This window comes from Rattus rattus, chromosome 2, assembly GCF_011064425.1.
Source record: "Rattus rattus isolate New Zealand chromosome 2, Rrattus_CSIRO_v1, whole genome shotgun sequence".
Lineage (NCBI taxonomy): Eukaryota > Metazoa > Chordata > Mammalia > Rodentia > Muridae > Rattus > Rattus rattus.
In genome coordinates this window covers 156265235-156337323 of record NC_046155.1, presented here as the reverse complement: position 1 = coordinate 156337323, position 72089 = coordinate 156265235, and the positions used below count along the sequence as shown (strand labels likewise).

At 40.5% G+C, this 72089-nt stretch overlaps 1 protein-coding gene, 1 non-coding gene and 2 pseudogenes across 2 annotated transcripts; all 4 read left to right on the top strand.

The window, feature by feature from the left end:
* Positions 1 to 14090: 14090 nt before the first annotated feature.
* LOC116893340 lies at positions 14091 to 14505 on the top strand (annotated as a pseudogene).
* Positions 14506 to 29330: 14825 nt separating this feature from the next.
* LOC116894875 lies at positions 29331 to 29437 on the top strand. The gene has a single exon (XR_004387087.1). It is a non-coding gene; the product is annotated as a U6 spliceosomal RNA (small nuclear RNA).
* Positions 29438 to 47290: 17853 nt separating this feature from the next.
* LOC116894862 lies at positions 47291 to 47390 on the top strand (annotated as a pseudogene).
* A 16761-nt stretch (positions 47391 to 64151) lies between these two features.
* Positions 64152 to 66878, top strand: LOC116894372 (zinc finger protein 431-like). The gene is made up of 4 exons (XM_032896078.1): positions 64152 to 64267; positions 64474 to 64534; positions 65491 to 66768; positions 66851 to 66878. The coding sequence occupies exons 1-4, from the start codon at positions 64234 to 64236 to the stop codon at positions 66876 to 66878; spliced, it is 1401 nt and encodes a 466-aa protein (XP_032751969.1). The 5' UTR covers positions 64152 to 64233.
* Positions 66879 to 72089: the final 5211 nt, after the last annotated feature.

Genomic DNA, 72089 nt, shown 5'->3' with positions numbered 1-72089 from the left:
AAGTTAAGTGTATGAAGTACCTTCAATACTGAAAGAGTAAAAATTAATGTGAATTTCTACAGAACCATTTCAAATGCAAAATTTATTTGTAAATAAGTTAATTAAGTGATATATATTTGGATTAATTTTGGTGTGTTATTGTTGTTTGCAAGCTTTTATTTTATTCATGTTTTAAATTGTTTATTTTATTTATTACATCTCAAATATTGCCCCTCCTCAAGGTCCCCCCTCCTAGAGTCTGTCCCCCTCCTCTTCACCTCTTAGACGGTCCCCCAGCCCCTACTCCAGTCATCCCCTATCCCTGGGGTATAAAGTCTCTACAGGATTAGGTACATCCTCTCCCACTGAAGCTGGACAAGGCAGTCCTCTGCTGCATTATGTGCCAGGGCCAAAAAGTACAGAGTACCAATGATACACTCCACAGACCATAACAGTTAAACAAGAAGTGTTTCAGGCTGGAGAGATGGCTCAGAGCTTAAGAGCACTGTCTGCTCATCCCAGGTCCTGAGTTCAATTCCCAGCAACCACAAGGTGGCTCACAACCATCTGTAATGAGATCTGGTATACTCTTGTGGCCTGCAGGTATACATGCAGACAAAAAGCTGTATGGTGTATACATAATAAATAAATAAATAAATAAATAAATAAATAAATAAATATTTAAAATAAATAGAAAATAATGATATATTAAAAAAATAAAGTGCTTCAATCCTAATTTGAAGGGGGACAAAATAATCATAGGAGGCAGAGGGAGGAAGAGTGGAAGATGGAACTGAGCTGGGAAAGGGAAAGAGAAACAGGATCAGGTATGGTCCACCCTCAAGCAGCCCCTCATGGCGATTGACTAGAAGTTGACCCCAAAAGGCTATAACAAGAAGTTTTTATACATTTTAGGGGTATAGGTTACATCAGCAAGGTTACAGTTTAAACTTATTGGCTAAGCATATTGACCTTTGAATCTATTGGCTAACAAGCATATGCATGCATTCGAACTCTATCTGAGACCAGAGGGTCAGGTGACTATCAGTCAGTACATTCTGCAGTTTTTCAAGAATGTTCCTGCTCCTCTGGAGAACTATGGGTGGAGAATGGAACTTGGCCTAGTCTTGACTTGAGGCGGTGGGTGTAAGATTGGCAAAAGACCTTAGAGTCCTTCATTCCCTCCCCTTTCTTGTATAAGCCCTGGAGAATCCTGGAGCTGTGCTCAGGGGTCTCTGGTGACTAACTCATATTCTCAGGTCCTGTCCTCAGGGTCTCACATGGTTGGCATAGGACCATCAACTGTACTGCACCTATTCTCTCTTTTTATGAAGGCTATAAGCTTGTTCAATATGCAGGGTCTAAAGGGCAACAATGTTGTTGTAAAAATATATAAAAGTAAAAGCGGTAAACGTTTTTGGTCTTTTACCCTGCTTGGTCCTACACCTCAGTGCCCCAGATATCTGCTAGATATCTTGGCGGAAACACAGCCCAGCCACACACTTTCTTACACTCAAACTCTCACATAAAAGAACACACCACACAATAATCTTAGATCCAATTGGTAGGATATAATTGCCCACTTAAACATACAAAGCCCGGCACCATCCATCCCTTGCACCTTTTATTTGCCAGGTCTCCAGCTTCTCCTTCTCCCACAACGACTCCTTGCTTCTCCCTTCTTTCCATCTTCTCTTTACTCACTCTCCCAACTATATCAACTCTTCCATGCTTTAGTTTCTCCTTCTCCTACAACGACTCCTAGCTTCTCCCCTCTCTCCATCTCCTGTCTCCTCTAACTCTTCTCAGTTCCCCATCGTGTCTCTTAACTGTCCCCTTTTTCACCTATCTTCATTTCTCCTCCCCTCACTCTCTCCTGTCTCCTCTAACTCTTCTCAGTTCCCCATCGTGTCTCTAAACTGTCCCCTCTTTTCACCTAAGCTTCCTTCTCTTCCCCTCACTCTCTCAACTGTTCCATCCTTTCCCCCTGCTCAGGTTCCACTGGCTCAACTGTCGCCAACTGTCCTCTCTCAACCTATTCTCTGAATCTAATCCCCCTCTCGCTCCTGACTCCTCCCTCTGCCCAAATCTAGCGCTCTTGCCTTTATTCCACAAATTCAGAGAGAACTCCAAGGCAAACCACAACACAACAATAGCAGAGCAATTGGGGGTCTTATCAAGGTGAATATGAGGTGGTTAGCCGAAAGGACGAATTAAACCAAGCTTCAAACCAGCCCTGACACTCCCCCCTCCCCCCCTCCTGTTTGGCCAGCCCTTCTCTCACCTGGCCATCATAGCACAATTTGTAAAACCTGAGTCCCCAAGTTTTTCTCTTTAGTCATCTTGTTGCTTCATTGCCTTTCCGAGTGAATCTGACTATTATTGCATTATAGGTGGTGTTTGCACAGAAGGTACCCCAATACCCTCGGTCCCCTGGTAGGGCCCCCTCAGAAGTATAAATTCCTTTTACTGTGATCAAGTCCCAAGAGGAGGAGGGGTTCCAGTATGTGTCTTTTTGTAGTCTCGCATCCCCAGACCGCAATAAAGCTGGTCTGGTCCCCTGCATCTATGAACTTCTGTCCGGTTTCTTCTATCTCCAGGGCAAACGTAAGTACGAGTCTCCCACAGATGATACCTCTGTGCAGGGAATGCACATCCTATCACCACCCCCAACCCCAGCACCCGCTTTTTCCCATATGGGCAGTTGGCTTCTGCCAGCACTCCCATCATGGGTGGGGATGTCCCATGAATCAAGTCCTGCCACCAACTGGCACAGGGCAAAAGTCAGGGCAGGCCACCAGGGGTTTGGAGGCAGTCAGGGAGATGGCCTCATTTCCAGTTCTACTGGAAACCACAGTCCAGGTTTGATGGACCAGCACATGTGGGTAGCAGGAGTCTCCAGGGAGTGGGGCATCTGCAAGTTTCACATGGGATGCATGCACCAGGGCTGCAATATCATCTACCTTGAGGATTATAGGAGTGGTTTACAGTACCAAGAAGGATCCCTTCCACTGGGGTTCCAGCAACTGTGTCTGATGCCTCTGGACGTAGACTCAGTCACCAGTCTGGAAATGGTGAGGGGTCTCCATCGTTCCTGGAGTATATAAAGCAGACAGTTTGGGCCACATCTCATGTTGTATTGACTGAAAGGCTTGGAGCCTCAAGAAGAGGTTCCTATCAGTGTGTTGGGATACCTCCAGGGAGGGCCCAGTGGACACCAAGGGAGTTGAGGTACCAAACAGGATCTTAAAAGGGGTCAGGTTAAAAGGAGCACAACCCAGTCAGCACCAATCTCCAAGGTCAATTTAATTAAAGTCTACTTTACGGTTCTGTTCATTCTTTCTACCTGCCCTGAGCTCTGGGGACAGTATGCACAATGGAGTTTTCCATTAGTCCCCAATATCTTTACCAAACCCTGACTTACCTTAGAATAAAAGCAGGACCATTGTCTGATCCAATTCCCTTGGGCACTCCAAACCTCAAGACGTTTTCTTCTACTATCTTCTTGGCTACCAAAGCAGCTGTTTCCTGCTAAGTGGGGAAAGCCTCAATCCATCTAGAGAATCTACAAATACTAAGAGGTATTTGTAACCATATTTTCCTGAGTTAACTTCTGTGAAATTGACCTCCTAATATACCCCAGGTCATTCTCCCCTAGGTCTCTTGCCCTATTTGCTCTTGGCTATATAAGCATTTACTTGCTGACGTACCTTACACCATTCTACTGTCTCTCTTGGCTGAAAACCTAAGGTCCATTACATATCCCTTGTCTGCTTGGATGAGCTTCTTATCCCCTAAATGAGTCCATTTGTGCATTTGGCCAAGTGATTCTTTTGTTCATTCTCTGGGAAGTACAGTTTTCCCCTCTTGAGTGTGTCATTGTCCTTCCTCTTCTAAGCAATTTGGGTCTTTTCTTTTGTTGTATATTCTAAGCGAAGCCATTCCTTAATCCAATTCCAGTTCCCAGCAGATGTCTCTTTGCAGGCCCATAACCAGAATAGGCTCTAGCATAGCCACTTCTTGAGCCACTTGATTTGCCTGATTATTGCCCTGTGCCACTGAATCTCTTCACTTCTGATGTCCTGGTCAATGAATAATGCTTACAGTTGCTAGCTTCATCAAGGCATTCAAGAGATCCAAGATTTCCTGTTTTTTTTTTTTTTATTTCTTTTTCCGTCTGACGTAAGCAGTCCTTTCTCTTGGCAGCAAAGGCACACCTGCTAATCCTATAGATGTTAATTTTCTTGCTAGCCCCAGGTTCCAAAGGAAATTAGCTCTACTTTCTGGGCCAACATGTGGGAGGTGGTAGGGAGAGTCAGTTGTGAGGTTCGAATTGTACCTCTTCTAGGACTTACAGAGACAGTGATCAATGCAAAAGCACGAGGAGTTTAATTCCAACATGTGGGGATCATACCACTTCAAGGGGAGATAACCCTGAGCAGATTATAACAGGGGATTATATACCTTGCAAACAATTAGGGCAGAATTCAAATAATGGAGGCAGAATTTGCACAATGGTAATCAAGCAGGGTACTATGTGCATTTGGTAGAGCAAAACAACTTTCAGATCAACTCATTGTACTATTCAAGACTTATCGAGGGGGGATAGGTTGGAAGCCACAGGTAGCTTTGTGTGACAGTTTGGCTTGCAGCTAATCCAGGAGCTGAACCAGCTTTTTTCTTCCTAGAAGGCAAGGGTCCTTGTGCTTGGAGGTGTGTGGTGGGAATTTTACCACTCACCCCAGATTGGCCTCAACTCTGGGTCTTTCACAGCCAGCCCAGTTGACATTTGTACAGTCCACCATAGCAGCACCCACTCATCTCTGACCTTCATGAAGAAAGATCTGTAAACCGGATAGCTTCGGGTTCCAGCAGGGGTTGGTCAGAGAGGTCTTTCTGAAAGACCCTAGTTCTTACTAAAGTGTAAGAGCCATTAAGAAGCTTGGCCTGGGGGTTGGGGATTTAGCTCAGTGGTAGAGGGCTTGCCTAGTAAACGCAAGGCCCTGGGTTCGGTTCTCAGCTCCGGAAAGAAAAAAAAAAAAGAAGCTTGGCCTGGTAGAAAGTAGGTAGGTTATGGGGTTCCTGTGAAGGACCCTAGGGACTTTTTGCCACCTTACACCCCCTGCCTCAGGTTAAAATTAGACAAAGTTTGGGGATTTGACAAAGTGGTAGAGCTTGCCTTAGCTTTCGGTCCCCACTCCGAAAAAAAAAAAAAAAAGAAAACAAACAAGATTAGACAAAGTACTAGCTTCCCACTTTGAGTCAAGGCTAGGCCAAATTCCATTCTCCACCCACAGTTCTTGGAAGGTAGGAAAATTCTTGAAAAACTGCAGAGTAGTCCCAGATAGAGTTCAAATTTCATATGCTTGCTAGCCAATAGATTCAAAGGTCAATATGCTTAGCCAATAAGTTTAAACTGTAACTTTGCTGATGTAACCTGCACCCTTAAAATGTATAAAAACTTCTTGTTATAGCCATTCGGGGTTGCTTTCTCGTCACTTGCCACGAGGGGCTGATTGAGGGTTGACCCTGATGCACCGGAAAAATAAACCTCTTGGATTTGCATCAAAATCCATTCTCATGTCTCACTTGGGGGGTCTCGTGGTAGTTAAGACTCACTCCAAGTCTTACATTTCCTTCACCCATGGGCTTCTGCCAGTATTTGACCCTTGAGCTGTGGTGGCTCCACACACACGGGACCAGGCAGCAAGTGAAAGAACCAGAGTTGGGGTCAACCTAAGGCCAGTGGGAAAGTTCCATCACAAACCTCCAAGCACAAAAACCCCTCCATTCCAAGGAGTAGTTAGTTTCCAGAGCAACTACAAGCCAAACTGTCAAACAAAGCCACCTGTAACTCCCACTCACCTCCCCTTTACTCACAACTGTCCCCCCTGGAGATTCCAGAATGGTCCACTGACTATGGGTCAACTTGGAGGTCACTTTGCCCCATCAATAATACCCTGCCTAGTTACCAATTATTTTAATTCTGCCCCAATTATTTGTAAGGTATATAATTTCCTGTCAGAGTCTGCTCAAGGACATCTCCCCTTGAATTGGGAGGACCCTGACATGTGGGAATTAAACTCCTCTTGCTATTGCATCGATTATTGCCTCCATGAGTCTCACTCAAAAGGTTCTGGAACAGGTTCAATTCGGACCTCACACATGGTGGCCAGATTGAGCCCAACAAGTGGAGAATCTAGTCCATGTAAACGGACTGGTGGTCCCATCCTTTTTCCATCCAAACGTGGAAGTATTATTGACTTTGGGGTGCCAAGGTGAGGCAGAGGAAAGTGTCTTTCAAGTCTAAAACAATGTACCAAAATTTGGAAGGTTGGTGAAGAACTCAACAGAGTGTAGGGGTTAGGCACATTAGGGTAGATGTCAGCCACTCTACCATGGTTTACTTTTCTTAAGTTCTGGACTGGATGATAATCGTTAGTGCCTGGCTTCTTAACTGGCGGGAGCAGTGTGTTCCAGGCTAAACATCACTAAGTGACACCCCAAGCTGAAAGAGCTGAGAGATGTGTGGCTTAATTCCTGCTCATGCCTTCCCCAACATTGGATACTGGCACACTGAGACAGGATCAGCCTGGGTTTTAAGCTCCACATACACAGCTTGCAGATACACATAGCTTAGCCCAGCCATTTCAGCCCAAGCAAGAGGAAACTTTTCCAGCCACCAAGGAATATCCTGTCTTTTGGTATTGGTCTCAAACAATTTGTATTTGTCCTCCAGCCTAATAGTAAGGACCTGGACAGGTTCTTCAGAAGGCCCTCTCAATTGAGGGCTCTCAGGAAGGAAGTGGATCTGAGCCTCCACCTTGGAGAGTCGATCTCTCCTGAGCAAGGAATAGTGGCAGTCAGGGTTGACCATGAATGGGTGGGATACCCGGCCCACACCCAGGTGCATTAATCTTCAGATAGTCCATGAATATTGTTTAGTCCCAGTGGTCTCTTGAATCCTTATTTTTTTTTTGCTGGAGACTAGCCTTTCAGCTTGGAGGAGGACTGAGTGTTGGGTCCCAGTATTCAACAAGAATTGGGTGTGTTTCCCTTCCAATTTAAGGCTACTCTAGGCTTGGGGAAGGAATCTGAACCCTGTCCTTCCTAGTCACTGTCATCCCCCAGGAATAACACCTTCATTATTTGGTGGTGCTTTTCCCAACTCCTGGGATTTCCTGCCCCTGGCTTCCATTTGTTAGGGCACTCTTGGGCCCGGTGGCCCCTGTCCTCACAATATGCACACTAGTCCTTTTCAAGTTGTTCTGTCTCTCTTTGGTTGGAGTCTCTCTTCTCTGCTTTCCCTTACTACTGTAGCCAATATTCTCTGTAAATTCATTTTCTGTCACTTTTCTTTTTTCATCTCTCTTTCATCTTTCTTTCTCGTTCTCTGTTCCTTCTCCTCCTGTCTCAGACTTTCTCACCAACCTGCACTAAATCCCTCAATGACTTATCCTATAGTCCCTCTAGCCTCTGAAGTTTTTTCCTGATATCTCTACTAGCCTGGTCTATAAAATCAATAGTCACAGTAGGTTTGTGTGCCTCGCTGCTGGGTTCATAGGGTATACATTGGCAGAATTCCTCCATGAGCCACTTTAGAAAGGCTGAGGGCAATTCATCTGGTCTCTGCTTAAACTCAAGAAACTTGATCAAATTGGTTGGTCATCCTGAGACCCCCTTGAGACCTGCCAATGGAGTCTGGTGGTAGACCTTCAGGTCAGCTCAGTCATTATGTGTGAAGGAAAGTGTTATAGCTATTTGCTGATGCATGGCTACAATTACCTTAAACCATAGTACCTTTGAGCCGCTCCTACCTCTTATATGATAGGAGATTTAGAGGGGTCTGACTGGATGGTTGTGATCCATGTTTTTCTGTGGTTGATATGTGATAAACCTTGGGCCAATATGATGAAGCTTTGGAAGCTGGTGAACATTAAAATTGTCTCTCCATCTTCACTATTTTGTGTTTTCTAAACCTTGTGACCTCAGAGTGAATCAGAATCTTACATGGTGGCTGAAGGCTTCTAGAGAATGTATTTACTTACATCAACAATGAAGACATTCTATGACATTTTATGAAGTAACCTTAAAAGTCATGTAATTTCAATCATGCAATATTCTATGCATTGAAACAAGGGTATAAGTCATTCTTACTTGCAGGTATTGGAGATAGATCATCAAGTATGAATAGATTGCTAGTCTGACTTACACCATGAGGAAATGCCGGAGAGAAAATCTGATTGTAACAGAAAATTAACTGGTAGATATTTGCTATTTATAAGAGGCAGAGGCAGGAAGGATCATGAGTTCAAGGCTAGAGTATGTTAAATAGTGAGTTCACATCCTACTTGATTACAAGCTCATATCTCCAAAGCCGCAACATAACAAAACAAAATAATCAGGCCCCAAAGGGAAATGGGATGTCTTGAGATTCTTAATGAGAAGCAAAAGAGAAAAGAATGTCTGAGAACTGACTAGGAAGAGACATCTGAGAGATTCAAGACCATTCGTATACAGAAAGGAAGATAACGGGTGATGAGTTTTCTCAGAGTGAGACGCATGGGAACAAGAGTGTGGTCAGAGATTTATATACAGTTGGGGATGGAGCAAGAGGTAAGGATGATTTTTAAAAAGGATTGGAAAGACAAAGAGCAAAGGCAGACCATGCCAGTCAGTCTGGGGCCAGAATTTTGAAATTTAGGGTTAAGAAGCCTTTCTGGAGACTCCTGAGAAACAAACCAGCATCTCTGTAACTTTGTCTGCTGGGATTCCTCAGCAGTTCATGTCTCAGATTCAGGTCATACTCATCTTGATCTCCATGATCTTCTTTCCTTATTCTGGGTTGCCAGGTCCAGCATGGCCTTGGTGGGGATAGAATGACATGCCTCCTGCCCATTGGATAGGGCTATCAGATGGGGGCCTCCACAAGTGTTGATTGCAACAATGGGTATAAGGCTTATTTATATAATAATGTACATATTTTACACTCCTTTTTTTTAATGAATGCCCTCCCTGTTAACTGAGATGATTTCATGATAATCAGAATGAGTACAAGGTCAGAAGGCAAAGGTGTGGCTACTGTCTTAGAAAAATGGTAAATGCTTGTACATTCAGCACAGTCGCTAAGGCTGTGGAAACAAATTCTAAAGACACAACTTTGAAAATATGTAATTTTTTAATTCTGCAAAAGAGAAGAATGCAATATTAATTATATGAGGGGCTTCACAAATCTAAAGGAACAGAGGCAGCTAAACTGTAAGACAACTTGTAACAAATATACTAAGTGAGGTGATAATGAGATTTAGGGAGTGACAATTGCAGGAGATCCCACACAGCTAAGCTTTTTTGTTTGTTTGTTTATGTTTACAAAGGCAAGCAAATCCCTGAGTTAAAGGTTGAGCCTAGGACAAAGGAAGCGTAGGCCCAGGTGTGGTAGAAATCCTCATTTCAGTGTGGGGTCCAACCCAGCTAGTTTAGCATCTGTGCTTAATAGAGTCAGGCAGATCTCTGAATTCTTTTGTAATGTTATAAATTAATGTGTGCTTGCTGTTTCCCTAAGAATTAAAGGGCTGGAGTCAGGGATGCTATTTCATATGATAATGAAAAGGAAACCTGAAGTAATGACTGGATTGATATATAAAATCAAATGCTGGGCTTATGATCTACTGGGGATGAGCTGTCTGGAGATTTTTTTAGAATAGCCAGAGAGAACTTCTGGAGCAAAACATACAGAGAGTTGTCTGGACATCTCCAGAAAAAGCAGAGCAGAGAGAAATAAAGCAGAACAGAAAGAAAGCACGTTGGAAAGGTGTCTCCAGCAGAACACAGCCCTCCAGTTTTGAGCCACCATTTAACTTCTAATTTTTTGTTTCACTGCTCCCAAACATCCCTTCCTTAGAACCTCTCTACAAGAAGAAGCTGGTCCTTGTCATTGGGTCTTTACATAGTTTGTTACATGGATAAAGCTAACTGAATTCCAATCAAACCAGTACAGTAATCTATAAATTGAATCTTAAGTTAACATATTTTTTCTCTTTTTAACAAGGTCACCATATTAGGTTTCTTTTCTTTCCTTTGCTCTGATAAAACACCATAACCAAGACAACTTATGAAAAGAAAGGGTTTGGGGCTGGAGAGATGGCTCAGTGGTTAAGAGCACTGACTGCTCTTCTAGAGGTCCTGAGTTCAATTCCCAGCAACCACATGATGGCTCACAAACATCTGTAATGGGATTAAATGCCCCCTTCTGATGTGTCTGAAGACAGTGACAGTGTCCTTGCCTATATACGTATAATAAATAAGTAAAATCTTTTTTTTTAAAAAAAAAGGGGGGTTAAATGTGCTTATGTTTCTAGAGGGTGAGAGTCTTATGATGATGTAGTGCAAGTGTGAAGGCAAGTGGCTGGAGCAGCAGCTGAAACATCACATCTTGACCCACAATCAGCAAGCTAAGAAAAAGAACTGAGGGTACCTGTGTTGCGGTAAATTCTCCAACCAAAGTAAGTCCATGCAAAGAAAGCACAACTCAATTAATATGAATACAAGCTTTGCACCTAGATTGGGCAGATCTACCACTACACTATTCTATTCCCCAGCTATGTGATCCCAGTTTTTCCAGACCACGTGCTTCAGCTCCATCTTGCTTCTACCTCCTCTTCTTGAGCCATCCCCCCCCTCCCACTCCTTCTCTCTAAAACTTTTCAGCTCCACTTTCACTTCCCCTGCCCAATCACAGGCTCTCACCTTTATTTTACAAGTTAAAATGGGAAGAAACTTCTGAACTCACCTGAACACATGATTCACTCCTCATCCTAGGCAGCCCCTCGTGGGGAAACATAATTAGCATCAAATACAAAAGCATTAGAGTAACCCACATTTCCCCTTTTGTCCAATTAAAAGGCTTTTTTTCCTCAGATATAAATTGAGTACCACTATTACCATTCTACAATTTATAAAGTATAAGATACACTTAACACCCAGTCAATAAGGCACTCTGCCATCTATCCTAACTTAAAAGACTTATAATTCTACACCTAATATGCATACTGGTTTAGATTTTATGACATCTGAAAACCATCTTCTCAAGTCTAAATCGATGCTAAACTGCTTGGGTTTCAACCAGTCTTCAGCCCTGTCAGAATCCAAGAGTGACTAATATTCCCTGAAAATATGAGAAGCCCAAAACACAGCTTCCAAAACTTAAGCCAATTTATAGAGACTGCTGTTTACCTGGACAGTCCCTCATTCCTCAAGACATTGGAGCATTAATCTTCAGTCTTCTGGCTCAGGATCATCTGACAGACCTTTGTAATGCAGAATTTTGAAGGCCTTATTACCCAGTCTTGGCAGAGATTATCAGTTAACTATTCTGCACAGTTTGTCCTTGTTCTGGACAGTATTTTGTCTGTAGATGAATTGAGACAATTTTTACCTCATGGCTGTCTTGCCACAATTGGGGCAACTCCATTGATTCTCCATTTCTTCTTAGAATCCAAGAAGGGTTGCTGTCAGGAGCAGATAGGTCTCTAGTCAGGTGATCTTTAATAAAGAAATGTCCATAAATGTCATATTCTGTGGACTTCTGGCATGTTTGAAGACTGTTTGTCTACACAAAGCATTTCTGAACTGTTGAGCCTTGATTACTCTTGGCCATTTCTAATTGAATTGTCTTAAAGACACACTTTTAATTACTCAGAACCATGAGTTTGCTATCTGGTCCTTAACAATGTTTATAATTGCAGTTATAGTACTGGGTCTAAGCCTTATATTCTTCAATGTGTTGTATAGGCACAATGCCTATATGAGAGTAACAATATTAATCCCAATTTTATATCAATAAAAATTCATGCTAATGAAAATCTTAAATTTGTATTAAATAAAGTCTATATCAATGTAAGAGACTATAACTTCAACTTTGTATTAATTGCAAAGATTTCTACAAATGTAAGATATAGCTATGTAATATTTTTGCATATAAATTTGCTAACCTATCCCTATTTGTCTATTTCTCTAACTTCTATGATGTATTATGTCCCCCTTTCTCTTCCACCCCCCTTCACCTAAGAAGGAAGGATAGAGAAGAAGAAAGGAAAGGTAGAAATCCCTGAGTTTAAACTCTCCAGTTCCCTCCCTATCCAAAGCAACATTTATAAAGTATCCCTTAAATGACAACATATCTATAATTCATAAAATAAGCAGAACCATCCACCCCCAACATAAGGAATTGGGACAAAAATCTTCTTTGTCTGCTTCCAGCTAAATTGGGGCAAAGAATTCCCTTCTTGGGGCCCAAGGGAAAATAGGAAAATTGGCTTTGTCAAAGGAGAGCTAGCTGGCATCATTTGCCTTCTAGTCACTATGTGCTGAGAAATTTCACTGCTTAGCTTACATTTTGACTATGACAGTGTGAAAGGCTAGATAGGCAAGCTAGCTGACCTGGAAAAGTTCTGGAAGCAAGTCTTTAAAAGAAGCAGCTTTGATGTAGTTGAGGTAGAAGCAAATACAGAGCTGGAATGGAAGATCCCAGACTCTCAGCATCCTGGAGTGTGGATCTTTTCAGGGCTGTCTTTCTTTTCTGTTGTCCTGCAGCAAACAAAACTTACAAGCACCATACAGTTCTGTACAGACATCACATGGAGTGTGTAGGATGCACAGATTGGTTAATGAAGATCAATAAAGAGAGATGACTGCCTTTCTTCAGAGGTTAGTTTGATCACATAATCAAACTATAATATAATTTTTGTATACATGCAATCTTAATAATGATATGAAATGACAAGTTATGAGAAATTTGTACCCAATAAATGTTATTGGCTGCATATAGACATTTTAGTCTCGGTCAGTCCCAGAGGTGTCTCTAAATACAGAGACTTAAACATCACCACATATACATCATCTATTTGTTGATTGTGCTAGTCTCCCTTTTCTTCCTTGTCTCCAAGTTGTTCAGGTGGTCTCCCTTTCTCATGTCTCTGTATCAACTTGGAAGGAACCCACAGGTTTTCTTTTCCTGTGGAAACATAGGCACAACCCACCCCCCAGCACAACGTATTTCCCATTTTCAATTCTGATGTCAGAATATCATTAATATGAACAGGCTTATTTAGTTCAGTAGTTTTTTTCCACAATTCAAAGTCAGCAGCTGTGCTATTTTGCTCATTAGCATTTAAAAAATTTAAAGTTAATAATGCACTATATAATCTATCTTTGAGGTTATTTACTGCTCCCATTTGCCTATTAAGCATCTCCTTTAGAATTCCATTAGATCACTACACAATCGTTCCTCCTGTAGGACTGTGTGATATGCCTGTAGCATGTTTTATATTATAATGTGTAAAAAGCTGTCTCATCTTATTAGAGATATATGCGAATATATGCTGTTCTCCATTTTGATTCGTATGGGTATTTCCATAATGGCCATAACTTCCAACAACTGTGTAATACAGAATCAGTCTTTTCTGAGGCTAAGGCAGTTTCCCATTGAAATCCAGGATATGTGTCTGTAGTATGGTGTAAATATTTCAGTTTACCAAACTTTTTTTTTAAAGATTTATTTATTTTATATATGAGTACACTGTAGCTATCTTCAGACACACCAGAAGAGGGCATCGGATCCCATTACAGATGGTTGTGAGCCACCATGTGGTTGCTGGGAATTGAACTCAGGACCTCTGGAAGAGCAGTCAGTGCTCTTAACCACTGAGCCATCTCTCCAGCCCTACCAAACTCTTTAAAATGGAAGACATCCATCTGCCAAATTTCATTTCTTTGGGTACCCCCTTAGGGTTAGTTCCTTTAGGCAATGGAGGCAAGTAAGTCATTGCTTCACAATTTTCTTGGCTTGTTGCCAAATGATAAAGAATTATTTCCTTAAACCTTTGCTGTTAATATGGAGTTTTTTATGGAACTCTGAAGCTTTTAGTACACTTCCTATCAATAGCTGGTCAATTTAATTATTACCTTGTGCCAGAGGGCCTGGCAGAACTGTATGAGATCTTATATGTGATATATATACATAAGAGTTATAACTCCTCTTTCTGATCATTTGATGTAGCTGAATAAATAGTGAAGTCAATTCAGAATCATCCTGAATAAGTTCAGCAGTCTCTATGTGTAAAACAATCCTTCCTGGAGTGCCAGGAGCTGGGTCGAGCAAGTCCGGGTGAGGCAAGCAGGGGAATAAAGTGCACCCCAAGGCCAAGTCGCGGTCATTGCACGCGGGCCTCCAGTTCCCCATGGGCCATGTTCAACCGGCTGCTGCTCAAGGGCAACTATGCGGAAAGCGTGGGCATGGGAGCGCCCGTGTACCTGTCAGCAGTGCTGGAGTACCTGATGGCCAAGATCCTGGCAGGCAATGTGGCAAGGGACAACAAGAAGACACACATCATCCCTTGCCACCTGCAGCTGGCCATCCACAATGACGAAGAGCTCAACAAGCTGCTGGGCCGTGTGACCATCCTGCCCAACATCCATGCCATGCTGCTGCCCAAGAAGACAGAGAGCCAGAAGGTGAAGAGCAAGTGAACCCAATGGGTGCTGAGCCCGCCACAGTCCACAGCCAATAAAGTCAGTGAAAAGCGAGTAAGAGAGAGAGAGAGAGAGAGAGAGAGAGAGAGAGAGAGAGAGACTTGAAAATCTGACAACACCATGAGTATTACATATAATTCAAATTTTTGAACTGACATTTATAGGGACTCTCAGCCACCTTGCTTACATCTTCTGACTTATAACCTACCTTTCCAGACTTACTGGCATCAGTGTAAAATGTAGGGGCTCCAGATATTGGAGTTTTCATTATTATACGAGGGAGAATCCAATTAGTTCTTTTTATGAACTGAAGTCACTTGCTTTTAGGGTATCTGTTGTTAAACTCTCCCAAGAAATTATTGCATGCTCTTTGACAATGTTCATCTTGTGCCCACAATGAGGCAATTTCTGCATTAGAAAAAGGTACCACAATTTCAGCTGGATCCATTCTGACTAATTGTCGAAGTCTCATTTTTTCCTTTTAGTATCAATTTAGAGACCTTCTCAAGATAGGGTTTAGATTCTTACTTTGTTTATGTGCTAAAAATATCCATTCTAAGATATAATCTTCCCTCTGCATAAGAATTCCTGTAGGGGGGTGAGTAGAGGGTAAGATGAATAAGATGCAGACCATTTTTGGATCAATATGATCTAGATGTGTATTCTGCAATTTTCTTTCTACCAAAGCTAACTCCTTCTCAGCCTTAGCTGAGAGTTTCCTTGGGCTATTTAAATCTTTATCACCTTATAAAGTCTGAAATAAATTGCTTAGCTCTTGAGTAGTGAAGATAACCACAGGCTACAGCCAGTTAATATATTCCAGTAGCTTCTAAAAATCATAAACAGTCCTAAAAATATTAAAAGCAGTAAGGGAAAAAGGTCAAGTAACATATAAAGGCAGACCTATCAGAATTACACAAGACTTCTCAACAGAGACTATGAAAACCAGAAGATCCTAGACAGATGTCATACAAACCCTAGAACACAAATCCCAGCCCAGGCTATTATATCCAGCAAAACTCTCAATTAACAATGAGGGAGAAACCAAGGTACTCCATGACAAAACAAAATTTACACAATATCTTTCTACAAATCCAGCCCTACAAAGGGCTATCTCTGTACCAATATAATACAGGTTTTATCACTATTGCTCTGTAATACTGCCTGAGGTCAAGGATGGTGATTCTCCCAGAAGTTCTTTTATTGTTGAGGATAGTTTTCAATATCCTGGGTTTTTTGTTATTCCAACTGAATTTGCAAATTTTTCTTTCTAACTCTATGAAGAATTGAATTGGAATTTTGATGGAGGTTGCATTGAATCTGTAGATTGCTCTTGGTAAAATGGCCATTTTTACTATATTAATCCTGCCAATCCGTGAGCATGGGAGGTCTTTCCATCTTCTGAGATCTTCCATTTCTTTCTTCAGAGACTTGAAGTTCTTTTTTTTTTTCTTTTCTTTTTTTCGGAGCTGGGGACAGAACCCAGGGCCTTGTGCTTGCTAGGCAAGTGCTCTACCACTGAGCTAAATCCCCAACCCCTTGAAGTTTTTATCATATAGATCTTTCACTTGCTTGGTTAGATTCACACCGAGGTATTTTATGTTATTTGTGGCTATTGTGAAGGGTGTCATTTCCCTAATTTCTTTCTCAGCCTGTTTATCCTTTGAATAGAGGAAGGCTACTGACTTCTTTGAGTTAATTTTATACCCAGCCACTTTGCGGAAGTTGTTTATTAGGCTTAGTAGTTCTCTTGTGGAACTTTTGGGATCACTTAATTATACTATCATATCCTCTGCAAATAGTGATATTTTGACTTCTTCCTTTCCAATCTGTATTCCTTTGATCTCCTTTTGTTGTCTGATTGCTCTGGCTAGGATTTTGAGAACTATATTGAATAAGTAGGGAGAGAGTGGACAGTCTTGTCTAGTCCCTGGTTTTAATGGGATTGCTTCAAGTTTCTCTCCATTTAGCTTAATGTTAGCTACTGTTTTGCTGTATATGGTTTTTACTATGTTTAGGTATGGGCCTTGAATTCCTTTTCTTTCCAGGACTTTTATCATGAAGGGGTGTTGAACTTTGTCAAATGCTTTCTCAGCATCCAATGAAATGATCATGTGGTTTTTAATCTTTGAATTGAATTTGTTTATATAGTAGATCACATTGATGGTTTTCCATATATTGAACCATCTCTGCATACCTGGGATGAAGCCTACTTTATCGTGATCATTTTGATGTATTCTTGGATTCAGTTTGCAAGAATTTTATTGAGTATTTTTGCATTGATATTAATAAGGGAAATTGGTCTGACATTTTCTTTCTTTGTTGAGTCTTTGTGTGGTTTAGGTATAAGCATAATTGTGGCTTCATAGAAGGAATTCGGTAGTGCCCCTTCTGCTTTGTTTTTGTGGAATAGTTTGGACAGTATTGGTTTGAGGTCTTCTATGAAGGTCTGATAGGATTCTGCACTAAACCCTTCTGGTTCTGGCTCTTTTTGGTTGGGAAACTTTTAATAACTGCTTCTATTTCTTTAGTAGTCATGGGGTTGTTTAGATGTTTTATCTGTTCCTGATTTAAATTTGGTACCTGGCATGTCTAGAAAATTGTTCATTTCCTCCAGGTTTCTATTCTAAACTTTTGTATTGAGAATTATATTTTACACAATGTACCTACTTGGATTTCTGGTCTCAAACACTTTCAGCTGGATCCAGTCAAGACACACATCTGGCTACAACATTTGCTTCATTCTTCCTACCCCCTACCTCCAATGATATCTCAATGCTCCTGTACAGCTTAAAGAAGTTATAGAAGAATCGTTGCCCCAATTCCCTGGACTTTTGAGGGGGGCAGAAAGTGGTTATTCTAAGGTTGTTTTTATGAGGAATTTAGAAGTGGTTATAATTTAACAGGGAGGAATTAGCTAGATTGAGTTGTACAGCCATACTCTTATTTGGTATCTAGGCTAAAATCTTTGCTTTGGTATAGAATTTATTTGTTAAAAAAAGTTTAAAAGTACAAGGTTTAGAGCTAGTCCTTATATTGATGTCCTTACAAACTTCTGAGTTGATTACACATGTGAGTAAAGGTCCAAATAGCAAATTCATGGCTCTGAGTTTGTAAGAGTACTTTCAAGATAATATTTAAGATATAAAGACAATATGCCAGATTACTTTATATAGATAGATTTTTTCAAAAACATCAGAAATCCACAAAATATGAAATTTAAAGTTATTTATCTTTTGTTGAGACATATCTGCTCCTAACAGCTCCCCTTTGTCAGATTTAAGGGAGAAATTGAGCATCTCTACTTCCAGGTGAGGTAATACTTTGTAGTTAGGCAGCCACTGGGCAGAAACTGCCTGCTTCATCTGCAGACGAATACTGTCCAAAAGGGACACCTTATGCAGGATAATTGTTGACTGATAATCTCTACCGAGCCAGAATTATCAGCCCTTCAAGGTTTCTGCATTTCAAGAGTCTGTCAGCTGATTTTGGGCCAGAAGCCTGAAGACTTGTGCCCACATGTTGCTAACAGAGGACTGTTATAACCTCTCAGTTCTGGAAACCTTGTTAGGACTCCTATGTTTATAGATTTTGGTCATTGTCAGATTTCTGACAGGGTTGAAGACTGATTATACTCTCGTAGCCTATCAGGCTGTTAAACTTTGAAAATAAATATTTTATTAGATAGTTATCAGATAGTATACAAGCTAGTCAGGATATAACAGATTTTAAGCCTTTCTTCAGCTGGAATGAATAACTAAATGTTCTGTTTAACTGACAAAATGTTGAACCAAGTGTTGGGGATATGTATGCTTTTAATTGCAAAATGATAATAGTTGTACTCAGCGTATATTTGAGAGAAAAGGTTTTTATTTAATTAGACAAAAAAGGTGAAATGTAGGATGATGTCATACAGCTGAAGGCAGGTACAAGGTAAAATGAGGCCTGTCGTTGGACGAGAAGGAAGGATGGGCGGGAGAAAAGTTTGAGGGAAGAGGAGGAGACTGAACCAGAAGGAGGTGGGAGAGGAGGTCACTGAGAGAATATGGAGGTGGATGTTAAGAATCCACTCTCTAGCAAAGATTAAAACAGAGACTGAAGGAACACCCATTCAGAGCCTGCCCACATGTGGCCCATACATATAGAGCCACCCAATTAGACAAGATGGATGAAGCAAAGAAGTGCAGACCGACAGGAGCCGGATGTAGATCAGACCTGAGAGACACAGCCAGAATACAGCAAATACAGAGGCGAATGCCAGCAGCAAACCACTGAACTGAGCAGGGGACGCCCGTTGAAGGAATCAGAGAATGAACTGGAAGAGCTTGAAGGGCTTGAGACTCCATATGTACAACAAATGCCAAGCAACCAGAGCTTCCAGGGACTAAGCCACTACCTAAAGACTATACATGGACTGACCCTGGACTCTGACCTCATAGGTAGCAATGAATATCCTAGTAAGAGCACCAGTGGAAGGGGAAGCCCTGGGTCCTGCTAAGACTGAACCCCCAGTGAACTAGACTGTCGGGGGGAGGGCGGCAATGGGGGGAGGTGGGGAGGGGAACACCCATAAGGAAGGGGGGGGAGGGATGTTTGCCAAATGTACATAAGAAATACTCAAGTTAATAAAAAAAAAAAAAAAAAAAAAAAAAATCCACTCTCTACCTTTTTACAGGTTGTTATGAATGTTCTTAAGGGATGGATATGTATAAGGCTTTGTATGTTTGGGTGGACAATTATATCTTATCAATTGTATCAGAAAAAAACTGACCCTTGGTTATAGAAATAAACTTGTCTTAAATGTTTGGCAATGCCTCTAGCCCTGCAAATATTTGAAAGTGTTTATCTATTATGTTGACACCAGGTAATATGAAAAACATTCATACATGAGAAAGATCCTATTCCTACAAACAACTTGGTAAAGATTTTGACGTCACATTCAATTACCAGAAAAATTATTGCTCCACCTCTTTTTCTTAATAGGCTTGAAGCAATTAAATAGTTCGCCATGTTCACACAAGTCTGATGGTTCATAGCTCCACATATGGTTTATATTTTGACAGTTTTGAAGTTAGCGTTGAATTATGCTGTAAGTGTGACAAATCCCTTTATTAAAGCTTATTTAATGGTCTTTATATTACTTCTGTAGCTACAGGCGTCTTCTGTTGGGCTTTTACTTGGTGGCAGGTGTATTTTGGCTTCAATGTATATAATATAATGTCTATCAACGAAGAAGTCAAGTAAGGGTGTTTGCAAATGGGTGGGGGCTCTTGTTCCTCATTTTATTTGTCATATTGTCACAAATTCCCTAGAGATCTTATTTGTTCTTCAGCCTGGCTCGAATGTCAGTAATTAGTTAGGGCTGCATAGAACTCTAAATTGTCATGTGTCACCCTCCTGAGTACAAGTCCCAAAATAGAAGATTCACCTCCAATGTCTCCTGTTTTGACAACACAGTTTAAAACATTAAGGCTAAAATGCTTAATGGAAGAGAATATGAGAAAATTAAATATGTAATGTATGTACCCAAACATTTTCACCTATCTGGTAGAGATGTAATAAAGTAGGATAATCTGCAATCAAATGTATATCTCACAACATAGCTTGATATGCTATAAATATGCATGTATTACTCAGTGTTCCATGCTTCTTTATGTCCCCATTAGTTATCCATTGAACACTTTATCTTGAACTACTGAGTTTTAGAAGAATATGAAATGCTAGACAATGTAACAGGAATAAAATTTATTAAAGGAATCTGGTGTGTGTGTGTGTGTGTGTGTGTGTGTGTGTGTGTTTAATATAACTTTAGGCTTTTAGGTCATGGCAGGTATATGGAGACTGGGGGACAACTTTGTGAGGTTCCCTTTTAGCTACCTTTATATGAGAATTACCATCAGTTTGCCAGTTTTGCGCTCCATGGATGTTTCCTGCTGAACCATCTCCCTGATGCTCAACTAAGTTGGAATATTGCATCAGTAAATTATTGTCTTCAGATTATAAACATATTGCACTCTAAGGATGGAGGAAAACAGGCCAACTTAAATATAAATTGAATTTGCAAATGAAATTCATATAATGCTTTGTTTTAGAATGTGTTAGGTTATTCTGTGGAGTAAACACTTGTCCATAACACTTTCTCTAAACTAGAAATGTATGACTTGAAGGCCAGAGAATTGTCTCAGTGGGAAAATTTGATTGCTGCTAAGCCTGATGATCTCAGTTTAATCTCTGAGAGACCCATATTAATCCTACAAAGTTTTCTCTTATTTCTAAATTTGGGCTGTGTCATATGCATACTCATACTCCAATATATGCACAAATAATTTTAAACCTAAATAAGGACCAATGAGTTTACTTGCAGCCAAACAACTCCACTGGTTTTATATCTAGAACTTATATAATGGAAATAGATAAAAGACACCTATAAGATGTCCTCTTACTGCTACATACACACCATGGAATGGGAGTATATAAACAAACACAGTTCTACCATTTTACATAGTTAAAATTAGCAGAGGACAGGAAATAACCCAATCATAGAGAATGTATGAAGTGATTTGCCAATTTAAGTTGTTGTTACTGAATATCAGGAAATATTACTATTCATCAAAACAGTGATGTTTTTTAAATGTTATTTTATCCTTTCATTCTTTTATTCAAAGTTTTAAGTCATTTAAAAAGAGTATCTCAGCTGGGATTACAAGTGCTTTCCTGTAATCCCAGACTTGGGATAGAGGGGCAGGCCAATCCATCTGAATTTGAGGCTAACATGGTCCACATAACGAGTTCCAGGATAGCCATGGCTATGTAGACTACCCTGTCTTAAAAAATACAGAATATATCTCAAATTATGGAAATTTTCCTTATGTAATCTAGTTGGATTCTGACTGATTTTAATGAATACTTTTTGTTTATTAGTGAAGTTTTGTATAGATAAACCTAGTCAATATTTTATTTTCTGTCCTAGCACCTATAATAAACCATTAGTTCCCTTTTTATGACCTTTAGTTAATTGTTTTACAACCTCTTGGAATGTGCTCTGAATAGGAGAAAGTCTGGTTACCATCTAAGAGCAATTAACTGGTGACACTTAGGAGACTGGCAGAGTTCTCACTGCAGTTTTGACTATCAGAAAAAGATTTAATAGCAGTTCTACTATAAATGAGCTTAATAATTACTGTTATAATTTTAGGAATTCTTATACAATCATATTAAGACTTAAGAAGTCTTCTATTTGTCTATATAGCATTACTGCGAGACAGTACATCTTCGTATATCTGCAGAGATCTGCTCCAAAGGGGTGTGCTATTACTTAATGATTGTTATACATGTTTAATAATAACAACAGGAAAAGCATTTTAGTAGCAGTAATCTTTCCTAAAATGAATCCCGTACAGCCTTGATTAATAAGGGCAAACCAGTCGCAGATTATATAATAATCCGTGGCTCAGGAGACACTTTTCTGAAAAGAACACTAATGGTTCAGGCCCTATGATCAACAACTGATAAATAAGACCTCATGAAACTGCAAAGCATATGGAAGGCAAAGGGCACTGTCAATAGGACAAAATGGCCCTTTCCATATTGAGAAAGAATCTTTACCAACCCTACATCTGACAGAGGACTAGAATCCAAAATTTATTGAAAATTCAAGAAATTAGACACCAGCAACCAAAATAACCCAACTAAAAGTGGGAGACAAAGCTAAACACAGAATTCACAGCAGAGGAATCTTGAATGGCTGAGAAGCATTTAAAGAAATGTTCTATGTCCAGTGGACCTCTAACGTGTCAGTAACCCCAGGATATTGGGATAGCCAATGGATTGAGTTGGACTGAAGCTATGTGACAAATTTTGTGTGTGCAGCAGATGGAAAAACTAGATAAATGGAGCTACATCATCCTCTTTTGACAAAGAAGATTTCCAACACCAGACAACTTGCCAAAGACCAGCCTCAGCTTGGAGTGAGTATCTGAGGAAAGAGAGTATGGGAGAAGCTAAATAAATCAAAGTCGATGTGAATCCAAGTCAGTGGGCTATGTACTGCTAGAGACAGCTTTTCAGATAGCTCTGTGTTCTGCTTTCTCTGGAGGTAAGGGGACCCTATAGAATGAGCCAGAGAAGTGGGAGGTGAGAGACTCTCAGGACTCAAAGTGAGAGACCCTTGGATGAAGTGCTCTATTGTGGGGACGTGAACCTTGTAGAGTCCGCCTCCAGTGGAGGGACAGGACATCAAGTGGAAGGATAGGGTTGCCATCTCATAGTCAAAAGTTCTGACTCAGAATTGTTCCTATCTGAAGGAACTACAGGGACAAAAATAGAGAAGAGCGTGAGAGAAAAAAGGTCCAGAGACTCGCTCAAATTGTGATCTACCTTAAGGGGAGGCCTGGTGCCCTGACACCGTTACGGATGCTTTGTCGTGATTGCAGCCTAGCATGACTGCCCTCTGAGAGGTCATGCAAGCAACTGAAAAAGTTAGATACAGATGCTAGTACCCGTCCAATGGACCTAAGCCTGGGACCCCTGTGGGGAAAAGCTGGAAGAAACTGAGGAAGAGGTTGTCCCCAAGGGAAGGCCTGCAGTCTCAACTAACCTGGACCCCCAGGGTTTCTCAGACACTGAGCCACCAACCAGGCAACATACACCAGCTGATATGAGGCCTCAGACATATATACTGCACAGAACTGCCTCAGGGAGAGAAGATGCTCCTAAGCCTTGTGACACTTGAGGCCCCAGGGATTGGGGAGGCCTGGTGGGGTGGGGGCAGTTGGGTGGGGACATCCTCATGCAGGCAGAGGTGACAGGAAGTTATATGGCAATAGGAGTGGTGGTAGGGTACAGATTCAGAGAGGGATGAAGTCTGGACTGTAAAAAAGAATTAAAGGATAAAAATAAATAAGTTTAAATTTAAAAAAAAGCATTGCTTTGGAAATGTTCCCATGTTCTCATTTTCTACAATGGAAATCTTTCTCAGCTCTTCTGTCTTGGCTCATGTGACAGTTATTCCTGGTAGTCAAGTTGGCTATACCATGGAGTTAACTAAATTGCAACATTTCAGTACTGTGAGGGATGTTTTCTTGATTATAGCTTTTTAGGTTGTAAACCCCGTTTTTTTTAATCTGGATCTTTCAAAATGATAAGAAATACCGTTAATCTAGGCCACAGCTTCTGATGGCCGCCTACATCTATAAAGGTCATTGATGATGCTAGTTCTTTCTCCTTGACTTCATGTCCTACCTCCTGCTACCAAGTTGATTTTTTTTTTTTGTTAAACTGTCGTTAGAGTTTACTTCTTCACAACTCTGGTATACACCAAAGACCGGTTGAGACACCCAGGCACATGGACGCACCACTAGTGTACTCTCCATCTGTCCATTGGTAGACAGCCACTGATGGACTAGTTGGGCTATACCTTGCAAGCCATTCCAATAAATCCACTTCCTACATACACAAAGAGATCCATTCCATCCCATCTGTTCATTTAGATACTTTGATTAATACAGCTGTGATCTCTTGCTGCACCAGCTCCAGTGGAGCCGGTCTGACATGAAGCAATCGTGGTCAGCAGGCCAGAGATATGTGTTCCTCAGAACTTGGTCTCCTGGAGACACTTGGCCACTTCCTTCTTGACTTTCTGCCAAGCTGATTGGAATTGGTAAGATTGGGAGTTACATACTGGCTCTTTTATTTCTTTTTCTACTAAAAGGAACATTGTGACCTGATTTGGTCTTTATCGATCATGCCTCTTTTGAAAGCACTAGCAAAAATTAAGTAGAATCAGAATGAAACTCTAAGAGATGTGATCAATAACTTACAACAGGAAGAACTGACTGTGGAAAATTCAGACCTTCTGGATAGTGAAAGAATTAAGGTGCTAGCTATTAGAGGGGAAAGTCCCACCAATTATAAAATATCCAAACACTTTGGAATTCCTAATAAGTAGTTACATGGAAGAAAACATTATTTAATTAGAGGAAGGTGGTGGCCCCCTCCTTTAGGTAAAGACAGCATGAGTAGATACAGGACCACTGCAGAGCCATTGCCCTACACAGGGACATATGATGAAGAAGTTGATAGATGGGTTAATATTGATGGAAAGAGAGTACTATATTATTCTTTAAATTTTATAGAACGCTTGGCCAGATCACGTCCCCGTACTTGTCTATTATCAAAACAATTACATGAATTTTGGCTAAGAGAGCGTTCCCTTACAGCTGGCTGTCCTGTTGTTATGCAAGAGATGATATTTACAGATTGAAGTAAATGAGGTTTATGACCACCATCTGGAACCAGTCTGATTCTCGGGAAAATTTATTTCCTGCCTTGCCCTCCATTCTGAACTTCATGTAAACTGTTAATTTTTTTTCTTGGTTATTGTTTGAGTGTACCCTGGCAAGGGGCCAAAACATTAGCTCCTGGTCAAGCACTGTATATAACCACAAAGCAGATTTCAGTAAAATCGCAGCAGATCCAAACCACCCTGAGTGTGTCGTGTCTGTCTGTCATTGCGCCGAACCTGTGCCTTTCTGAGTACCAGAGCCCTGCTTCTCCCGCGGTGTCCCCCATCTGAGTGGTCTGTGGCAGTCGTTTTTCTACCTTCCCACAGAGGAAGATGTGCTGGTAATAATAGTGTTCCATAGAGTTTGTCGTGTGTTTCCTGCTCTTCTCTCGGGATTGTATCAGGTCTGATACATACCAAGTGAAAAGTAGCTGCACTTTACCTGATCCAACCATGGAAGCACAGAAAAAAATCTTAGTGTTTCCTAAAAATCTCTCTCTTATATTTAATACTCTTAGCACCCTTCCCCGATGGGCCGGATTGTTTATTTTGCTGCAAGTTGAATAGTGGGCCCTGCAAGCTATCTGCCTTCATTCCAAATGGAAGGGGAGATGATGGAAGAGAGGATAGGGTATGAGAGAACAAGCTTAAGTCCTGCTGAAATGCAAATGTCTTGACCTAGAAAAGTCCTACCTCTGGAATGGAAGCCTGATAGAGAAACCATCTTTCCTTGTCCATTCAGTGCACTAGCAACATACATACCTGAAAAGCGTTGGCCCTGGATTAGGTGGGGGCAAGAATCGCTATGCTGTGCACCTTCGCCACACTCTAACCTTAACGGAAGTAACCATGTCACTCAGGACTTGCTGGCCAATCAGGACCTCAAGTCTGACCTGCCACTCAGAAGTGGTGGAGGGTGCTTCCGGGTTCCACGTAGCTGTTTCAAAGCTGTAGCCGAGGAGGCTTGAGTGGTTGGTGTAACCTGATCTGTGTGCTAAGGCTGGGTGCTGTTGGAATTCAGGCGAACATTGAACTCACGACATGGTGAGTATATATATATGGCAGCTGCTTCCAATGGGAAGGGGCAGGCGATTGAACAGTGTGGAGCTAGTGTGGTGAGACCTCCTTGGGGCTGAGTGAGAACCGAAACTTAACTTGAATGCCTGTGAGCCACACCCTGAGCATGGAGGTAACCTCTGAATAACTTTGATCTGTCACGACCTCTGTGTAGGCATTTGGGGCATGGGGTTGTGTGTTGAAACAGCCTTAGCAAGATCGCAAGCACAGAAATGCCTAGTTTCTACAGTATCTTTTACAATTTTTACACTTGTTTTAACATTGTGATGTAAGATATATGTGGAGTAAATGAGAAAGTTGTAAACATCACCTCTTGTCTTGGGTAACAGTCAAATATTAAGCTGTGAAGCATTGTCTTAGACTCATCCGAGTTTATCCTGTTGTATAACAGTGTCTGCTGACTTCATACACTTTGTCTCCTCCCCCTCCGGGAAGTAGTGTAAAAGGTGATATTCTTCTTAAGAAGCTGACTTGGCGTAAGATACAGCTTGTGTGAAAATTCCAGAATTCCGCATCCCAATTTTTATACTTTGTACCTTCTACTTTGTTGTCCTTGTCGTCCTTTGGGATCTTCAACTGAGGACCATGGCACTGTCTCAGGTCTTAGGAATACTTAAGAAATACTTCGGGAAAAATCATAGCTGTGTAAATCTCCCCTCTGCCTAAGTGGCTAGATTTTCAGTCTTGTGTCCCTAATTAAATTGTTCAAAATGTAACCTGGAGACTTAAGGATGATGGCATCTGTGGAATGCAAAATCTGTTCTAGGCTGACTCCTCTTTGAGCATTAACCAGTACTGGATGCATGTTATTATTAAAGAGATATTTCTTTTTCCTTAATTCTTTTTATTTATTTACATTCCAAATATCTATCACCCCTTACCAGTACCTCGCCTAAAAGTTCTTTACTCCATCCCTCTCTCCTTTGCCTCTGAGATTGTGCTCTCCTCAACCCTTAGCACAACCCCACTCCCACCTCAACTGCCCTCTACCCATCCCTCTTCCTTGGGGCATCAAGTCTCTCCAGGATTAGTCTCAAGCTCTCCCAGTGATGCCAGACAAGGAAGTCAGTGTTCTGATTCACATGTGTAAGTTGCCTCAGACAAGTCCATGTGTCCTTAAAAAAATATTTACTTGCTGTTCTCATTGTGTATGTAGAGATTTCTCCCTGGGAACATATATGAATTCTAACTGCATCTTCAGCCTTTTAGGAAAAAGTTTCTAACACATCCTATGTTGATTCAGGTGACCTTGATCCCAGTCTGTTGCTCACCAGGGCAATGGCCTTGCCTTTGTCTTCATTAAACTTTGTAAATTCCTACATTGAAGGGCCGTACCACAGTAGAGATTTAAAATGAACCATTTTGTTTCCAGTTTCTTGCTATTATGAATAAGGCTGGTGTGAACCTAGAGGAGCCTGTGTCCTTGTGATATGATGGAACATCTTTTGGGTATATGCCCTGGAGTGGTATAACTGGGTCTTGAGAAAGAACTATTCCCAGTTTTCTGACTAAGTACCGGATTGAGTTCCAAAGTGGTTGTACATATTTGCAATGCTACCAATGATGGAGTGTTCACCTATCTTAACATCCTTGTCAACATGTACTGTCCCTTGAGTTTTTGATTTTATACATTCTGATTGATGTAAGGTAGAAACTCAGGGTTGTTTGTTTTGCATTTACCTGATGACTAAGGATGTCGAACATTTCTTTAAGTGCTACTCAGACATTTGATATTCCTCTGTTGAGAATTGTGTTTTGCTCTGTACTCCATTTTTAATTGGGTTATTGGTTTTTGTGGCATCGCACTTCTTGAGTTCATTATACAGTTTGGATGTTGGCCCTCTATTAGGGTTAGTGACTATCTTTCCTCGATTTGTAGGCTGCTGTTTTGTCCTTATGACATTGTCCTTTGTCTTATAGAAGTTTTTCACTTTCAAGAGGTTCCATGTTTTATGTGTTGATCTTCCAGCCTGAGCTATTGCTGTTCTGTTCAGGGAGTTCTGTCCTGTGCCAATGTATTCAAGGGTATTTCCCAGTTTGTCTTCTATTAGATTCAATGTATCTGGTTCTATGTTGAGGTCCTCGATCCATGTTGTGCAGGGTGATAAATATGATCAACTTGATTCTTCTATATGCTCACTGCCAGTGAAACCAGGACCATTTATTGAAGATCATATCTTTTTAAACTGTATGGTTTTTGCTTCTTTGTCCAAGATCAAGTGCCCATAGCTGTGTGTGGGTTCATTTCTGGGTTTTCAATTCTATCCAACTGATGTACCTGTCTGTCTCTGTACCTATACCATTTGGTTTTTATCGCTATTACTCTTTAGTACAGCTTGAGATCAGAGATTGTGATTTCTCAAGAAGTTCTTTTATTGTTTAGGATTCTTTAGGCTATCCTGGGAGGTTTTGTTTTAATTGAATTTTTTTATTTGAATTTCAAATGTCATTGCCTTGCCTGGTTTCCCATCCATGAGCCCTCTATCCCTTTCCCCTCCCCCTTCTTCTATAAGGATGTTCCCCCTCCTCAACCAGCCCCCTTCCTGCCTACTCACCCTGGCCTTCCCCTACACTGGGGGGCCCAGCCTTGGGAGAATCAAAGGCTCCTCCTCCTATTGGTGCCCAACAAGGCCATCCTCTGCTACATATGCAGCTGGAGCCATATGTCCTTGTTTACTCTTTGAATGGTGGTTGAGTCCCTGGGAACTCGGGTTTGTTGGTATTACTGTTCTTCCTATGGGTTCCAAACCTCTTTATCTCCTTCAATCCTTTCTCTAACTCCCCCAATGGGGACCCTGTTTTCATTTCAATGGTTGTCTGCTAGCATTCGCCTATGTATTTGACATGCTCTGGCAGAGCCTCTAAAGAGACAGCTATATCAGGCTCCTGTCAACATGCACTTCTTGGCATCAACAATATTGTCTAGTTTTGGTGGCTGTGTGTATGTGGGCTGGATCCCTGGGTGGGGCAGACTCTAAATGGCCATTCCTTCAGTCTCTGCTCCAAACTTTGTCTCCATATCTCCTCCTATGAATGCTTCTGTTTCCCATTCTAAGAAGAACTGAAGCATCCGCACTTTGTGGTCCTTCTTCTTGAGCTTTATGTGGTCTGTGGATTGCATCTTGGGTAATTTGAGCTTTTGGGCTAATATCCACTTATCAATGAGTGCATACCATGTGTGTTTTTCTATGATTGGGTTACTTCACTCAGGATGATATTTTCTAGTTCAATCCATTTGTCAATGAATTTCATAAAGTCATTGTTTTTGATAGCTGAGTAATATTCCATTGTGTAGATGTACCACATTTTCTGTATCCATTCCTCTGTTGAAGGGCATAGGAGTTCTTTCAGCTTCTGACTGGTATGAGGTGGAATCTCAGGGTTGTTTTGATTTGCATTTTCCTGATGACTAAAAATTTTGAACATTTCTTTACGTGCCTCTTGGCCATTCAATAATCCTCAGCTGAGACTTCTTTGTTTAGCTCTATATTCTCTGGAACGATCCAGAGAAGATTAGCATGGCCCCTGTACAAGGGTGACAGGCAAATTCGTGAAGCGATCCACATTTTTGGTACAAAGTGGGACTCAAATCAGAAGGAGGACACAATATTGGGACAAAACAGCTATGTGACCTTTTTTGTAGCAAAATTCTCCGTTTTCTACCTTCCTTTCCACTTTTTATCTCACAGTCAGTAGTGAAAATTGGAAAGGGTTTTAATGCTGAAAACTAGCTGCTGTAGGGCACCTAGAGATGGGATCTAGAGCTCGCAGTAAAGACAGTTGTTACTGAGTGTATATATGTTGGGTATCTGGAAACCAGTGGCATCCTCATCTCCAAAGGCGAAGGCCTGTTAATACAGTACTCAGCAGTTTCTGTGGGGTTCTCATTAGACTTCCAGTCATTTCTGCAGGTCAGCTTCACCTGTACGACACGAATGTGTGCCATGACAGTCCCGTGAGGACAGCCTGATGGGAATTGGGTCTCACCCTCCTCACTCTGTCCCTGTTTCTCTGCTTCCTGATATTTGGTCTGACATGTGAGGTTTATATCCAGCTAACGGGTGGTATTACTTGCTAAAGTCTTAAAAGGTTGCAGGGACTTGGTCTATCTCTTCAACCTCATCCCCAAGGACAGTCTTGGGACATTTGAGCAGGGGGACAGCTGTCCTTTCCAAAGTGCAGGCGATCTGGTAGAGCCAATCAGGTAGCCCCATAAACCATCACTCCAGAGATGGGAGTGAGTGCTGACCATCCCAGGGATTCTCTGAAAATGTAGGCACCTGTAGTCAACACTTGGCAATACTTCAGCAAACCACATACTGTACTGGCAGGGCCAGGGCAGGGCCAGGGCACTGGGCTACCCCAAGTGGGTAGTGACCCAGCCTTCAGCACAGGTCAGTTCTCATGCACACAGGTGTGTTGCTGCCAAGACTGAAACCTTCAGATTCTATTGGGCATATTTTCTTTTTAGGAATGAAGAACAATTCTCCTATTTTTGAGCCATTCTTTTGTCATTTCTACAAAATTACATGTAACTTTACAAATATTTTTAAAAGATAAAGTGTTATAATATTTAATATTCTGTTAATTAGATTTTAAATTGGAACTGGCAAGTATTCTGTTTTTAGGGTTTTTTATGTTTTATTATACTTGATTAGAAAGGAAAATTGTACATTTTTTCTGTTTTTATGAGTAATTTAATGTATGGGAAATAAAATTTTAAAAGAAAAAGAATGTCATTCCTTTTAAGAAGTGCTTTGATATTTGTTTTTCTTTAGAGAAATACGTTTTAAATCTCAGACTTGCCTTAGGCTATGTAAATAAAAATTGCTTTGTACACCTATCCTGCCTCTGTGGCCCAGGCACTTGAACACAGTCTTTCCACTCCTTCAGGCTTGGCACATACTAGTCAGTGAGATGGAGAAGATACCACTGCATGAGTGTGCTCTGACTTCAGTGGCTGTCACTAGGCACTGACACATGTAATGGGACTTGAGTTAGAATTTATTTCCCTGAGTAACCCTGATGCTAGTGTATTCCCAGGACAGAAGTACCCAAGTGGTACTGGTTTTGAAGGCATAAAGTAGTCATGAAGAGCAGCCGAGGCTTGGCACTGTTAGAAACCATGGAAGAGCATTGGTGAAGGTACAGCCTCAGTTGTAGTTGATGGCCCAGAATTGAATGGTCATGCAAAGGACTTGAGGCTTTGCATCATGAAGAGAGCCTAAAAGAGACTATTGGTGAAATCTACTTACAGGAGAAGACGCCAATATATTGGAGATGCCAGTACCATGGGATTAACACCAAGAATAGCAGCAGCAGTGGGGTGGATTAACCTGAGCCTAGAGTACTACAGAGGGCAGAGCTGTAGAAGTGACACCAGCCTTTTGGAGGAGCACACACGATTATGTGTGGATCCCAAACACTGAAACCAGAAGCTGTAACATTGACATTTTCTTTGGAGACCCAAAATTGTTTGACATGTCAGGACCATCGGCTATCTGCTGGGGAAAGCTTCTAACAGGGAGTGGAACCAGGCCAAGAGAAAGAAGGTTGTTGCAGTCAACAAAGATGAAAGGATATGGAGCTTTGAAGAACCCTTTGACCTCAGACATCGAGATGCAGAGTTTGGAGTTTGCCCAGCTGGTTTCCTGTCTTGCTTTAGGGATTAGAGTTAAGTGATTGGATGAATCTCAGGACTTTCAACATTGTTGAGACTGCTGTAGACTATGGGGACTTAAGTTATAGTAAATGTACTTTTCATTATGCTATGATTAGATACGGCCCCTATAGGCTCATATATTTGAATAAGTCTATGGATGCCAGGAAGAGGAATGTGATGGTTTCTTTATGCTCGGAGAGTAGCACCATTAGAAGGTGTAGCCCTGTTGAAGTAGGTCTGGACTTAATGGAGTAGGTGTATCACTGTGGATGTGGGCTTGAAAACCTTCATCCTAGCTACCTGAAGGCCAGTATTCTGCTAGCAGAATTCAGATAAAGGTGCAGAAGTCTCAGCTCTTCCTGCATCATACCTGCCTGAATGTTGCCATGTCCCTGCCTTGATGATGATAGACTGAACCTCTGAACCTGTAAGCCAATTCCAATTAATAATATCCTTTATATTGCTTTAATACGTTTAGTTATGTGCCTTGAAGTCCTGATTTCTCAAAGTTATTTAACATGAAGGAGTACTCTATTTGCTCAGAGGCTATTTTTTAGCATCTAATGATATGATAATAAGGTTTCATATTTGAGTTTGTTTACATAATAGATTATGTTGATGGATTTTCATATATTGAACCATTCCCACATCCCTGGGTTGAAGCCTACTTGATCACTGTGAATAATGGTTTTTTTTTCTTTTTTTTCTTTCTTTTTTTTTTTTTTTATTAACTTGAGTATTTTTTATTTATATTTTAATTGTTATTACCTTTCCCGGTTTCCAGGCCGATATTCCTCTCCCCTTCTATATGGGTGTTCCCCTCCCCATCCTCCCCCCATTGCTGCCCTCCCCACAACAATCACATTCACTGGGGGTTCAGTCTTAGGGACCCAGGGCTTCCCCTTCCACTGGTGATCTTACTAGGATATTCATTGCTACCTATGAGGTCAGAGTCCAGGGTCAGTCCATGTATAGTCTTTAGGTAGTGGCTTAGTCCCTGGAAGCTCTGGTTGCTTGGCATTGTTGTTCATATGGGGTCTCAAGCCCCTTCAAGCTCTTCCAGTTCTTTCTCTGATTCCTTCAACGGGGTCCTGTTCTCAGTTCAGTGGTTTGCTGCTGGCATTCGACTCTGTATTTGCTGTATTCTGGCTGTGTCTCTCAGGAGCGATCTACATCTGGCTCTTGTCTGCCTGCACTTCTTTGCTTCATCCATCTTGTCTAATTGGGTGGCTGTATATGTATGGGCCACATGTGGGGCAGGCTCTGAATGGGTGTTCCTTCTGTGTCTGTTTTAATCTTTGCCTCTCTATTCCCTGCCAAGGGTATTCTTGCTCCCCTTTTAAAGAAGGAGTTGAAGCATTCACATTTTGATCATCCGTCTTGAGTTTCATGTGTTCTAGGCATCTAGGGTAATTCAAGCATTTGGGCTAATAGCCACTGATCAATGAGTGCATACCATGTGTGTTTTTCTGTGATTGGGTTACCTCACTCATGATGATATTTTCCACTTCCAGCCATTTGCCTATGAATTTCATAAAGTCATTGTTTTTTGATAGCTGAGTAATATTCCATTGTGTAGATGTACCACATTTTCTGTATCCATTCCTCTGTTGAAGGGCATCTGGGTTCTTTCCAGCTTCTGGCTATTATAAATAAGACTGCTATGAACATAGTGGAGCACGTGTCTTTGTTATATGTTGGGGCATCTTTTGGGTATATGCCCAAGAGAGGTATAGCTGGATCCTCAGGCAGTTCAATGTCCAATTTTCTGAGGAACCTCCAGACTGATTTCCAAAATGGTTGTACCAGTCTACAATCCCACCAACAATGGAGGAGTGTTCCTCTTTCTCCACATCCTCGCCAGCATTTGCTGTCACCTGAGTTTTTGATCTTAGCCATTCTCACTGGTATGAGGTAAAATCTCAGGGTTGTTTTGATTTGCATTTCCCTGATGACTAAAGATGTTGAACATTTCTTTAGGTGTTTCTCAGCCATTCGGCATTCCTCAGCTGTGAATTCTTTGTTTAGCTCTGAACCCCATTTTTTAATAGGGTTATTTGTTTCCCTGCGGTCTATCTTCTTGAGTTCTTTGTATATTTTGGATATAAGGCCTCTATCTGTTGTAGGTTTGGTAAAGATCTTTTCCCAATCTGTTGGTTGCCGTTTTGTCCTAACCACAGTGTCCTTTGCCTTACAGAAGCTTTGCAGTTTTATGAGATCCCATTTGTCAATTCTTGATCTTAGAGCATAAGCCATTGGTGTTTTGTTCAGGAAATTTTCTACAGTGCCCATGTGTTCCAGATGCTGCCCTAGTTTTTCTTCTATTAGTTTGAGTGTATCTGGTTTGATGTGGAGGTCCTTGATCCACTTGGACTTAAGCTTTGTACAGGGTGATAAGCATGGATCGATCTGCATTCTTCTACATGTTGACCTCCAGTTGAACCAGCACCATTTGCTGAAAATACTATCTTTTTTCCATTGGATGGTTTTGGCTCCTTTGTCAAAAATCAAGTGCCCATAGGTGTGTGGGTTCATTTCTGGGTCTTTGATTCTGTTCCATTGGTCTATCTGTCTGTCTCTGTACCAATACCATGCAGTTTTTATCACTATTGCTCTGTAATACTGCTTGAGTTCAGGGATAGTGATTCCCCCTGAAGTCCTTTTATTGTTGAGGATAGCTTTAGCTACCCTGGGTTTTTTGTTTTCCAGATGAATTTGCAAATTGTTCTGTCTAACTCTTTGAAGAAATGGATTGGTATTTTGATGGGGATTGCATTGAATCTGTAGATCGCTTTTGGTAAAATGGCCATTTTTACTATATTAATCCTGCCAATCCGTGAGTATGGGAGATCTTTCCGTCTTCTGAGGTCTTCTTCAATTTCTTCTTCAGAGTCTTGAACTTCTTATTGTATAGATCTTTTACTTGCTTGGTTAAAGTCACACCGAGGTACTTTATATTATTTGGGTCTATTATGAAGGGTGTCGTTTCCCTAATTTCTTTCTTGGCTTGTTTCTCTTTTGTGTAGAGGAAGGCTACTGATTTATTTGAGTTAATTTTATACCCAGCCACTTGGCTGAAGTTGTTTATCAGCTTTAGTAGTTCTCTGGTGGAACTTTTGGGATCACTTAAATATACTATCATGTCATCTGCAAATAGTGATATTTTGACTTCTTCTTTTAGGATCTATATCCCCTTGACCTCCTTTTGTTGTCTGATTGTTATGGCTAGAACTTCAAGAACTATATTGAATAAGTAGTGAATAATGGTTTTATGTGTCTTGGATCTTATTGAGTATTTTTGCATCTATATTCATGAGTAAAATTGGCTTAATGTTCTATTTCTTTGTTGGTTCATTGTGAGGTTTAGCTAGCAGTGTAACTGTGACGTTGTGAAATGAATTAGGTAGTGTTCTGTCTCTAGTTTGTAAAATAATTTGAGGAGTATTAGTGTTAGCTTTCTTTGAAGGTCTGGTAAAAATGTCCACTATTCATCTGGCCCTGCACATTTTTTTGGTTGCGAGGTTTTTGATTACTGTTCTATTTCCTTAGTGTGGGTGGGACAGTTTAGATACTTTACCTGATATTTATGTAAGTGTGGTACATGGTATCTGTCTTGAAAAATCATCAGTTTCGTGTAGATTTTCCAGTTTTGTTACATATAGAATCGTGTAGTAGGATTTGATGATTTTTTTTCTTGTTTCCTCAGTTTCTGTTATGTCTCCCTTTTCATTTCTGATTTTGTTGGTTTGGATACTGTCTCTATGCCCTTTAGTTAGTTAGGCTGAGAGTTTATCTATCTTATTGCAAATGCAAACATTGCTCTAACTAACAAGACTTAGTTCCCTACACTTACACCAGGCAGTATAAACTGTATGACACAGTAGCTCCAGGATAAACACTTGTGATTAGTTTGAGTCCACCATGAACACCTACATTCATGTGCATATACACATGTGCCTGCACACACACACACATACACACACACATAGACAGAGACAGACAGACAGATGGAGATAGAGAGTGACAGATAGAGAGGTTCTCAAAAGATGCCACCACTTTTTCACAAGAACAGTCCATCAATCTCTTATCACTCAGTGCCATTTATAGTCTAGTTTTCCAAAATCCTCTAGCAAAATTTTTCAAAGTCATAAAGCACATAAATTCAAATTCTTATAATTCCAGCCCCACTTCACTGGTACAAATGTTCATTTTCATTCCATTCTACATTAATTTGTACTAATATCCTGACTAAATCAACTCTCAACAGAAAGAAGTTACACATTGTTACTATTCCTATAATTACTGAGAATTGAACTTGGGTCCTGTGAAAGAGCAGCCAGTGGTCTTAGACACTGGGCCATCACTCCAGCTCCTTGACATGCCCTTTCAATGCTGCTGATATCTACTAATTTAAAGATATCTCTGTCCATCAATCTTTGAAGAAAAGTAATGATTTCAAATCCAAATTAAAATACATCCCCTCCACACATACACAAATACTTTAGTGAGAGAACTTGTAGGAAAACAGGATGTAAATGTGGTATTTAATTGTGGGCTGGATTACGCATTCAGATAGTCCATTAATATCATGGTGAGAAGCCTGGAGGCACTTAGGAAGACATAGTGCTGAATAAGGAGCTGAGAGTTCTATGTCTTGAACTATAGGATGATAGAGAGAGGGGAGAGACAGAGAGAAAGGAAGAGGCAGAGACAAACAGACATACACAGACAATGACATACACACACACACACACACACACACACACACACACACACGCTCAGAACATCTGGGTCTGCTATGGGATACAATATATTTAATCAAAATTTATAAATAAATGTTCAATAAAAAACAGTTGCTAGACCAAAGGCTTAGCAGTTAAGAGCACTGCATGTTTTTACAGAGGATAAAGATCCCATTCTCAGAAATCGTAACTGCTAATTCTGCTGTAACTCCAATAACTGCTGTAACTCCAATCCCAAGAGATCTACTGGCAAATACCCACTTACCATTATGTAAAATAAAATAAAGTTTACAAAAAGTAGCATACTCCACATCAATGTCACAGCCATGAAGACAACACTCAAAGCTAGTTAAAATGAAATCCTCTAGTCATTCATGGAAGCAGCAAGGGTCTTTTTGAGCCAGCCTCCTCATAGGCAAAAGCAGCCTCATTTTGAACTTAGAGTAGTTCAGCATAGCTGTTCAACTAAGAAAAATATTCACATTGCTGATAGCTGAGTTTTCCTTGTAGTTTCTGTATTTGTGGTCTCTGTTCTTTGTATATGAGACTTATGGCATTGATACATATATCTGTTAAATCCTACATTACGATTAACAGGTATAAGTGCCTCCTGAGCAATACTATTTCAGAAGGATTTCAATCCATCGTTTTTATAATTTGCAAATGTTTCTGAATGACATTGAATTAAGAATTCTTTTAAATGGGACTGAAGAAATGACTCAGGATTAAGAGCACTGACTGCTCTACAGAGGTCCTGCGTTCAAATCCCAGAAACCACATGGTAGCTCACAACCATCTGTAATGGGATCTGATGCCCACTTCTGGTGTTTCTGAAGACAGCTACAATGTACTTATATATAATAAATAAATAAATCTTTAAAAAAAAAAAAAACCCTACGCAGATTCCATTGGGGAAAGAGCTGAACTCCGAGAAGTGCGGACAATCCTAAGACCATAGGACAGATTGCCACTTCTTGATCAAGGACCTCCACCAAACCAGATACACTCAAACTAATAGAAGAAAAAGTAGGGAAGAGTCTCAATCAAATGTGCATGGGGAAAATTTCCTGAACAAAACAACAATGACTTACGCTCTAAGATAAAGAATCGACAAATGAGACCTCATAAAACTGGAAAGATTCTGTAAGACAAAGGACACTGTTATTAGGACAAAACAGCAACCAACAGATTGGGAAAAGATCTTTACCACTCCTACATCTGATAAAGGCCTAATATCCAAAATATACAAAGAACTCAAGAAGTTAGACTCCAGAGAGCCAGATAACCCTATTAAAAAATTGGGTATGGAGATAAATAAAGAATTCTCAGCTGAAGAATATTGAATGTCTGAGAAGTGCCTAAAGAAATGTACAACATCCCTAGGGAAATGCAAATCAAAACAACCCTGATGTGTCCACCTCACACCAGTCAGAATGGCTAAGATAAAAAGCTCAGGTGACAGCAGATGCTGGCGAGGATGTGGAGAAAGAAGAATACTCCATTGATGGTGGGATTGCAAACTACTACAACCACTATGGAAATGAGTCTGGAGGATCCTCAGATATTGGACATTGTACTACCTGAGGATCCAGCTATACCTCTCCTGGGCACATCCCCAAAATATGTTCCAACATAAAACAAAGACACATGCTCCACTATGTTTATAGCAGCCTTATTTATAATAGCCAGAAGCTGGAAATAAACCAGATGCCCTTGAAGAGAGGAAGGAATACAGGAAATGTGGTACATCTACACAATGGAGTACTACTCAGCTAACAAAAACAATGACTTCATGAAATTCATAGTCAAATGGATTGAACTAGAAAATATCATCCTGAGTGAGGTAACCCAATCACGAAGAAACATACATGGTATACACTCACAGATAAGTGGATATTAGCCCAAAACTGAATTACTGAAGATACAGTCCACAGACCACATGAAGCTCAAGAAGGATGAGCAAAGTGAGGATGCTTCATTCCTTCTTAAAAGGGGAACAAAAATATTCATGGGAGGGGTTATGATTGCAAATCATAGAGCAGAGACTGATGGACAGACATTCAGAGCATGCCCCACAGGTGGCATATATATATCGACCAAAACTAGATAATACTGATGAAACTAGGAAGTGCATGCTGACAGGAACCAGATATAGATTTCTCCTGAGAGGCTCTGCCAGAGCATGACAAATACTGAGGTGAATGCTAGCAGTAAACCAAGGAACTGAGAATGATACTCCCTGTTGGAGGAATTAGAGAAAGGATTGAAAGAGCTGCAGTGGTTTGCAACCCCATAAGAATAAAAATGCCAACCAACAAGAGCTCCCAACTAAACCACTACCCAAAGACTATACATGGACTGACACATGACTTCAGGTGCATATATAGCAGAGGATGGCCTTGCTGGTCACCAATGGAAGGACAAGTTCTAGGTCCTGCCAAGGTTGGACCCCGAGTATAGGAGATGTGTGGGAGGATGAATGGGGTGAGGAACACCCTTAGAGAAGAAGGGGATTGGGATGGGATAGGTGGCTTATGTTCTGGGAAACCGAGAAAGGGAAAAATATTTGAAATATAAATTTTTTAAAAATCCAATAAAAGGGAAAAAATAATTCCCTTGAATATCTCTGCTCTTTATATTGTGACCATGTTCAGAAGTGGACTTACTTAGCATTCTTCGAAGTAATTGAACCTGTATGTGAACATATCCAGACTCACTGATTAGGATCCTAAAGCTTCCTTTGTTGAAAAAAAAAGCATTGCTCAATGCAATCACCATCAAAATCCCAACACAGTTCTTTTTTCTTTTCTTTTTTTTTTTTTATTACCTTGAGTATTTCTTATTTACATTTCGAGTGTTATTCCCTTTCCCAGTTTCCAGGCAAACATCCCCCTCCCCCCCTCCCCTTCTTTATGGGTATTCCCCTCCCCATCCTCCCCCCCCTTGCCGCCCTCCCCCCAACAATCTAGTTCACTGGGGGTTCAGTCTTAGCAGAACCCAGGGCTTCCCCTTCCACTGGTGCTCTTACTAGGATATTCATTGCTACCTATGAGGTCAGAGTCCAGGGTCAGTCCATGTATAGACTTTAGGTAGTGGCTTAGTCCCTGGAAGCTCTGGTTGCTTGGCATTGTTGTTCATATGGGGTCTCGAGCCCCTTCAAGCTCTTCCAGTTCTTTCTCTGATTTCTTCAACGGGGGTCCTGTTCTCAGTTCAGTGGTTTGCTGCTGGCATTCGACTCTGTATTTGCTGTATTCTGGCTGTGTCTCTCAGGATCGATCTACATCCGCTCCTGTCGGCCTGCACTTCTTTGCTTCATCCATCTTGTCTAATTGGGTGGCTGTATATGTATGGGCCACATGTGGGCAGGCTCTGAATGGGTGTTCCTTCTGTGTCTGTTTTAATCTTTGCCTCTCTATTCCCTGCCAAGGGTATTCTTGCTCCCCTTTTAAAGAAGGAGTTGAAGCATTCGCATTTTGATCATCCGTCTTGAGTTTCATGTGTTCTAGGCATCTAGGGTAATTCAAGCATTTGGGCTAATAGCCACTTATCAATGAGTGCATACCATGTGTGTTTTTCTGTGATTGGGTTACCTCACTCAGGATGATATTTTCCAATTCCAACCATTTGCCTATGAATTTCATAAAGTCATTGTTTTTGATAGCTGAGTAATATTCCATTGTGTAGATGTACCACATTTTCTGTATCCATTCCTCTGTTGAAGGGCATCCGGTTCTTTCCAGCTTCTGGCTATTATAAATAAGGCTGCTATGAACATAGTGGAGCATGTGTCTTTGTTATATGTTGGGGCATCTTTTGGGTATATGCCCAAGAGAGGTATAGCTGGATCCTCAGGCAGTTCAATGTCCAATTTTCTGAGGATCCTCCAGACTGATTTCCAGAATGGTTGTACCAGTCTGCAATCCCACCAACAATGGAGGAGTGTTCCTCTTTCTCCATATCCTCGCCAGCATTTGCTGTCACCTGAGTTTTTGATCTTAGCCATTCTCACTGGTGTGAGGTAAAATCTCAGGGTTGTTTTGATTTGCATTTCCCTTATGACTAAAGATGTTGAACATTTCTTTAGGTGTTTCTCAGCCATTCGGCATTCCTCAGCTGTGAATTCTTTGTTTAGCTCTGAACCCCATTTTTTAATAGGGTTATTTGTTTCCCTGCGGTCTAACTTCTTGAGTTCTTTGTATATTTTGGATATAAGGCCTCTATCTGTTGTAGGATTGGTAAAGATCTTTTCCCAATCTCCAACACAGTTCTTTAAAGATATGAAAGGGCAATTCTCAAATTCATCTGAAAAAAAAAAAAAAACAGAAGAGCAAAAACAATTCTTGTCAACAAAAGAACTTCTGGGGTAATCACCATCCCAACCCTCAAGCTGTACTAAAGAGCAATAGTGATAAATCAGCATGGTATTAGTAAAGGGAAAGCAAGGTTGATTAATGGAATAGAACTGAAGACTCAGAAATTAAACCACACACTTACAGACACTTGATATTTTACAAAGAAACCAAATATATACAATGGACTAAAGAAAGCATCTTCAATAAATGGTACTAGTCCAACTGGTAGTCTATATGTATATGTAGAAAAATGAAAATAGATGAATATTTGTCATCTTGCACAAAGCTCAAGTCCAAGTGGATCAAGGACCTCACAATGAAACCAGATACACTGAATCTAATAGAACAGAAAGTGGGAAAGAGCCTTGAACTCATGGGCACAGAAGAAAATTTCCTAAACAGAACACCAAAGCTCAGGCTCTAAGATATAGAATTGACAAATGCGACCTCATGAAACTGGAAAGTTTCTGTAAGGCAAAGGACATAATCTATAAGACAAACCTGCAACTTACAGATTAGGAAAAATATCTTCAGTAATCGCACTTCAGATAGAAGGCTAATATCCAAAATATATAAATAACCATCAAAAAATGAAAAAAGCCAATCAAAAAGTGGAGTATAGAACTAAACTGAGAATTCACAACACAAAAATCTTGAATGGCCAAGAAGCAGTTAAAGAAATGTTCAGAGTCCTTAGTTATCATGGAAATGCAAATAAAAATGACTCAGAGATTCCACCTTACACAAATCAGGATCTCGACAATCAAAAACTCAGCTGACACCACATGATGGCGAGGATGCGTTGAAAGAGGAACACTCCTCCATTGCTGGTAGGATGGTTAACTGGTACAACCACTCTGGAAATCAATCTGGAGGTTCCTCAGAGAATTGGAAATAGATCTACCTGAAGACCAAGTTATACTATTCTTGGGCATATAAACAAAACATGCCCCACTATGCCACAGGGGCATGTGTTCCACTTGCTAATAGTGGCCTTATTTGTAATATCCAGAAGCTGAAAACATTCAGATGTTCTACAGGAAAGAATGGATACAGAAAATGTGGTTCATTTACACACTGGAATACTACTCAGCTATTAAGAATGAGGACATCATGAGTTTTGCAGACAAATGTATGGAACTAGAATATATCCTGCATGAGGTAACTCAGACCCAATAGGACATGCATGGTATGCACTCACTAATAAGTGGATATTAGCCAAAGCAGTACAGAATACCCATGATACAACCTACAAGACTCAAAATGGTTAGCAGGTCAAAGGACCCGTGTGAGGATGCATCAATCCTACATGGGAGGGAGGGGAAATGAATCATGGAGGGTAGAAGAAAACTGCACAGGGAGGGAAAAGGAGAGAACATGATCAGGTATTGAGGGACAGGAAACAGAACTGAATCCCTGAGTGACAAGAGAAAGAAGGGAAACAGGCAACCTCAGAAGATAGGAGGTGGGGGAGCACCCTATAGAATGTACCAGAGACATGAGTGGTTAGAGACTCTCAGGACTCAAAGGGAGGGACCCTTGGATGAAGTACTCTATTGTGGGGAGGGGAAACTTGTAGAGTCCACCTCCAGTGAAGGGTCAGGACGTCAGGTGAAGAATAGGATTGCTATCCCACAGTCAAAAGTTTTTAGTCAGAATTGTTCCTGTCTGAAAGAACTAAAGGGACAAAAATTGAGAAGAACATGAGAGAAAGGAGGTCCAGAGACACATCCAAATGGGGATCCAGCACAAGGGGAGGCCCAGTGCCCTGACACTGTTACTAATGCTTTCTTGTGATTGCAGCTTAGTGTGGCTGCTCTCTCAGAGGCCCAACAATCAGCTGAAAAACTTAGATGCAGACACTAGCACCCATCCAGCGGTCAGAAGCCTGGGAGCCCAAGGGCTGGATTGGGGAAAGGCTGGAAGAAGCTGGGGAGGAGGTTGTCCCCAAGGGAAGGCCTGCAGTCTCAACTAACCTGGACCCCCAGGGTTGCTCAGACGCTGAGCCACCAACCAGGCAACGTACAACAGCTAATATGAGGCTCCAGACATATATACTGCACAGAACTGCCTGTTCAAGCCTCAGGGAGAGAAGCTGCTCCTAAGCCTTTTCAGATTTAAGGCTTCAGGGATTGGGGTGGCCTGGTGGTGTGGGGGCAGTTCTGTGGGGACATCCTCATGCAGGCAGAGGTCTGTATGGCAATAGGAGTGATGCTGGGGAGCAGACTGGGAGAGGGATGAAGACTGGACTGTAAAAAAGAATTAAAGGATAAAAATAAATATATTCAAATTTTTTTAAAAAGCATTGCTTTGAAAATGTTCCCATGTTCTCGTTTTCTACAACGGAAATCTTTCTCAGCTCTTCTGTCTTAGGTCATGTAATAGTTATTCCTGGTAGTCAAATTGGCTATATATAAAATTAACTAAAACTCCAACAGTTTAGTACTGTGAGGGATTTTTCTTGATTATACCTTTTTAGGTTGTAAAGCCCTTTTTTAAAAATCAGGATCTTTCAAAGTCAGAAGAAATACCATTAATCTTGGCCACAGTTTATGATGGCAGCCTACATTTATACAGGTCATTGAAGGTCATTCTTTCTCCTTGACATCATGTCCTACTGCTTGCTTACAAGTTGATTTTTTTAAACTGTCATTAGAGGCTACTTCTTTGTAATTCTGGTATACACTGAAGATCAGCTGAGACACCCAGGTACATGGACAGAACCACTAGTGTACTCTCCATCAGTCCATTTGAAGTCAGCCATTGATGGACTAGTTTGACTGGACCTTGCAAGTGATTCCAATAAATCCACTTCCTACGTTCACAGAGAGATCCATTCCATCCTTCCTGTTCATTTAGATACCTTTCTTAATATAGCTGTGGCCTTGTTTTACCTTCCCACAGAAGAAGATAGGCTGGTAATAATAGTGTTCCATAGAGTTTGTCGTGTGTTTCCTGCTCTTCTCTCGGGATTGTATCAGGTCTGATACATACCAAGTGAAAAGTAGCTGCACTTTACCTGATCCAACCATGGAAGCACAGAAAAAAATCTTAGTGTTTTCTAAAAATCTATCTTTTATTTTTAATACTCTTAGCACCCTTCCCCGATGGACCGGATTGTTTATTTTGCTGCAAGTTGAATAGTGGGCCCTGTAAGCTATCTGCCTTCATTCCAAATGGAAGGGGAGATGATGGAAGAGAGGGTAGGGTATGAGAGAACAAGCTTAAGTCCTGCTGAAATGCAAATGTCTTGACCTAGAAAAGTTCTACCTCTGGAATGGAAGCCTGGTAGAGAAACCATCTTTCCTTGTCCATTCAGTGCACTAGCAACATACATACCTGAAAAGCGTTGGCTCTGGATTAGGTGGGGCAGGAATCGCTATGCTGTGCACCTTTGCCACACTCTAACCTTAACGGAAGTAACCATGTCACTCAAGACTTGTTGGCCAATCAGGACCTCAAGTCTGACCTGCCACTCAGAAGTGGTGGAGGGTGCTTCCGGGTTCCACGTAGCTGTTTCAAAGCTGTAGCCGAGGAGGCTTGAGTGGTTGGTGTGACCTGATCTGTGTGCTAAGGCTGGGTGCTGTTGGAATTCAGGCGAACATTGAACTCACGACATGGTGAGTATATATATATGGCAGCTGCTTCCAATGGGAAGGGGCAGGCGATTGAACAGTGTGGAGCTAGTGTGGTGAGACCTCCTTGGGGCTGGGTGAGAATCGAAACTTAACTTGAATACCTGTGAGCCACACCCTGAGCATGGAGGTAACCTCTGAATAACTTTGATCTGTCACTACCTCTGTGTAGGCATTTGGGGCATGGGGTTGTGTGTTGAAACAGCCTTAGCAAGATCGCAAGCTCAGAAATGCCTAGTTTCTACAGTATCTTTTACAATTTTTACACTTGTTTTAACATTGTGATGTAAGATATATGTGGAGTAAATGAGAAAGTTGTAAACATCACCTCTTGTCTTAATATTTGTCAGTCAAATATTAAGCTGTGAAGCATTGTTTTAGACTCATCCGAGTTTATCCCATTGTGTAACAGTGTTTACCGACTTCATACACATTGTCTCCTCCCCCTCCAGAAAGTAGTGTAAAAGATGATATTCTTCTTAAGAAGCTGACTTGACATAAGATACAGCTTGTGCGAGAATTCCGCATCCCAATTTTTATACTTTGTGACTTCTACTTTGTTGTCCTTGTCGTCCTTTGTGACCTTCAACTGAGGACTATGGCACTGTCTCTGAACTGTGGTTTAACCCCTGGGAGCTCTGGTTCATTGGTATTGTTGTTCTTCCTATGGGTTGCAAACCTTTCCATCTCCTTCAATCCTTTCTCTAACTCCCCCAGTGGGGACCCTGTTCTCAGTTCAGTGTTTGCTAGCATTCACCTCTGTATTTGACATGCTGTGGCAGAGCCTCTCAGGAGACAGCTATGTCAGGCTCCTGTCAGCATGCACTTTTTGGCATCTACAATATTGTCTAGTTTTGGTGGCTGTATGTATATGGGCTGGATCCCCAGGTGGGACAGACTCTAAATGGCCATTCCTTCAGTCTCTACTCCAAACTTTGTCTCCATATCTACTCCTATGAATGTTTTTGTTCCACATTCCAAGAAGAACTGAAGCATCTGTACTCTGGTGGTCCTTCTTGAGCTTTATGTGGTCTGTGGATTGTATCTTGGGTAATTTGAGGTTTGGGGCTAATACCCACTTATCAATGACTGCATACCATGTGTGTTTTTCTGTGATTGGGTTACCCCACTCAGGATGATATTTTCTAGTTCAATCCATTTGTCAATGAATTTCATGAAGTCATTGTTTTTGATAGCTGAGTAATATTCCATTGTGTAGATGTACCACATTTTCTGTAACCATTCCTCTGTTGCACGGCATCTGGATTCTTTCCAGCTTCTGGTTATTATTAATAAAGCTGCTATGAACATAGAGGAGAATGTGTCTTTGTTGTATGTTGGAACAACATTTAGGTATATGCCCAGGAGTGGTATATCTGGGTCCTCAGGTAGTGGAATGTCCACTTTTCTGAGGAACCTGCAGACTGATTTCCAGAATGGATATACCAGCATACAATTCCACCAACAATGGAGGAGTGTTCCTCTTTCTCCACATCCTCGCCAGCATCTGTTGTCACCTGAGTTTTTAATCTTAGAAATTCTGAAGTGTGAAGTGGAATCTCAGGGTTGTTTTGATTTGCATTTCTTTGATGACTAAGGATGATGATTATTTCTTTAGGTTCTTCTCAGCTGTTCAATATTCCTTCCTGAGAATTCTTTGTATAGCTCTATACCCAAATTTTAATAGGAACTAAAGTTGTTGTTCTTCTTTTTTTTCCTTTCTGACTGTGTTTTCTTTTTTTGTTCTTGAATATATTTATTTATATTTCAAATGTATTCCCTTTCCTGTCCATAAGCCTCCTATTTCACTTCCCCTCCACAATAAGTGTGTTCCCCCCATCCACTCCCTTAACTGCACTCCCCCCAACCCCGGGACATTTCCGTGCAAGGGGGTCCAACCATGGCAGATACAAGGGCTTCCCCTTACACTGGTGCCCCAACAAGGTTATTCTCTGCTACATGTGTAGTTGGAGCCCTGGGTCAGTCCATGTAGTCTTTGGGTAATGGTTTTAGTCCCTGGCAGCTCTAGTTGGTTGGCATTGTTTTTCTTATAGGGTTGCAAGCCCCTTCAGCTCTTTGAACCCTTTCTCTAATTCACCCAAGGGGGGATCCTGTTCTCAGTTCAGTGGTTTGCTGCTAGCATTCACCTCTGTATTTGACAGGTTCTGGTTGTATCTCTCAGGAGAGATCTCTATTCAGTCCCTTTCAGCATCAACTTTTTAGCTTCATCAATGTTATCTAGTTTTGGTGGCTGTACATATATGGGCCACATGTTAGGAAGGTTCTGAATGGCTGTTCCTTTATTGTCTGCTCTAAACTTTGCCTCCATATCCCCTCCAGTGGATATTTTTGTTTCCCCTTTAAGAAGCAGTTGAAGTAGCCACATTTTGGATATCCTTATTCTTGAACTCCCTATGGTCTGTGGATTGCATCTTGAGTAATTCGAGCTTTTGGGCTAATATCCACTTATCAATGAGTGCATACCATGTGTGTTTTTCTGTGATTGGGTTACCTCACTCAGGATATTTTCTGGTTCATTCCATTTGCCTATGAATTTCATGAAGTCATTCGTTTTGATAACTTAGTAGTACTCCATTATGTAGATGTACCACATTTTCTGTATCCATTCCTCTGTTGAAGGACATCTGGGTTCTTTCCAGCTTCTGACTATTATAAATAAGGCTGCTATGAACATAGTGGAGCATGTGTCTTTGTTGTATGTTGGAGCATCTTTTGGATATATGCCCAGGAGAGGTATAGCTGGGTCCTCAGGTAGTGGAATGTCCACTTTTCTGAGGAACTTCCAGACTGATTTCCAGAGTGGTTGTACCAGTTTTCAGTCCCACCAACAATGGAGGAGTGTTCCTCTTTCTCCACATCCTCGCCAGCACCTGCTGTCACCTGAGTTTTTAGTCTTTGCCATTCTGACTGATGTGAAGTGGGATCTCAGGCTTGTTTTGATTTGCATTTCCCTGATGACTAAGGATGTTGTACATTTCTTTGTTTAGCTCTATATTCTATTTTTTACGAAGGTTATTTGGCACATATACTAAAATTGCAACGATAAAGAGAAGATTAGCATGGCCCCTGCACAAGGATAACATGCAAATTCGTGAAGCAATCCACATTTTTGGTACAAAGTAGGATACTCAAATAGGAAGGAGGACACAATGTTGGGACAAAAAAGCTATGTGACCTTTTTGTTGTAGCAAAATTCTCCATTTTCTACCTTCCTTTCCACTTTTTATCTCATAGTCAGTAGTGAAAATTGGAAAGGGTTTTAATGCTAAAAACTAGCTGCTGTAGGGCACCTAGAGATGGGATCTAGAGCTCCCAGTAAAGACAGTTGTTGTTGAGCGTATGTATGTTGGGTATCTGCAAACCAGTGGTATGCTCACCTCCAAAGACGACTGCAGCTGGCCTGTTAATACAGTACTCAGCAGTTTCTGTGTGGGACTCATTAGGTCAGCCTCACATGTACCACACAAATGTGTGCCATGATAGTCCGTGAGGACAGCCCGATGATAATTGGGTCTCACCCTCCTCACTCTGTCCCTGTTTCTCTGCTTCCTGGAGTTTGGTCTGACATGTTAGGTTTATATGCAGCTAACGGGTGGTATTACTTGCTAAAGTCTTGAAAAGTTGTAGGGACTTGGTCTGTCTGTTTAACCTCATCCCCAAGGACAGTCCTGGGAAACTTGAGCAGGGGGACAGCTGTCCTTTCCAAAGTGCAGGTGACTCCTGTAGAGCCAATCAGGTGGCCCCATAAACCATCACTCCAGAGATGGGAGTGAGTGCTGACCATCCCAGGGATTCTCTGAAAATGTAGGCACCTGTAGTCAACACTTGGCAATACTTCAGAAAACCACATACTGTTCTGGCAGGGCCAGGGCCAGGGCCAGGGCCAGGGCCAGGGCCAGGGCACTGGGCTTCCAAAAGTGGGTAGTGACCCAGCCTCCAGCACAGGTCAGTTCTCATGCACACAGGTGTGTTGGTACCAAGACTAAAACCTTCAGATTCTATTGGGCATATTTTCTTTTTAGGAATAAAGGACAGTTCTCCTTTTTTTTTTTTTTTTTTGAGCCGCTCTTCTGTCAATTCTACAAAATTGAATGGAACTTTACAAATATTTTTAAAAGATACAGTTTTGTGAATATTTAATATTCTGCTGATTTGATTTTGAATTGTCAATGTCAAGTATTCTGTTTTTAGGGTTTTTATGTTTTATTACACTCTGTTAAAAAGGAAAAATTATACATTTTTAGTCTGTTTTTTGTGAGTAATTTAATTACAGACAATAAAAATTTAAAGAAACTCAAAATAATTTCATTCCTTTTTAGAAGTGCTTTGATATTTGTTTTTTCTTTAGAGAAATACATTTTTGAATCTCAGGCTTGCCTCAGGCTATATAAGTAAAAATTGCTTTGTACACCTAATCTTTCCTCTGTGGCCCAGGCACTTTAAGACAGTCCTGCTACTTTTTCATGCTTGGCCCTTACTAGTCAGTGAGATGGAGAAGGTACCACTGCATGAGTGTGCTCTGACTTCAGTGGCTGTTATTTGGCACTTACACATGAAATGAAATTTGAGTTAGAATTTATTTCACTGACCAACCCTGATGCTGGTGTATTCACAGCACAGAAAGGTATGGGGAAGGAGAAGGAGGAGAACTTTACTGTTGGACAATATTTGGTTGTCATTAGCAATGAGTACTCTGGTAGTCAAATTTTGATGAACAGTAAAAATCCTTACTGGCAATTTGTTTAGTTTCATAGACGGGCAATCAAAAATCTAGATATGGAATTGAACTTATTTGTAGAAACCAAAATTCTGTACTCGCACTGTTACCCAGTACAGAAGACTTTAGGATTTGTTTATTTTTTGTGTGAGTATAGTGTTGCTGTTTTCACACACACCAGAAGAGGGCATCAGATTCCATTACAAATGGTTGTGATGCACCATGTCGTTGTTGGGAATTGAGCTCAGGTCCTCTGGAAGAGCAGTCAATGCTCTTAACCTCTGAGACAGCTCTACAGCCCCCAGATTATATTAAATCATTTCTACCTTCTCATTCCTCCCTACTCTTAAGCTTCAATCCCTGGGGCAAATGGCTGAGTAGCTATTTAACAAGTCAAAGTGGGCCTGGCTGTCAGGTTCTCCTAGTAGCCCTCAGTGTCTTCCTGTTAGAGGATATGGCTGTCAAATCCCCCCACCCCCGCCCTTTCACCGCCCAACCCAATGTTTGGGCTGCCCTTCTCTGTACAGCCCTTCCTGATTTGATCTAACCACTTTGGTTACCTGTTCCTTTTCTGCTTTTCTTTTGGAAAGCATTTCTCTCCTTTCTTTTTGGTCTGAGTCTCCCCTCCTCCCTTCTCACAGGCCTCAGGTTCATGACTACTCATAACTTCAATTTCTTTCTTCAAAGACTTGAAATTTTCATCATATAAGTCTTTAACGTGCTTCTATATAGTTACTTCACCATGTTCTATATTATTTGAGGTTATTTTGCAAGGTATTGTTTCCCCAATTTCTTTCTCAGCCTATGTATCACTTTTATATAAGTTTTTTTTTATTAAACTTCTATCCAGGCACTTCCTTTAAAATGTATATCAGCTATAGGACTTAATACTTAATAAATGAAATTTTGAGGTCACTTATGTATACCATCATACCATCTGCCAATAGGATAGTGTGACTTCTTCCTTTTCAAATTAAATCCTGTTGATCTTTTTCATTTGTCTTCTGCTCTAGCTAGAACATCAAGTACCGTCTTGAGTAGATATAGAGAGTTGGGAAAGCCTTGTGTTGTTCCCGATTATAGTGAAATTTGTTGGAGTTCCTCTCCATTTCACCTGACGTTAGCTAAAGGCTTGCTATACATTTCCTTTATTACTTTTTTTTAAAGATTTACTTAGTTATTTTATGTTGGTACATGGCAGCGCTGGGACTTGAACTCAGGACCTTTGGAAATGCAGCCAGTGCTCTTAACCGCTGAGCCATCTCTCCAGCCCCTTTATTTCTTTTAAATATGTCTCTTGTATCCCTGATCTTTCCAGGCCTTTTATCATCAATTATTCTTGTGTTTTTTTAAAGGCTAATTCAGTGTCTAATGAGGTTTTTTCCATCACTTTATATAGTGGATTACATTTTTTGATTTTTTTTTTATGTTGATCCATCTTCCCTTCACTTGGGTGAAGTTTAAGCAATCATGGTTAGTAATCTTTTTTTTATTTATTTTTTTTTTATTATTAACTTGAGTATTTCTTATATACATTTCGAGTGTTATTCCTTTTCCGGTTTCCGGGCAAACATCCCCATCCCCCTTCCCCTTCCTTATGGGTGTTCCTTTCCCCACCCTCACCCCATTGCCGCCCTCCCCAACAGTCTAGTTCACTGGGGTTCAGTCTTAGCAGGACCCAGGGCTTCCCCTTCCACTGGTGCTCTTACTAGGATATTCATTGCTACCTATGAGGTCAGAGTCCAGGGTCAGTCCATGTATAGTCTTTTAGGTAGTGGCTTAGTCCCTGGAAGCTCTGGTTGCTTGGCATTGTTGTACATATGGGGTCTCGAGCCCTTCAAGCTCTTCCAGTTCTTTCTCTGATTCCTTCAACGGGGGTCCTATTCTCAGTTCAGTGGTTTGATGCTGGCATTCGCCTCTGTATTTGCTGTATTCTGGCTGTGTCTCTCAGGAGCGATCTACATCTGGCTCCTGTCGGTCTGCACTTCTTTGCTTCATCCATCTTGTCTAATTGGGTGGCTGTGTATGTATGGGCCACATGTGGGGCAGGCTCTGAATGGGTGTTCCTTCAGTCTCTGTTTTAATCTTTGCCTCTCCCTTCCCTGCCAAGGGTATTCTTGTTCCCCTTTAAAGAAGGAGTGAAGCATTCACATTTTGATCATCCGTCTTGAGTTTCATTTGTTCTAGGCATCTAGGATAATTCAAGCATTTGGGCTAATTGCCACTTATCAATGAGTGCATACCATGTATGTCTTTTTGTGATTGGGTTAGCTCACTAAGGATGATATTTTCCAGTTCCAACCATTTGCCTACGAATTTCATAAAGTCGTTGTTTTTGATAGCTGAGTAATATTCCATTGTGTAGATGTACCACATTTTCTGTATCCATTCCTCTGTTGAAGGGCATCTGGGTTCTTTCCAGCTTCTGGCTATTATAAATAAGGCTGCAATGAACATAGTGGAGCACGTGTCTTTTTTATATGTTGGGGCATCTTTTGGGTATATGCCCAAGAGAGGTATAGCTGGATCCTCAGGCAGTTCAATGTCCAATTTTCTGAGGATCCTCCAGACTGATTTCCAGAATGGTTGTACCAGTCTGCAATCCCACCAACAATGGAGGAGTGTTCCTCTTTCTCCACATCCTCGCCAGCATTTGCTGTCACCTGAGTTTTTGATCTTAGCCATTCTCACTGGTGTGAGGTGAAATCTCAGAGTTGTTTTGATTTGCATTTCCCTTATGACTAAAGATGTTGAACATTTCTTTATGTGTTTCTCAGCCATTCGGCATTCCTCAGCTGTGAATTCTTTGTTTAGCTCTGAACCCCATTTTTAATAGGGTTATTTGTTTCCCTGCGGTCTAACTTCTTGAGTTCTTTGTATATTTTGGATATAAGGCCTCTATCTGTTGTAGGATTGGTAAAGATCTTTTCCTAATCTGTTGGTTGCCGTTTTGTCCTAACCACAGTGTCCTTTGCCTTACAGAAGCTTTGCAGTTTTATGAGATCCCATTTGTCGATTCTTGATCTTAGAGCATAATCCATTGGTGTTTTGTTTAGGAAATTTTTCCAGTGCCCATGTGTTCCAGATGCTTCCTAGTTTTTTCTTCTATTAGTTTGAGTGTGTCTGGTTTGATGTGGAGGTCCTTGATCCACTTGGACTTAAGCTTTGTACAGGGTGATAAGCATGGATCGATCTGCATTCTTCTACATGTTGACCTCCAGTTGAACCAGCACCATTTGCTGAAAATGCTATCTTTTTTCCATTGGATGGTTTTGGCTCCTTTGTCAAAAATCAAGTGACCATAGGTGTGTGGGTTCATTTCTGGGTCTTCAATTCTATTCCATTGTTCTATCTGTCTGTCTCTGTACCAATACCATGCAGTTTTTATCACTATTGCTCTGTAATACTGCTTGAGTTCAGGGATAGTGATTCCCCCTGAAGTCCTTTTATTGTTGAGGATACCTTTAGCTATCCTGGGTTTTTTGTTATTCCAGATGAATTTGCAAATTGTTCTGTCTAACTCTTTGAAGAATTGGGTTGGTATTTTGATGGGGATTGCATTGAATCTGTAGATTGCTTTTTGGTAAAATGGCCATTTTTACTATATTAATCCTGCCAATCCATGAGCATGGGAGATCTTTCCATCTTCTGAGGTCTTCTTCAATTTCTTTTCTTCAGTGTCTTGAAGTTCTTATTGTACAGATCTTTTACTTGCTTGGTTAAAGTCACATCGAGGTACTTTATATTATTTGGGTCTATTATGAAGGGTGTCGTTTCCCTAATTTCTTTCTCGGCTTGTTTCTCTTTTGTATAGAGGAAGGCAACTGATTTATTTGAGTTAATTTTATACCCAGCCACTTGGCTGAAGTTGTTTATCAGCTTTAGTAGTTCTCTGGTGGAACTTTTGGGATCACTTAAATATACTATCATATCATCTGCAAATAGTGATATTTTGACTTCTTCTTCCAATCTGTATCCCCTCGATCTCTTTTTGTTGTTTGATTTCTCTGGCTAGAACTTCAAGAACTATATTGAATAAGTAGGGACAGAGTGGGCAGCCTTGTCTAGTCCCTGATTTTAGTGGGATTGCTTCAAGTTTCTCTCCATTTAGTTTAATGTTAGCAACTGGTTTGCTGTATATGGCTTTTACTATGTTTAGGTATGGGCCTTGAATTCCTATTCTTTCCAGGACTTTTTTATCATGAAGGGGTGTTGAATTTTTTGTCAAATGCTTTCTCAGCATCTAATGAAATGATCATGTGGTTTTGTTCTTTCAGTTTGTTTATATAATGGATCACGTTGATGGTTTTCCAGATATTAAACCATCCCCTGCATGCCTGGGATGAAGCCTACTTGGTCATGGTGGATGATTGTTTTGATGTGCTCTTGGATTCTGTTTGACAGAATTTTATTGAGTATTTTTGCATCGATATTCATAAGGGAAATTGGTCTGAAGTTCTCTTTCTTTGTTGGGTCTTTGTGTGGTTTAGGTATAAGAGTAATTGTGGCTTCATAGAAGGAATTTGGTAGTGCTCTATCTGTTTAAATTTTGTGGAATAGTTTGGATAATATTGGTACGAGGTCTTCTATGAAGGTCTGATAGAATTCTGCACTAAACCCGTCTGGACCTGGGCTCTTTTTGGTTGGGAGACCTTTAATGACTGCTTCTTTTTCCTTAGGAGTTTTGGGGTTGTTTAACTGGTTTATCTGTTCCTGATTTATCTTCGGTACCTGGTATCTGTCTAGGAAATTGTCCATTTCCTGAAGATTTTCAAGTTTTGTTGAATATAGGTTTTTATAATAAGATCTGATGATTTTTTGAATTTCCTCTGAATCTGTAGTTATGTCTCCCTTTTCATTTCTGATTTTGTTAATTTGGATGCACTCTTTGTGTCCTCTCGTTAGTCTGGCTAAGGGTTTATCTATCTTGTTGATTTTCTCAAAGAACCAACTTTTGGTTCTGTTGATTCTTTCTATGGTTCTTTTTGTTTCTACTTGGTTGATTTCCGCTCTGAGTTTGATTATTTCCTGCCTTCTACTCCTCCTGGGTGTATTTGCTTCTTTTTGTTCTAGAGCTTTTAGGTGTGCTGTCAAGCTGCTGACATATGCTCTTTCCTGTTTCTTTCTGCAAGCACTCAGGGCTATGAGTTTTCCTCTTAGCACAGCTTTCATTGTGTCCCATAAGTTTGGGTATGTTGTACCTTCATTTTCATTAAATTCTAAAAAGTTTTTAATTTCTTTCTTTATTTCTTCCTTGACCAGGTTATCATTGAGTAGAGCATTGTTCAATTTCCAAGTATATGTGGGCATTCTTCCTTGATTGTTATTGAAGACAAATTTTAGGCCGTGGTGGTCGGATAGCACGCATGGGATTATTTCTATCTTTCTGTACCTGTTGAGGCCCGTTTTTTGACCAATTATATGGTCAATTTTGGAGAAAGTACCATGAGGAGCTGAGAAGAAGGTATATCCTTTTGCTTTAGGATAGAATGTTCTATAAATATCCGTTAAGTCCATTTGGCTCATGACTTCTCTTAGTCTGTCTACATCTCTGTTTAATTTCTGTTTCCATGATCTGTCCATTGATGAGAGTGGGGTGTTGAAATCTCCCACTATTATTGTGTGAGGTGCAATGTGTGTTTTGAGCTTTAGTAAGGTTTCTTTTACATATGTAGGTGCCCTTGTATTTGGGGCATAGATATTTAGGATTGAGAGTTCATCTAGATGGATTTTCCTTTGATGAATATGAAGTGTCCTTCCTTATCTTTTTTGATGACTTTTAGTTGAAAATTGATTTTATTTGATATTAGAATGGCTACTCCAGCTTGCTTCTTCTGACCATTTGCTTGGAAAGTTGTTTTCAGCCTTTCACTCTGAGGTAGTGTCTGTCTTTGTCTCTGAGGTGTGTTTCCTGTAGGCAGCAGAATGCAGGGTCCTCGTTGTATCCAGTTTGTTAATCTATGTCTTTTTATTGGGGAGTTGAGGCCGTTGATGTTGAGAGATATTAAGGAATAGTGATTATTGCTTCCCGTTATATTCATATTTGGATGTGAGGTTATGTTTGTGTGCTTTCATTCTCTTTGTTTTGTTGCCAAGACGATTAGTTTCTTGCTTCTTCTAGGGTATAGCTTGCCTCCTTATGTTGGGCTTTACCATTTATTATCCTTTGTAGCGCTGGATTTGTAGAAAGATATTGTGTAAATTTGGTTTTTGTCATGGAATATCTTGGTTTCTCCATCTATGTTAATTGAGAGTTTTGCATTATACAGTAACCTGGGCTGGCATTTGTGTTCTCTTAGGGTCTGTATGACATCTGTCCAGGATCTTTTGGCTTTCATAGTCTCTGGCGAAAAGTCTGGTGTGATTCTGATAGGTTTGCCTTTATATGTTACTTGACCTTTTTCCCTTACTGCTTTTAATATTCTTTTTTCTTTATTTTGTGCGTTTGGTGTTTTGACTATTATGTGACGGGAGGTGTTTCTTTTCTGGTCCAATCTATTTGGAGTTCTGTAGGCTTCTTGTATGCCTATGGGTATCTCTTTTTTTTTAGGTTAGGGAAGTTTTCTTCTATGATTTTGTTGAAGATATTTACTGGTCCTTTGAGCTGGGGAGTCTTCACTCTCTTCTATACCTATTATCCTTAGGTTTGGTCTTCTCATTGAGTCCTGGATTTCCTGTATGTTTTGGACCAGTAGCTTTTTTCCGCTTTACATTATCTTTGACAGTTGAGTCAATGATTTCTATGGAATCTTCTGCTCCTGAGATTCTCTCTTCCATCTCTTGTATTCTGTTGGTGAAGCTCGTATCTACAGCTCCTTGTCTCTTCTTTTGGTTTTCAATATCCAGGGTTGTTTCCATGTGTTCTTTCTTGATTGCTTCTATTTCCATTTTTAATTCCTTCAACTGTTTGATTGTGTTTTCCTGGAATTCTTTCAGGGATTTTTGTGACTCCTCTCTATGGGCTTCTACTTCTTTATTTATGATTTCCTGAATTCTTTCAGGGATTTTTGTGTCTCCTCTCTATGGGCTTCTACTTGTTTATTTATGTTTTCCTGGAATTCTTTCAGGCATTTTTGCGATTCCTCTCTGTAGGCTTCTACTTGTTTATTAATGTTTTCCTGTGTTTCTCTAAGGGAGTTCTTCATGTCTTTCTTGAAGTCCTCCAGCATCATGATCAAATATGACTTTGAAACTAGATCTTGCTTTTCTGGTGTGTTTGGATATTCCATGTTTGTTTTGATGGGAGAATTGGGCTCCGATGATGCCATGTAGTCTTGGTTTCTCTTGCTTGGGTTCCTGCGCTTGCCTCTCGCCATCAGATTATCTCTAGTGTTACTTTGTTCTGCTATTTCTGACAGTGGCTAGACTGTCCTATAAGCCTGTGTGTCAGGAGTGCTGTAGACCTGTTTTACTGTTTTCTTTCAGCCAGTTATGGGGACAGAGTGTTTTGCTTTCGTGCGTGTAGTTTTTCTTCTCTACAGGTCTTCAGCTGTTCCTGTGGGCCTGTGTCTTGAGTTCACCAGGCAGGTCACTTGCAGCAGACAAGTTGGTCTTACCTGTGGTCCCGAGGCTCAAGTTCGCTCGCGGGGTGCTGCCCATGGGCTCTCTGCAGCGGCAGCAATCAGGAAGATCTGCTCCGCCCCTTCCGGGAGCCTCTGTGCACCAGGGTTCCAGATGGCCTTTGGTGTTTTCCTCTGGCGTCCGAAATGTGTGTGCGTAGAGCAGTGTCTTCTGGTTTCCCAGGCTTGTCCGCCTCTCTGAAGCTTTAGCTCTCCCTCCCACGGGATTTGGGTGCAGAGAACTGTTTATCCGGTCTGTTTCCTTCAGGTTCCGGCGGTGTCTCAGGCAGGGGTCCTGCCGCTCCTGGGCCCTCCCCCACGGGAGCCCAGAGGCCTTATACAGTTTCCTCTTGGGCCAGGGATGTGGGCAGGGGTGGGCAGTGTTGGTGGTCTCTTCCGCTCTGCAGCCTCAGGAGTGCCCACCTGACCAGGCGGTGAGGTCTCTCTCCCCCCATGGTTAGTAATCTTGATGTGGTTTTTTTATTCCGTTTGCAAGTATTTTATTGAGTATTTTTAATTGGATATTTTTAAAATTACATTTCAGATTTATCCCCTTTCCTGGTATCCCGTCCATAAAGCTTCTATCCCATCCTCCCTCCCTTTCTTCCATGAGGGTGTTCCACTATCCATCCACACACCCCTTCCCGCCTCCCCACTCTGACATACCCTACACTAGAGGGATTCTCCTCCACTGATGCCCAACAAGGCCATACTAGGCTATATATTCAGTTGGAGCCAAACCTATCCCATACCCAACCTCTTACTACTGAGACATCAGGTTCCTGGGGATCCTTTATTTATTTCTTTATTCACTTAGGTTTTTGTTGTTAATCTATGATAAATTTTTGTTTATGGGATAAAAAGTTCTATCTGGGCTGGACAGGTCATCAGTAAATTTTCTTCTTGGAGTTGACCTGAATTCAGATACCAGCACTCAGGTGAGGAAACTCATAAACAACTGCTGTGACAGATCCAGAGGATCTGACAACTTCTTCTTTGGTGGTCACCTTTACATGAAAAGAATTCTCTCTCATACAAAAAAATACATACATAAAATTGAGGATAGACTTGTTTTCAAAAGAGGAAAATAAGCTGTTTATCTAAATATCAAAAATCATATACTGTTTCTTTTTTTTAATGATTGATTGATTGATTATAAGTATACTGTAGCTGTCTTCAGACACAGCAGAAGAGGGCATCAGATCTCATTACAGATGGTTGTGAGCCACCATGTGGTTGCTGGGATTTGAACTCAGGACCTCTGGAAGAGCAGTCAGTGCTCTTAACCGCTGAGTCATCTCTCCAGCCCCATAAACTGTTTTTTTCAGCTGTTATCTTTCATTTAGTTTTAAAAGTGTGCATTTCCTCACTCTGCTGCAGACTGTCATCCAATCATCATAAATCATAGGGAACAAAATGGTTTCTAACAGACAGCCTTTTCTTTATCATTAGACAATGAAATAGTTTTAGTAGTCAAAACTATTTTGTATAGTTTTAAAACATTAGAATGTTTTAAGGAAATCTCTCTAATCAGAATTGTCCTCACCTGACAATATATTATTTATTATTGCAAAAGAACACATCACAGTGCATGGGGTGAGTGCTGACCAGTGATTTCTTTGATTTCAATTTTGACTATAATCCTGTGGGGGTTTTTTGTTAAAAGAACTATTGTATTCTTGTATCTTGTATTTTGTAGTTAAAAGAACTATTGTATCTTTGTGTCTTCTTTATCAGTTTTGCCATCTATGTTATTTTTCTAACTATGACTTAGTTATGTTGTTGTTCCTCTGAAAAATGATAGGCCTTTATCAATTTTTGTATTTTGAAAATTTGCTATATTATTAGTTCCTTAAGTTTTTCTTGATTTGGGGACTTTCTGTACAGAAAGTTTTAGTTTACTCTTCTTGATTCTAAAGGCTTTACTGTTCATCAGTTCTTGGGACTTCTATGTTTTCCAATTATCACAGTCTTCAGTGCTTCAGTTTTTACCGTTTAAGTCATCGATGTGCTCAACACATTGGTTTGATATTTTAAAAAAAAATTTTTAAACATATGTTGTCTTTTTGTTCTAATTAGGTTCAATTGTCAACTTTTCATCTGAGGAGTGTCAGTTGAAGGTATATACCCATCAAAATGACTGGTTGCTACGTTTGTGAGAGCTTGTGTTCATTGGTGATGAATGTGGATATGTTCTTTCATTGAGGGTAGAAAAATCCCTAAGTAAATGGTCCTGGTCTGGATTATATATAGACCTGATCAGGAGGCAATAACCAAACCAGAGAGAAAGCCAGATAACAATGTTTGCCCGTGGATTTTGTTCCTTTATTTTATAGTTGTGTTTCTATCCTAAGTAATGGCCTGTGATCTGATGGAATCAGTCAACTAAACCCATTCATTATATGTGATATTTTTGTTTAGAGAATCTAATCACAACAGCAGCAATTCAAATTAGGACAAAAAGTAGCTTAAAAGTGATTTTTGTTAATGGATAGAACCCATAAACTTGTCTTTGATGAATGTGGAAGGCAAAGTTGTACACAGAGCTTACTTGGCCAGCCTTTTTTGGTTTTTTTGTTTGTGTGTGTGTGTGTGTGTGTGTGTGTGTGTGTGTGTGTTTCATTGTTGTTGTTGTTGTTGTTTGGGGTTTTTGTTTGTTTGTTTGTTTGTTTGTTTTGTATGACCTGGGTGATTGGAGTGTTGATAGTATAGAGACAGAGGAATTCAAGGTCAAAGGATATCAGCTTAAATACAGTCCAGGAAAAATTAAGTTAGAGGTCATCTGTGTGAATTTTTGTTTTTCTGCCCATGCCCAGAGAAATTGAGTAAGACAGAATTTAAAAGTAATGGGCTGATTTCTTACAAGGAATAATCAAGTCTGTTGGGTGATTATTACAAGAGGCTAATTCAAAACTAGAGTAAAAACATTTTAACTACTGGGGCAAAAATAAAACAAAGTCTGTGGTTCACGGAAAAAAAACAGCACTAGGTAGTTTCATTGTCTCTCAAGGGCTGAAACCGGCAGTTTTCTAGGAGCTTACAACCACTAAAGAGAAGGCCTTTGCTCTCCATTGGAAGCCTAAGAAGGTGCACATGAGGTCACACTCTCCTACTAAGACGGCAGTGAATGTAATGAGTAAGCAAAGTGATTCAGAATCCCAGGAAATGACTTTATACAAAAGCTGATGCAACTGTGGTCCAAGCATGGCAGGGTCCACCTCAAGTTGGAAGCCTAACTTGGCAGGATCACTTATGTTTTACTGGTTCTGGAAACAAGAAAGATGAAAAATGTCATGAATTCTTAGTCTGTGGCTTTAGTTGCTCACTTAATGTTTAACAGAATCAGAGCTGCACTGAGGAGACTGTAAGAACTCCCTGCATGAAACTCTGAGGTTGAAGGCTGAGTTGCATTTTGAGACCACAAGATGTTGATCTCCCTACATGATGAGACATCTGCCATGGACAGCTGTGTGAAGGGAGTGGAAGTGACCAAAGAGAAAGATTCGTGAGACGTTGAAGGAGTAGGGCCATCTAAGTCCTTTAAACCTGAAGCTGCATGAGGCTGAGACAGAACTATAGGATTTGGTGTTTGTCTTGCTGGTTTTCTGTCTTGCTCACTACGTACCCATTCATCTCTACTGGAATAGAAATGGGCATTCTGTGCCACCGTATGTTGGAAAGATATAAGTTGTTTTCTTATTTTGCAAGGTGAGTCAATCAAGAGACTACCTTGATTGTTAAAAGAGACTGGACATTTGAACAGGTACAAGTTCCAGAATATGGGAATCACTGAAGTTAGGCTACAAGCATTTTCGTCATGGGATGACCTTGAACTCATAGTGACCAGAGTCAGAATGCAGTCAATTGATCGAAAAATCTCCCTCTGTGTGATGATGTCTTTGAACACTAGTCTGCTGTCAATGATATCTAGCAGGAAGCTTATCGAGGCTTGTGTAGAGAAGCCTTTCTAGACGAAATTACTCATGGAGATTAGGATTAGAGTGTCCATACACATAACCCATTTCCTATTCTTTGTTTCTACTGTTTTGTGGTTGAAATTGATCAGTTAGCTTCTTTCTCTTGCTGTCATGCTGTCACCATTGTAGATTTCATCCCTAAATCAAATAATCCCTAAATCATGTAGAAGCAATTCCTATTCAGTTCTACATGATTTTACTATCCTAATGTTTTTATACTTTTAATTTTGTTGTTTTAATTTTTTTGAAAAATATCCCAATTTATTGTACTACCCACAAGAATAAAACCTTAAACATGATTATATTAAAAAGTATAACTGAAATTTATGAATTTAGGGCTTTAATTATATGGAATATTAATTATGTCCATGTTTTTATTTAATTTTTATTGAATATTTTTAATTTACATTTCAAATGTTATCCCCTTTTCTCATCCATAAACCCCCTAGCCCATGCCCCCTCCAGCTCCTTGTATGAGGGTGTTCCCCCACCCAACCACCCAGCCCTTCCCGCCTTCTCGCCCTGACATTCCCCTACACTGGGGTGTCCAGCCTTGGCAGGACCGAGGGTTTCTCCTCAAATTAATGCCCAACAAGGCCATTCTCAGCTACATATGCAGCTGGAGCCATGGGTCTGTCCGTGTCTACTCTTTGGGTAGTGGTTTAGTCCCTGGGAGCTCTGGTTTGTTGGTGTTGTCCTTATGGGGTTGCAAGCCCCTTCAGCTCCTTCGATCCTTTCTCTAACTCCTCCAGTGGGAACTCCGTTCTCAGTTCAATGGTTGGCTGCTAGCATTTTTCTCTGTATTTGTAATGATCTGGCAGAGCCTCTCAGGAGACAGCTATATCAGGCTTCTGTCAGCATGCACTTTTGGCATCAGCAATATTGGATTTGATGGCTGTATATATATGGGATGGATCCCCAGGTGGGGCAGGCTCTGAGTTCCTTCAGTCTCTGCTCCAAACTTTGTCTCCATATCTCCTCCTATGAATATTTTTGTTCCCCCTTTTAAGAGGGACTGAAACATCTGCACTTTGGTCTTCCTTCTTCTTGAGCTTCATGTGGGCTATGGATAGCATCTTGGGTAATTTGAGCTTTTGGGCTAATATCCACATATCAGTGAGTGTATACATGTGTGTTTTTTGTGATTAGGTTACTTCAGTCAGGATGATATTTTCTACTTCCATCCATTTGCCTATGAATTTCATAAACTCATTTTTAGTACCTGAATAGTAGTCCACTGTATAGATGTATCCCATTTTCTATATCCCTTCTTCTGTTGAAAGACACCTTCTAGCTATTATTAATAAGGTTGCTATGAACATAGTGAAGCATGTGTCCTTGTTATATGTTGGACCATCTTCTTTTTTTTACCTTTTTATTGGATATTTTATGTATTTACATTTCAAATGTTATCCCCTTTCCCAGTTCCCCCCTCTCCCATCCCCTTCCCCCTACTTCTGTGAGGATGCTCCCCCTCCCATCCACCCACTCCCAACTCACCGCCCTGGCATTCCCTACACTGGGGAAACTAGCCTTCACATGACCAGGGGCTTCTCCTCCTATTGATGGCAGACAATGCCATTTTCTGCTACATTTGTACCTGGAGCCATGGGTCCCCCCCATGTGTACTCTTTGGTTGGTGGTTTAGACCCTGTGGGCTCTGGTTGGGGGGAGGGAGTCTGGTTGATTGATATTGTTGTTCTTCCTATGGGATTGCAAACCCCTTCAGTTCCTTCAGTTCCTTCAGTTCTTTCTCTAACTCCTCCATTGGGCTCCCTGTGGGAAGTCTGATGGTTAGCTGCAAGCATCCTCATCTCTATCAGTAAGGCTCTGGCAGAGCCTCTCAGGAAACATCCATATCAGGCTCCTGTCAGCAAGTACTTCTTGTCATCAGCAATAGTGACTGGGTATGGTGGCTGCATATGGGCTGGATCCCCAGGTGAGGCAGTCTCTAGATGGCCTTTCCTTCAGTTTCTGCTCCTCTCTTTGTCCCTGTATTTCCTTCCGTGAGTATTTAGTATGTTGGACCATCTTTTGGGTATATGCCCAGGAGTTGTACAGTTGGGTCCTCAGGTAGTACAATGTCCAATTTTCTGAGGAATCTCCAGACTGATTTCCAGAATGGTTGTACCAGTTTGCAATCCCACCAACAGTAGAGGAGTGTTCCTCTTTCTCCACATCCTCATCAGCATCTTTTGTCACCTGAGTTTTTGATCTTAGGCATTCTGACTGGCGTGAGGTGGAATCTCAGGGTTGTTTTGATTTGCATTTCCCTTATGACTAAAGATGTTAAACACTTCTTTAGGTGCTTCTCAGCCATTGGATATTTCTCACTTGGGATTTCTTTATTTAGCTCTGTACCACATTTTTAATAGGGTTATTTGATTCTCTAGAGTCTAACTTTTTGAGTTCTTTTTATATATTGGATATTAGCCCTCTATCTGATTCTCTGCAAATATCTCTGAACTATCTATCCTGGACTATGTTGTTCATTTATGGTCAATATTTACATTGCTAATGTTTTCATTTGTTCATTATAACTTTAAACATCTATTGCCTTTGAGTAAGATCTTATCAGTGTTACAGTTTAAACTGGGAAATTTCAGGTTCCTGGAATATGAATACAGAACTACAGTGAATGTTTAATTATCTGTAGGAAGTTCAATAAAAACCTCAGTGGGTCTATCTTTCTTGTTTGTTTGTTTTTAGTTGTTGGGGTTTTTTGTTGTTGTTCTTTTTGGGGCTTTTTTTTTTTTTTTTTTTTTGTTTTTGGTTTTTTTTTATTGATTTTTCCATAAGAGACAGGTTCATAATAGGTACCACTGGTTTCCTGGAACTTATTTAATGTCACTTCTGTCTCTGTTCTGCAGAAAGGAGTGACACCACAGCGTTCTTCTCAAAGCAGTTTATTCAGCAATCTTTCTTTTCCTTTCTTCTCTTTCCCTCTCAGCCCCCGAGCACACTCCCTTATATCCTCCCTCAACTCCGCCTCCTCAGACCAGACTGCGTAATCTCAGTTCATAGGTCCACATCACATGGCCTGATCTTATGCCATGGTGTGCCTGCGCAGCTCTCACAATGGACGTGGCTAGTTCCAGGTGTGTGAGGAAGTCAGGTGCTAGTCATGAGACTTAGCTGCAGTCCTGGGCGCCATCTTGGGACTGCCGCCACACCCGCTCCCCACAATTTAATAGACCAGCCTGGAATCCAAGTCAATGAGAAACACCTGCCTCTACTCGGGGAGTGTTGTATTAAAGGCATGAGCAAATAAGCCCAGCTTGTTCGTAGTTTTTTGTAGTTCATACTTGTTTATACTAACTTCTCAGTGGTGTTAATCAGTTGCACCTCCCCCTCCCCCCTCTCTCCCTAATCTCTGTTAATTGGCATTTCTTTTGCTATACTATATTCTGTTAAAGGGTACAGCAATGGCAGGTGAACCTCATAATTAGGTTTTCTTCTAAAATGATTTCATGGTTATAGCAGGATTTCTTGGTCATGGGCCGAGTATGGGAATCATCAGAATCATATGAATATATTGTCAATGAAATATTCGTTTCAGTGTTATCACTATCACGCTTTGTGTTGTACACATGTATGGGATATTTTAGGATGCACTGACCTGTGATGATTTACACATAAACTTCACTCGGGAAGAGTGGTCCTTGCTGGATCCATCTCAGAAGAGACTTTACAAAGATGTGATGCTGGAGACCTACAGGAACCTCACCGCTATAGGTAAAACTGAGTTTTCCTTTAAGTTTTAAATTAAGGGGGTTGGGAGACAACTGTTTCTTGGTTACTGATGCTCTTTTGTAATCCTGAGTGAGAATGAGGAAGAATGAGGTGAATAAAGGAGACATGGTTCTCAGGTTCACTGAAGATAATGGCTTATTGATGCATTTACAATAATGTATCATACATTTTCTGGTACTATATTTTAGGATACAATTGGGAAGACCATAATATTGAAGAACATTGTCAAAGTGATAGAAGACATGGAAGGTAATTTTCTGTGTGTGAAAGCTGATTGAAATGTGCTTTTGAAGAAAATTTGCTAAGTTTAACGAGAGCTACAGTATAGAACTGCCATGTCCTGTACTTTCATACCACTCAGAGATTGCAGAGTGTATGCACACTGAGCAGGTGATGTGTAAATATCCACAACCTTGCCATAAGCAAATAGTCCACAGCAAAGCTGCTGTTACTCATACACTTGTCTTAAATTTGCTAAGTTTGGTGAGAGGGGAAGTTTATGAGAGTTAAGAATGTTGCTGTGGAGGAACCCTAATCCCCATACTTCATGTCTACGAGGAACAAAAGTCAAGCTGTGTGAAGGCAAGGTGGAAACCTTTTATTTGTTATTCTTTTAATAGGTATACCATATGTCACACTGGATACAGGCCATATGAGCAAAGGGATATTAGAAGAAGAGAGCATCTCTCATTCCTAGAACAACTAGATGCTATATGGTTGTCTCCACTTTGAGGAGACTTTCTGGATGGGATACAAGTTTGTAATCACTTACTTTTTCATGTTCATTTGGAATACAACCACACACTCGTACTGCAGAAAATCACCATGAGCATTAGGAATGTGGAAATTCTGTTTGTCCTTCACCTTTCAAATACAGGATGACTCACAGTGTAAGAAAACTTATGAATGCAATCAGAGTGGTAAAGGTCTGCGTACCTGCAGTTTTCTTCAAATCTGTGAAAATCTTCATGTAGAAAAAGTCTGGGATGAGTGTGGGTCATGTAATAAATGCCCAGACCGTCATGGGGGTCTCTAGTGATGCAAAACAACCCACAGTGAAAGACTGGAAACAGTGGGATAAAACCTTAAGATCTCATTCTACCTTACAGTTAGACCAGATTGTAAAATTAGTTCAAACAGATAAAAAAGATCTGTCAGTGTAATGAATGTGATAAAACTTTTACATGTTCTAATTATCATTGCAGGCATGAAAAAAGCCATGCCTCAGAGAAACCATATGAATATACTCAGTGTGATAAAGCCTTCCGTTATCACAGTCATCGTCAAAAGCATAAAAGAACTCATACTGGAGAGAAACCCTCTGAAGGCTTTCAACATAGTGAAGCCCTTGCAAGTCACAGTAGTCTCCAAATACATAAAAGAACAGATTATGGAGAGAAACCCTACAAATGTAATCAGTGTGATAAAACCTTTGCGCATCACTCTACTTTGCGTTTGCATAAAAGAACACATACGGGAGAGAAACCATATGAATGTAATCAATGTGGTAAAGCCTTTGCACAACGCAGATATCTTCAAAAACATAAAGTAACACACACTGGAGAGAAACCCTACAAGTGTAATGAATGTGATAAAGCCTATTCACAACAGAATCGTCTCCGAATACATAAAAGAACACATACTGGAGAGAAACCTTATAAATGTAATCAGTGTGGTAAATCATTTGTATGTCATGCTTATCTTCAAACTCATGAAAGAGTTCATACTGTAGGGAAACCTTACAAATGCAATCAATGTCATAAAGCCTTTTCAGACCCCAGGTATCTTCAAATACATGGAAGAACACACACTGGAGAGAAACCTTATAAATGTAATCAATGTGGTAAAGCCTTTGTATATCATTGTGCTTTGCATTTGCATAAAAGAATACATACGGGAGAGAAACCTTATGAATGTAATCTATGTGGTAAAGCCTTTGCACAAAGAAGTCATCTTCAAATACATAAAGTAAGGCATACTGGAGAGAGACCCTACAAGTGTAATCAGTGTGATAAAGCCTATTCACAACAGAGTTATCTCGTAATACATAAAAGAACACATACTGGAGAGAAACCTTATAAATGTAATCAGTGTGGTAAATCATTTGTATGTCTCAGTCTTCTTCAGACTCATGAAAGAATCCATACTGGAGAGAAACCTTACAAGTGTAATCAATGTGATAAAACCTTTTCACAACACCCTAGTCTCCAAACGCATAAAAGAGTACATACTGGAGAGAAACCCTACAAATGCAATCAGTGTGATAAAAGTTTTTCACAAAGCGCTACCCTCCAAACACATAAAAGAACACATACTGGAGAGAAACCCTATGACTGTAAACAGTGTGGGAAAGCCTTTGCAAAGCACTCTACTCTGTGTTTGCATAAACGAACACATACTGGAGAAAAACCTTTTCAATGTAATCAATGTGGTAAACTATTTGCACATTACAGTACTCTCCAATCCCATAAAAGGAATCATACTAAAGAAACCTTATGAATATAATCACTGTGGTTGAAGCCTTTGAAAAATCACAGTAGTCTCTAAAAACTAAAGGATTCATCTGGGAGAGGAACCCTATGAAGGTATTTGATGTGGTAAGGTCTTTGGACATTACCGTAGCCTTCATCATTAAAGTATTTATACTGAAGAGAAACCATATGAACAGAAGAAATGTGCTTTTGCACATCACAGTTATCTCTTAATGTAGAAAAGAACAGATATTAGAGAGAAATGCCTCAAGTATAATAGAAGTGATAAAGCCTTTTCACAACACAGTTATCCCTGAATGCATTAAAGAAAATAGACTGGTGAGACACTCTAGGAATGTAATCAATGTGGTAAACCCATTGCATAACATGGTCTTCTTTGAATAAAAGAACACACACTAGACAGAGACCCTATGAATGTAAGCAATAGGGTAAAGACTTGAAACAATTTATACTGGAGAGAAACACTATAAAGCTATTCAATGTGGTGAAGTCTTTGCATGTAGTCTCCAGATACACAAAAAATAATGCTGGAGAGAAACCCTACAAATATAACTGACGTGATAAATCATTATGTTTGAATACATAAAAGATACTGAAGAGAAACCCTATGAATGTAAGCAATGTGATAAATCCTTTTCATATTAAGTTGAACATGAACTTTATAAAAGATTATATACTGGAGCAAAACTCTCCAAATGTAGTCAATGTAATGAAGCCTTTTTACATCACAGTCATCTTCAAAGTCATGCGAAGAATCATCCTGGAGTAAAGCCTTATAAATGTACTTAATATTGTAAAGCCTTTGGACATTTCTGTAATCATCATGACAGTATTCATACTGGAGAGAAATCCTGTGAATGCAAGCAATGTGGTAAACCCTTTTATCACCAAATGCACAGAAGAACACATGCTGTAGAGAAACCTTATGAATGGACTCACTGTGCTAAAGCCTTTACACATCACAGTAGTCTCTTCATACAAGAACACATTCTGGAGAGAAACCCTATGAATATAATCAATGTAATTTGCATTTGCAACAGTAGTCTTTGACTATATAAAAATACATACTGCATAGAAAGTCTATGAATGATTTAGGACTTTTAAGAAGTCATAATGAAGGGAATCTGACTATAAATATTTGGTAAGATCAATACATTCAGCTACACAAGATTGTTCTGGAGAACAGTAATCAGATAAGTGTCAACCATCTATTCAAGCACAATGTTCCTTTTCATTTTAAATACACCTGCAAACTCATCTGGACAAAACCACTGGATTTAAATGAAAAGGAAACAACCCTTTTAGATTTTACACTTCTCATTAATTACACAAATAACTCATCCAGGTATAAAGCTTTATGGGTGTGTATTACTGTCTTTCCTGTTGATGTTGTAAAACATAATGTCTAAGGCAACCTGTAAAACCATTTAATTTGGCTTATGCCTCCACACCATCAAAGTATCATTACGTTAGTTGTGAGACATGGCAGTAAAGGAGGATGCTCAGAGCTCACATCTTCAACCTGCAGCATGGAGCAGGGAGTGGGAACTAGAAATGGCATGTGGATTAAACTCTCAAGTGACGTATTTCCTCTACTAGGGCAGCGTTACTTAAATCTTCCCAATGATACAGTCAACTTAGAAGGATGGATTTCTCTGACTACAAACACACATTCTTGTTTTCTCTTACATGAATCAAACCACGATAAGGAAGAAGTGTTGGTAAGCCTGTAGATGCCTCAACACAGTTGTTATAGGAGTGAATGCTTATACAAGAAAAACATGAGTACACATTTATTTGTTTAATAATTTGTTTCTTTTTAATTATGTGCTGTCAGTGTATTTTTATATGGCTTTGTGCATGTACATGCTGGTTCTGAAGAACCCCATGGGTAGTCTTGGAGCAGGAGTTACAAGAAGTCATAAAAAAAACATGACCCTTGGTCCTAGAAACAAACTTGTCTTAAATGTTTGGCCATGCCTCTAGCCCTGTAAATATTTGAAAGTGTTGATCTATTGTGTTGACATTGGGTAATGAGAAAAACATTCATATATGAGAAAGATCCTATTTCTTCAAACAATTTGATAAAGATTTTGACATCACATTCAATCACCAGAAAAATTATTGTTCCACCTCTTTTTCATAATAGCCTTGAAGCAAGTAAATAGTTCACCATGTTCACACAAGTCTGATGATTCATAGCTCTGCATGTGCTTTGTATTTTGACAATTTTGAAGTTAGTGTTGAATTATGCTGTATTTGTGACAAGTCCCTTTATTAAAGCTTATTTGATGGCCTTTATATTACTTGTGTGGCTACAGGTGTCTTCTAGTGGGCTTTTCCTTGGTGGCAGGTGTCTTTTGGCTTTAATGTATATAATATAATGTCTATAAACTAAGCAGTCCAGTAAGGGTGTTTGTGAATAGGTGGGGGCTCTTGTTCCTGGTTATTTTCACAAATTCCCTAGAGGTGTTGTTTTCTTATTCAGCCTGGCTTGAATGTCAGTAATTAGGGCTGCATAGAACTGTAAGTTATCATGCATCTCCCTCCTGAGTACAAGTCCAAAAATAGAAGATTTACCCCCAATGTATCCTGTTTTGACAACACACTTTAAAACATTAATGTTAAAATGCTTAATAGAAGAGAATATGATAATAGTTAAATTCATAATGTGTGTATCAAAAGTAACATTTTCACCTATCTGGTAGAGATGTAATAAAGTAGGATAAACTGTAATCAAATGTATATCTCACAACATAGCTTGATATGCTATAAATATGCATGTATTACTTGGTGTTCCATGCTTCTTCATCTTCACATTAGTTATCCACTGAACACTTCCTTTTGAACTACTGACTTTTAAGAGAATTACTTAGAAATGCTAGACAATGTAATGGAAATAAGATTTATTAAAAGAACCTGGTGTGTGTGTGTGTGTGTGTGTGTGTGCATTTATATATGATTACATATTGTAGAAAGGGATTTATTTATATATATGTTGTTTTCCTAATTAAAATCAATTTAATTTATGTATTTAGAGATTTGCCACCATGTACCAAATGCATGACAGGTATGAGTGGAGACCAGAATGTGGCATCTGACCCTCCACGACGCAAGCTACAAATAGTTAGCAAGGTGTTTTGTAGGTGCTGGGAATCGAAGTATAGCCCTGTGAATGAACAGCCAGTTCTCTTAGGGTCTGAGCCATCTGTTTATTCTCATGAACCCCATGAACATGTCAGAGGAGTAAGATGTGAATGGCTGACCCTAAGTCCATCTTTACCTCAGCCCTGTTGACTCAGAAGAAGTAAAGTTGATGAGCATCAGAAACTTACACTTGATGTGTAAAGAAACTTCCCAGCACAAATCACCACAAAATGAGGAAAGGGTACAAAGAATGATGAGAGAAACTGCAAATACATGTCTTTAGAAAGTGGCTCACCACAAGACTCAGCTTATGTCAAATGTGGTAAATCAGTGGCAGTCAGAACTTACAAGGACACATGACTACCCTTCCTGGAGTTTATGACTCCTGTAAGGAAAGAAAAGAAACCTCCAGGCATGAAGATCTACTTGTTTGAATGGGATCGTATTTTGCTTCCTTGCAAAATGTTCATTAAGGAGCCGTGAGTGGTTGGACTCATGATGACATGGAGGTTGTTAGGGAACTCAAGACCGAAAGAGAAATCACTCTAAGGCTGGGGAAGTCAGGTGTGTGCAGAGAGCTCTGGAGTATGGATGAATTGTCAGGGTGGGAGCTTTAAGTGTGAAAACCAGAGGATCAAAAGGCCAGAAAGCAATGCCTGTGGATTACCAGAGGTCAAGCTAGCTCCTGTTGTACTTTCTGTATTCACTCAGCTGTTTTGGGTCAGCCTCTCCTCAGGTCTCCCATTCTTCACAACTATAAGTAAGCAGGTGTCAGTGACAGCACTCCGCAGTCCACCCATTGGCATGACCCAGTTGTACCTTAAACTGAGGAGTCTCGACTGACACTGTCATCTAACCTAACCTATTTGCCTGGTAAGAATAATAATTTTCTAAAGAGCATTTATAGATCTCCCTTTGGCTACCATGCAGTGAAACAGTATACCCTTTGACTTTTGAATTTCCCCTAAACTCTCAATCTGGGTAAGCTCCTCCAGATGAGAATGTCTTTGTTGAATAAGAAAGGAGCTAAAAGCAGGAAGGGATTTTTACAGTTGGGAAAGATTCATATTAATTGGTTAGACTGCTTAGTTGTGCTTATATCTTGCGTGCTATCTACACCTGTTAGGAACCCAAGGATAATTGGCTAATTTATATTTTCATCATTGGTCCAAAGAACTCACACTGAATAATTCAGTAATAATTGGCTTTTTCTTTTCCTTTGAGATCTCTCTCCCCCTCCCTCCCTCTCTCCTTCCTTACACCTCTCTCTCTCTCTCTCTCTCTCTCTCTCTCTCTCTCTCTCTCTCTCTCTCTCTCTCTCTGGTCTGGAAGTCAGTAGAACATCAGACAGACAGAGCCTTGTCACAGCTAGGTAACTTGGTTTTTTTTTTTTTTCTTTTTTCTTTTTTTCGGAGCTGGGGACCGAACCCAGGGCCTTGCGCTCACTAGGCAAGTGCTCTACCACTGAGCTAAATCCCCAACCCCGTAACTTGGTTCTTTAATAAGAATGAGTGGCTAAGCCCATATTGTGAGTAGCCAGTACCCTGGCTCTTGTCCTGACTTGAGTAACAGAAGAAAGTCCCATTAAATGCAGCCCTCTTGCTTTCTTCCAACTATGAGCAATATAGTTTTCCTTTATCATTGACTCAGCAAAGTTTTAACTCAGTCAAGGACTGAGTTAAGGTGTCCTTATGCTACAGTTAGTGAAACCCAGACTCACACAGAGTAGTTTTGCAATATGGTTAAGTGTAACTGCTCATCTTACTCATCCCATCATTCTAATGACTCAATAAAGGAAGTTGAAGTCATCTAAGACAGGCATTGTGACACTGGTCTGTAATCATGGTGCTTAGAAAATGGAGGCAGGAATTTCAATGCCGTGTAGTGAAAGGCCCATAGAACGAAGGGAGATGGTGACTGACTCATGCCAATGTCCAAAGTCTTCCATGCAGCTCCAGAACTTCCAGACCATGACACCACCAGGTGTTGGCTGAGGTAGTTACTATGCTGTGTTTCCTATTCTCTTGTTTTTGTCCATGTCAGCCTAAGTCACTTCATTCTCAGACTCCTGTAGCTCATTAAAGAGTGGAATTCTCTGAGCTGCTGAAATGGCTCAGCAGTTAAGAGCGCTGACTGTTCTTCCTGAGGGCCTGATTTCAATTCCC

Coding starts and splice junctions, on each gene's coding strand:
- LOC116894372 (XM_032896078.1), top strand. CDS start 64,234: ATGCTGGAGACCTACAGGAACCTCACCGCTATAG. Junction 64,535..65,490: donor AGTGATAGAAGACATGGAAG/GTAATTTTCTGT, acceptor TTATCATTGCAG/GCATGAAAAAAGCCATGCCT. Junction 66,769..66,850: donor TCCCATAAAAGGAATCATAC/TAAAGAAACCTT, acceptor AAGGATTCATCT/GGGAGAGGAACCCTATGAAG.